At 42.8% G+C, this 72089-nt stretch overlaps 2 protein-coding genes across 2 annotated transcripts; both read left to right on the top strand.

The window, feature by feature from the left end:
- The first annotated feature begins 19142 nt into the window (after nucleotides 1-19142).
- On the top strand, nucleotides 19143-50790 carry pygma (phosphorylase, glycogen, muscle A). Its single transcript, XM_079508490.1, has 20 exons — nucleotides 19143-19454; nucleotides 22828-22929; nucleotides 23888-23966; nucleotides 24188-24291; nucleotides 24578-24709; nucleotides 25215-25326; nucleotides 26784-26866; nucleotides 30721-30864; nucleotides 31130-31222; nucleotides 31551-31697; nucleotides 32573-32736; nucleotides 33539-33653; nucleotides 34330-34431; nucleotides 35227-35374; nucleotides 42798-42856; nucleotides 43121-43262; nucleotides 45333-45543; nucleotides 48300-48434; nucleotides 48650-48716; nucleotides 50012-50790. The coding sequence occupies exons 1-20, from the start codon at nucleotides 19212-19214 to the stop codon at nucleotides 50162-50164; spliced, it is 2535 nt and encodes an 844-aa protein (XP_079364616.1). The 5' UTR covers nucleotides 19143-19211; the 3' UTR covers nucleotides 50165-50790.
- Nucleotides 50791-62191: 11401 nt separating this feature from the next.
- slc22a6l (solute carrier family 22 member 6, like) lies at nucleotides 62192-68874 on the top strand (the record flags this gene model as incomplete). Its single annotated transcript, XM_079508326.1, has 9 exons — nucleotides 62192-62596; nucleotides 63010-63113; nucleotides 63403-63557; nucleotides 65184-65352; nucleotides 65626-65749; nucleotides 66223-66338; nucleotides 67176-67390; nucleotides 67483-67591; nucleotides 68667-68874. 9 exons carry the CDS (start codon nucleotides 62192-62194, stop codon nucleotides 68872-68874), a joined length of 1605 nt encoding a protein of 534 aa, XP_079364452.1.
- Between the last annotated feature and the right edge of the window lie 3215 nt (nucleotides 68875-72089).

The following is a 72089-nucleotide window of genomic DNA, read 5'->3' on the forward strand; positions in this document are numbered from 1 at the left end:
GTCCACAAATTTGTTTTAAACAAACATTCCCATTGACAATGAATGGAGAATTTTACATCATAGTGTCTGAGCAAATAGGCATAGGCCCTCCCTCATTTATCAATGGAGTCTAAATTCTGCCTTAAATTCGAGCGTGGGTTTTAGCATACGCTTACGTCGGCAGGGCATTTATGAAGTGATCATAAATAGCTGATCCTTGCGTAATTTCGGTCATAGCGTTGATAAATGTGACAGCTGAAATCAATGTGGCACGCCCTATAAAATCAATCCTCGCCCTCGTTTTTGCGACATGAACAACTACAATACCACCAAACAACGTATGGAAAGCATAGTTATATGATGGAAAGCCAATAAAAAAAAGTTTACCCCGCTTGCCTCGCTGCCCCCCCCCCCCCCCCCAACACTGTTTAAATGCTTAAAGGGACACTTTTCTTTTTTTTTGCAATAAAATATATGTTAATGACGTTTAGAAGATTTATAACACTTTCCTGGGGGTCTTTATGTGTGTAATATGTGGTTTTAGATATTTTAGATTTTAGCAGTGAGCCCAGTGTCTCTGATGTCATGGACACTGGGCTCACTTACTTCCTGGACTACATGTTGTCTCAGTAAGACAGCCCTCCCCCTATCCACAAGGAGCAGCAGTGCACCAACGTATTATGGGAATTGTAGTCCAGAAAGGAAGTGAGCCCAGTGTCCATGACATCAGAGACACTGGGCTCATTACTAAAATCTAAAATATCTAAAACCACATATTACACGCACACAAAGACCCCCAGGAAAGTGTCCTAAATCTTCTAAACTCCATAGCATATATTTTTTTGCAAAAAGGGTCCAAGTGTCCCTTTAAGCATCTAACTTTGTTGTTGTTTTTAATTGCACGATCTTAATTGCTTGTAGACTTGGAAATACCCTACCAATTTCATATACAAAATATATTTTTTTATAATAATATTTATTAGTTTTGTATTTTAGGAGTGAATACATATGTTTAGATGCCTGTGACGGCCTGCCAGCTGGTCAGACAGAAAAACGGGTGCCGACAAAGTCAACGACAGCTCCCGACCTGCCGTGAATTTTGGCGTGGCGTACATCAAAGTTCAAAGTCACGCTGGAATGATAAATGCCGGAAATTGCGGTGATTCAGGTGTACGCCCATTTTTGGGCATACGCCGTGTTGATAAATGAGGTCCATAGTGTCTATTTTACGGCATGATGATGTGCGGTGCCCCTCACTTCACACGGGTGTGATTATTTTGGTTGTTCATAACTGCTAACACGAGTTCCAGCAAAAAAGAACAGAGAAAAGGGGTATTAGTAGTGCATATATGGAGCAGCATTACAGTATGGGCTTAACGACGCATAGAGTAGCTAGGTTATTACAGACATGGTGATCATCACATCTCCATGTATCACAGCTCCCACAGAGATGATGCATCTCGGGGAAAATTCTATTTGCAGAAAATTACAGCTTCCTTATCATTCCGGAGAATGACGGGCAATTTTACTGACCCTTATTTCACAATACTATAATATCAATCAACCATTTCAAAATCATTCATGTTCCCACTGTAAATGGTGGCGTGGTGGGTTTTTTTCTCAGGTACCCCCGGTGTCTGCCCTGTAATAATTTAATAACACTTCATGTAAACCTATTCGACTCACTATTCTTCTATATAATGTCACAATGACCCTTAACTACCGGTGTCAAAACTCAGACAATAATACTCCCTGCTGGAATGTCTTACTTATAGATTCTTATCCATTGTGCACATTGCACAGGCTGTGCACATTGCACAGGCTGACCTGTAGCACCCAGCAATTTGTTTGAGTTCATAAGTGTAGCTCTGCTCAACAGAGCTGGCACACACGCCGCATGCACAGTGCACACACACACATAAATGAATTAAAAGAATAATAAGCCCCCCCCCACCCACACACACACACACACACACATTCATAATGCAGGGACACATTTTTTTCTCGGCTGTGCAGCTGGAATGCAACTGAGTCATGCGTCAGCTCTGATTAGAAGCAGCAGTGGTCCGCGGGCCCCCGTTCCTCTGCCGGTGCCAGAAGTGGAAAAGGCCAGAGCCACCACCCTCACTGTGTGGAAACGACCTTGATGGTGGCATGATAGAGAGGAAGCGACACGACTCACAATGCCACACAATATCTATAAACGCCTGCATCCTCTGCGCATGTCTAAGTAATTGAGATTTGACATAGGAGGTCTACTGTGTACAGACACACACCCACCACACAGTTTCAAATTTGCCTTGGCTGTTTCTGCAACCACCACCACCACCACCACCAACATTGTTTTCTTTTCTTATCTTTCCTCAATACCCTAGTTACGATCAGCTTCTGCCATGCCAATATAAATATCACATAACTGTTGCTCCAAGTGAAATTGCCAATGAGAAAACGACTGATGTTCTTTGTGCGGTTCCTTTGTTGGATCTGATTCTATAAAACTGTGATTACAGCAAACCCATTTGCTTACACCATGGAAAACATTACACAATGCTGAATTTGAACAAAAGTGTATGTTTCACAGCTGTGATATTTTCATTGTTACCATTAATAGTCTTTAAAATGCCTATACACACAAACTCCTAGCCAAACAGCTGTTAATTAGCAAAGAAAATGTTATGCAAATAGAAAAACAAGCATGTTAATTATGAAAACCAGTAGGAGCACTACCACATATTAGGTGCATTGATTTTGTGCACGACCCGGAAAATGGCCCATATTGTCACAGGAGTCTGCAGGACAAGCATGGTAAAGCTAGAACAAAATGTATTAAACTCACAGGGGATTTAACCATGCAAATTAAACAAGGCAAGAACACCACGCAGGGAAATTAATTGCCAAGAGAATAGAATAGAAAACAAAAGCAAATATTACAACAAGATACAGTGCTCTTTTCCTTGTAGCCCTTGGCCAGTAGAGACCTACACTACAGTAAATTCGGAGCTGCACATAAAGAAAGGCTGCATTGACAAACACTTGCACTAAAACTGAAAGAGTTTGTCATTGTTCATGCTTCTGACTCTTTCATACTGAGGCATTATTGGAGGCCACATGGCTCTCTGTCCTGAAGCCAATCGGTTGAGTAAAGAAAACAAGTGCTTTGTAACTAGGGGTCTGCCAGTAGCCCCTATGGAGACATGGCTTCTATGTGCTGCTGTCCACATGTGGGGTGCTGAATATGTATTGAAGAGCTGAGTAGCTAGAAAATATCCTATAGTTCACCTGTTCTGTTGTCGTTAAAGATAATTTACAGTGACCTTAGGAGCAAACAATGCAAGTGCTGGATTTGTTTTTTGTGAATACGGCCGGCGAAATTTGCAAAATAGAAGCCTACGGGACAAGCTATTAGCAATAGGGCACGGCACATTCAAAATCTCCATGGGAATCAATCTAATTTTGATTACCACAAAATAATCCTGAGGGCGATAATGTATCTTATTCCTTTCCGTCACCAAAATCATGAATTGCTGGTTGGGATTCAGACAGTACATTTTAGTTTTAAATGTTGCATCGGAACGGAGAGAGACCTGCATGCTGTGTAAACCATTGCCAGTTGCCACATATTGAACTGCTAAACGGCATTACATTGTTCCAACATTCGCTTCGTTCTGTATGGTGCTAAGGCAGCTGTAGCCGAACCTCAGGCACGTCTTCCGGCACACAATTAAGCGAGTTTATCCGCTGCTGCGTTAGTGTAGACTCCATCCGTCTCCGTCCCTAGCCCACCTTAACTGGCAGTAAACAATTATAACAAAGAAAGGTATTCACTAGCACACGATTTCTAGTGAATGGAGTTTTTTCTTTTTCTTAAAACAAATAACAAAACACAGCCACCGTCCACCGACAGAGAAGTAGCCTACCTATCAATAATTGGTGAGGAGCAACATCACTGATTTTGGGATACAGTCAAATCCCGCTAACACAGTATCATATTGGGGGGGGAAATCCACGTTTTGATCGTTCTATGTGTCTACTGCAGCAGAGTGTAGAATCCTTTCCTAACGTTCCCGAGGTCATTTTTCCCGTGCGAGGTGTGTGAGGTAGATTACCTGTGCAATCCGGCGATCCGACACATGGATACAGCGAGCTTTTATCATCCCAGGCTTGATGGTGTGTAGAGGGGAAAAGAAGAAGGGGGGGAAATCCTAAACTGAGCAGCAGAGATGGATGCGGCAGATGAATAACACGACCTCTGTCTTCAGAAAGATAGCCTGATCTTTACAGCGCCGATAAGGCGAGGAGAAGCCCCCAAACCAAGACCTTCCTCCACCGACCGCACCGAGAAGAAGCAAACCCCATCAATCCCTCGACACTTGCTGCTAATAGTTGGGTAGGTAGCTGGATGGGTTGAGGGCGCGGTCAGCGCCAGTTGACCAATCATGTTTACTCACTGTCAAACTAACATTAGCGTTGCCATGGAGGATTAAGTACCTTACACACCCGCACGCACGCACGCACGCACGCACGCACGCACACACACACACACACACACACACACACACACACACACACACACACACACACACACACACACACACACACACACACACACACACACACACACAATAATTCAGTGATTCTGAATCTTTTTAATTTCAAGGACCCCAATTTTATCTCCATGACCCCATCTACACAGTCAATTCAATTCAACTCAGACTACAAAAGGAACCAAAGGGTGTGTGTGTGTGTGTGTGTGTGTGTGTGTGTGTGTGTGTGTTTTTAATTTCTAGGACCCCAATTTTATCTCCATGACCCCATCTACACAGTCAATTCAATTCAACTCAGACTATACAAAAGGAACCAAAGGGTGGGTGGGTGCATGGGTGGGTGGGCATGCGTGCTCCCCCCCCCACACACACACAGCTTTGAAACCTTAATGAAAGTTGTGCTATTTTTGCTGTGTCTGTTTTTAATATATCATACTGTACCATTATTTCGTCTAACTTTTATGTAGAAGGCGGCAATGCCATCCCATTTAAAATGTAACCTACATCTATCGACATGAACAAAACGATGCCATTCAGCCTTTCTAACAGCAAATTAAATAGGCATGAGAATTTGAGCCTAATTTAACTTTTTCAATGCTTCAACACTAGAACATAAAATGAGGTCTGTGGGTCTTTAAATTATTTAACAAAAAGAGAAACATTTCTGATTTAATGCTCATTATAATTTTTTACTTTTTATGTGAGAAGATTGTGTCAGGAAAAAGACAGCAAATCTATATTAAAAAACCACAGACAAACTTCTCAGCTCAGTGAAGATTTCTAGTTGTCTAACATCTCTGCCATGCAGTCCTGTCGCAATGACAGTCTCCAGCAGTTCAAACAAATTGCTTACTGCATGTCTGGGCACAGGCATGTCCTCAAAAAACCTAATTCACACTTCTTCAAGAGGTTAAATGTCTACAGAAGCCTGTGCTGAAAGTATTTAGCACAGAGCTGAAGATTGCCTTTCAAGCTATCTGTTTGAATGCCGTGTTTAGCATGCCGTTTAGCTCAGGCAAACCTACAGTACTGTAGGCTATATCTCATTGTCACATTCTTACTGCAGCATTTTCTGCATTTCAGTACACTCTATCGCTGTATCTGCTATGAATGGTACTCTAGCTGCATCAGAATTAGATTAATATGAGCTATATGGTTGAGCATTTTGAACCGCGTCTGATAATTTCACCTTAGAAATGGCATAATATTTGCATTAACTTTTGTTGTTAGCCTATAGCAATTGACAGACTCATTAATGGACACATAATCCAGCAATCATAACACTGTATGGCAGGGTATCCTTGAGGTTTTGACAATGTCATCATAAATAAAGCCAAAAACAAACAAACAGTGTCTTGGTGCAGAGTGAATCCTTAACCATGGTGGGTCCATGGTCAGAGGATTTCCCTCAGAGGTATCAATCCAGCCTTCAACCATCATGCTGCAGAGCCTTGGAAAGAACAGATTTAATGCACACAAGTTTATGCAGCTGGTGCAGTTTATTGTCTATAAATACAATATTCTTCAGTGAACGATCCAAAATGTTCTACACCCCAAAACACTGTTGGATGGTAGAACACCAAATGTTGCCATTCATTCATTCACCTCTCCACAGTTAAAATATACACCCCGGGATGCACTCCTTCCCCCATTCCACAGTTTCACTAAAGTATTGCATTTCAAACCATGTACTCTGAGATGGAAAATACACATTGCATCCTCTGCCACAGTCCTATTCATTATCTGTATTTGCAATAAGAAAGTGAATGGTGCCCATAGGGCACAATGTTAAAACCCTCTGGACTTAAGTTAAGTCTGGAAATAAATACTGAGACAGTGTCTGCTTTCTTGACACTTGCAGGAAGATTGTTCCTGGGGGAGGGAAGGGGTCCTGTAAGCAAAGACTTATTTTCAGCCCCTGGCTATTTTATGATGGAGATAATATAGTTTCTGATGTATTCTTGCCAGAAGGCACACAATTGCAAGTAAGCAACATTTATTACAGGCATTTTTATTTGATGCTTTTTCCAATTTGCAGTAACAATTAAGGAGTGAGCAAGATACTGTAGCTTTAGAGTGTTGCACAGTTGTTATCAGGACATGATAGTCATTGATGGACACACTAGTAGGGCTGCAACTATCGGTTATCTACTTCCAGACTGACTCGCTAAATTCATCTTTTGTAATTTTTCACCCAATCGAATACATGAGAAGCAGTTTTCAAAATTTGTTTCATTAATTGCCTAAATCGATTAGTTTGTTTAACAACTTGAGCCCTAGGTATACATGGTCGTTCAACAGTCAAGCAAAAAGAACAGATCTACAAGCTCACAAAGCGTCGCATTACAATGCATTGTGAGCATTGTAATGTACCTGTACATCTGCTATTTTGGCTATTTCTTTAACTTTTTGAATAGGCCACAAATAAAATAAAACTCTTGAAAATGAAAATAGCGGATCTACTGTAAGCTCACAATACATTGTGACATGTTGTGAGCTTGTACATCTGCTATTTTCAGTACTTTTGTGTAACACACAAAGTATTTCAGTATAAAAGTTGCCATTAATTTAATTAAATTTATTAACAAAACAAAAACAAAACAATTAATTATGGAGATAGAAGACCGCCTTACACTCGTACCCCCGACTGAACCTAGCTGTTACCTGATTATCCTGCCTGTATTGCTTGGATGATGTTTAGACCATGAGCTGATTTGTATATTGATTGTATTGGAGTTTTTGTTGTTGTTGTTGTTTCTTCTTGCGTGTGTGTGTGTGTGTGTGTGTGTGTGTGTGTGTGTGTGTGTGTGTGTGTGTGTTGTTGTTTTTCCTGTTTTTGTTATATACAGTACTCTTCTAAAATTTTAATAAACAGAATGTTAAAAACATTTTTATGGAGATAGAAGGTCTCTGCCAAAGTCCCCAGCCGTATTGTATTTGGTAGGCGGAGATGTCCGTTCGTCTATAAATGCGAGACTAGACACACCTGCGCCACAATGTCACCCTGCCACCTGATGCTGCATACAGTAGCTGCCAATTCTGTCGTCTTTAGCTCAAACATGCTGATCCACGAGCTGACAACATTACTGTGTCTATTGAATTAGGTTGTGCTACTATACAGTTTGTCATGTGGTCCTCACTGTTAACAGTATAATGAAACCAAAAGCCAACGCAAACATTTGCATGAAATGGGTTGAACCTTATACCCTACAGGTCTCAGGCACTTACAGTCAAGTACAGGTCATGTTCTACTTGCCCAAAGGTCATGTCCACTTGCCCGAAAAGTAAATTGTCCATTATAAAATGCTAGGTAAAATTGTAATAACTGTGCATCTGTGTGCGATAAAAAAAGAAACGTCACGCCTCAACGCCAAGGCCAAATACCTGCTATGATGAATATGACTATGGGTCCACACTTGCTATTTTATATTTGTGTAGCAACAGTGAAATCAGCACATTATAGGTAAACAGTGATCATATTTTACATTTTACAGACCAGAAGACAGAGCGCTCTAGCCACGCTCATGTGTTTAGACAGATATCTTATGTTGTGTTTATAGACAGTTGCGTCCCCTCTCAAACGAGCACTTGCCCGGTTGGGAAACCTGACAGAAAACGCCATCTGCCCGAAAGTTTTATTTACCTGCCAGGGGCAGGTGGGCAACGCCTGCCCTACACAGATTCTGAGGGTGCCCAGTGGAGTTCCTCAAAGACACCTTTGTTTACGGCTTATTAAAAGCTGCAACCTATAACCTATTCGTGAATAATTTTAACCAATCTGTAAGGTAGAGTATATTAAATAAGTAACACAACTGCAGTGGTTGTACAGATTGTAGTGTTAAGAAGAATTTGGAGTCCAATTTGATCATGTATGTCAGAATGCCTATGGTCTTGTAGAGATGGAAGAGAACGGTGTCTAGACTCTAAGCTGTATTTAGCTGATGTGTATAATGTAGTACCTTGTTGTACAGCATGGATGTAAGTAGCTTCATTCTAAAAGGAAATATTGACTAGTGATCCAAATTCATTTTTAATCGTTTTATAATTTTGTTTCACAAAAATGAGCCGCAATGAATCATTGTCATAGCATTTTAAACAGTTTGGAATAATGTTAATTTCCTTCTAATATGATGCCAAAACAACACCTGTAAACTACTTCTAGATTCTAAAAGTAGTTTAAAGGTGTTGATTGTTTTGACATCATAAGATTTTGACCACAAGATGCCACTGTTGTTGCTATGCCAACAGTTTCATCCCTGTCATTTCATTGCACAACTTTCTCAATGTGGGTTCTGGGGTCCACCAAGGCTTCTTGAGGGGGTTCCGGGCAGGGGGTCCCCTGCTAAATCATTGACGTTAGGAACCAATATACCCTTATGGGTCTGTAACTCAGAGTGCGCACAAATGGAACCAAATGGACCCGCAATGGTACCATTTGTACGCTCTCACAGTTAGGTTAATCTAGTGAAGATTGGGGTCCAACAGATTAAGAGTGTATCAAAATGGGGGTCCGTGGCCTATAATACAAATCAAACAAGGGGGTCCTTGAAATGTACGCTATTGCAGTGATTCTCAACTGCAGTCTCGGAGACCCAGAGTACTGATGTTTGGAGTGTTTCTTAATGAGAGATTAATTCATTACACTTGTGAGCAAGGTGAACACAATTCATTAGCACAACAGTAAACAGGATACTAACAGTAATCAAAGTTCCGAGGACCAGAGTGAAGAAGTGAAGTGAACAAACACTACAGTAAGTGCACAAACGTCTACTACAGAAATTAATGAGCTTGTGGATTGACTATTTTCACTGCAATTAGCCAAGACAGCTTTAGCTTGTCATTTCATATGATGTACATCATAGTTGTAAAAGTATTAAAGTATTATAAGATGTGTGCTTATGAATTGATTAGGCATTGATGTTGTATCATCCTGGTGGACTTCCCAGCATGCCTCCCTCAGGGGGTGTCTAATGTCCTGTGACTTATTGTTCTATTAGTTGTTGCTAATAGTTGTTGGGGTACTTCTATGCAAAGGCTGCATGGGCACCGCCTGTGGGTGAACCGATGATGTTCTGGGAATCAGAAAGTCACTGGTTCATTCTACTATGTGGTTCTAATAGAATGAATGCGTTATTGTGTTATTATTTGCTATGAGGCTTGTGTTTGGGGATATTTGTGTTAACTGTGAGTAATGTAGTTTATGATATAGAGGTCCATTACCTGTGATATGGTATGGTGTGGTGTCTCGCTTTTTGCAGCCCGCAAATATAAGCGGATTCCTATTGCAAAATGATGCTGTGATCCTTTGAACCTCACACACCTCATGCACATCACAATATTAGCAGAGAGAGAGTTTTGTAGTTATATTTCAGTATTTAATATATTTTGTGACTCATTGCTGCGATTCCCTGCAAAGGTCAAACATTTAGTATGAGACTTCAGAAACAGAATCATCTTTATTGTCACAGTGAAAAAGTGCATGAAATTCGTTTTTGTGCATAGTTCCCATTGTGTTATTTTTCTAAGAAAACAATGCAATACAAGTAAGGGGTTCCAGATATTTACAAGCTTGTTTCACAAACAGCACAACCGTAGGGTCTCTCTTATCTTACTTACAGGCTGTAGGCCTAAAGCCGTACAATCAAGGGGTGTCTTTTCCACAAGAAAAAATACACATAGTATCTGAGATATATATAAGGTGCATGAGCATAGCAGCCGCTGTGTGCTAACTTAACCAGCTTTGCCCCAATGTTGTGGCTAAAAAAAGAGACAGAAAGAAATCCAAGCGCATGATCAACCAACAGAATGGCTTACAATATCTGCGTTGTCTCAGCTTATACGATTTTACAGCATCATATACACAGTATCATAGTTGTTTGTAACTGTTTGAAATGAAACTAGTCCGTACCCAAAGATGCGCGATTGCGCATCCCCAACTATGTGTAAGCTTTGTGTCCGTGACTGCATGTGACTACAGATCCCATAGCCTCTGGGAAATTTTAATAGCTTAAATTTGGGAATTAGTTGTTAATGCCCACGTGAAATTTCAGATAATTTGGCCAACCCACCGAGGAGAAATATGCATGTATACCATAATGTTCCCATACACCGATTGGTCATGTTACCCCAACCAATGGGGGCGGCAGTGGCCGGATGGGAACTGCAAGGTTCCCAGTTTGAACCCGGGCTTCCCCAGAGTTAGTGTCGAAGTGTCCTTGAGCAAGACTCTGAACCCCTAATTTCTCCAGATGTGCAGGTTGGTGGCTTGCATGGTTTCCCCTGACATCGGTGTGTGAATGTGTGTGTGAATGGGTGAATGTAATGCACAATCTATGTAAAGCGCCTTGGATAAAGGCGCTATATAAATGCGCCATTTACCATTTACCAATAAAACGACGCCATAGCTGTCCCTCTAGTCTATGGGATCATGACTACAGAACCCATAGCCAAAATGCTAATAAACAGCATACATTTGGGAAAGTGAAAAATCAGCTGTCAGTCTCGGCATATGCCAATGCACAATGCCCATAGGCAATGACAGATCAATTGGTCAACCCACTGAGGAGAAAAATGCAAGAGAACGAATTGAGGACAAACTGACTGATTACAGACAGACTGAATTTCCTCTATTTCATAGTAGGATGCATTCTGGGCCATGTGCCATGTGATGTATCAGCCACTAGACATGTACATGTAAAAACATCATCTGTGCATCATAATGGTCAGAGCTAAGGGCATGTCAGCTTCAATTTCCGTCATCCGATGCTATACTCTGTTCATTAGGTCATATCCTATATCATTTAAAATGAACACGAGGGAAAAGGACATAGATGATGATTACAAATGATGTTATAAGAAATTACGGTCTATAATAAATTCTGACCAGTCATGGAGTCCTCGGACTGTCATTTGAACAAAGTATTTTGTCCTTAAGTACCCCCTGTAATCTTTTTTTCCCCTTTTTCTTCGCTGCTGCTGCCAGCCAAACTGTTGTTAAGGTTCCCTTTTCTCTGCTTTTCTTCCCGTGAAGCAATGCATAGTGGGAAATGGTCTAGAATTTTAAAACTCTACTATTCGTCTGTCAAAATTAATTTGATAAACCTAGGCATAGAGACACTCAAGAGACCAGTTACCCTTTCAGAAACCCTTAGTCACGTTCAGATCTGAAGGTAACAGACCCAGCCATAACCTTAAAGTATAAGGGTGTGATAATGAGATGCATACAGTATCATAAACTCTCACGTGAACTGGGGAGGAACAGAGAACAGCCATACCCACACTTGTATCATGTATGGCGTGGTTCCGCTCATATTGTAGCGAGATACCGGTGTTGTCTGCCAGCCCTTCCTCCCTTGCTGACATTAACAGGACATGCCTTTCAAATATCATGGCCTTTGGGACTGGGTTAGAGCATAGACTGTAAAGGGTCAGAGTTACTATTTGTGGCATCGGACTTCATGATCGTTGGCCCACCAGAGTGATAACTGAGAAGAGAGTGGTGAAGCGGTGCACATGTATAGCGGGGAGGGAAACTTCTGTGTCAACTTCTGTGTGCCTATACTGTCCCAAGGAAACTCTTCATTGTAAAGTGTAAAGGAGCTCCTGTTGACTCCACGTTTATCAGAGGACGCATGTGGTTGTCTCCACCTTCCCCAGGGCAACAGCAGGGGATGTCTATGACAAGGACCACAATAAACATGGTAAGAATTGTCAATGGGAAAAAATCCCCACAGTTCTTTAAACACGATGTTGGGCCCAAAAATAATCAAGTGAAGAAAAAAGGAATGTCCTCACACTCCTCACACAATAAACTGCTCTTTTTTATTTTAATAACCAAAAGTGAAAAACGTTTTGCCCTTGATTGGACGAAACGTTTTAAAAAAAATTGTTTTGGTTAAAATAAAAAAGACGGGAGAACAGTTTACCGTGTGCGAACATTACTTTTTTCTTCACAGAATTGTCAATGACTAATACGGCTGGGCAATATAACGATATAATATTGATATCTTGATATGCGATTAGATATCGTCTGGGATTTTGAATATCAATGTTGTGATATGACATGACAGCTGTCTTGTCCTGGTTTCAGTCAATTAAGCCTTATTTTATGCTTTCAAAAAGTGTGAAAACATTAGCGAAATAGACGACACAGTATCGATATAAATAAATGTATAGCTTTCGAGATAGTTCAAGCAGATACACTTGAGAGATTTACGTGGGCGTGTGCATGTGATGTGTATGCAATGTGGCAATGTATTTAAGCTCAGCTCATTCACTGTTCTTCCTCTTGCTGTCAGAGTCACTGAAGGTTGCGCTTGTTTGCTCTCACCCCCACAGCACCCCCACTGGGCTCTGCTTTCCTTAAAGGTTCGGTTTTCCCCTGGGGGTTTGTTATGTATACATATGTGTACACACACACACACACACACACACACACACACACACACACACACACACACACACACACACACACACACACACACACACACACACACACACACACACACACACACACACACACACACACACACACACACACACACACACACACACACACACACACACACACACACACACACACAAATGTATAGCATAGCCTGAAAGAGCAAATATCTCTCTAGGTCATCCTCCAGTCATCTCGATCCTCTATACATCTGCCTAGCTCTCCAGTAATTTCCGCCCCCGCATCTTTCTTAGTACGTTCACTTAAGTAGGTGGAGGACGGATGTCGTAGTGATCGATGCCCGTGTGTTGGTTCCCAAAGCACAAGCTTGCAAGCTGGGAGCTCCTGGTGTCTACAGCCATGGCCGGCCAGCCTCATTTTCCTAGCTGCGATCTTCTCACTCACCCTTGGTAGGCCACCATCCAGGTTGATGGTCTACTCCTGCACGTAGCATTCTGGTGTAGTGCCCATGCAGGCTACAGAGTCCAGCATTCACAGCCATATTATAGAACAGACTATACAGTCGCAGAGAAGAAGCTGAGCTTCATATGTCGATAAATGACAAACAAATAGCTGATCAATAATAAAATTGACCCCGCAGGGTCAAATAGACTGAAGGTATAGGTCTTGATACATGTATCTGTTTTTGTATCAATATCAACATCCTCAATGGCACAGTTGGTAGTGCTGTCGCCTCACAGCTAGAAGGTCCTGGGTCCGATTCCCGCTGGGGACACTGTAGGCGCTGGGCTGGGGGCGTGTTCTCTCCTCCGCATCATCAGTGCCCATACCCGAGGCGGGGTTGGCGAAAGGGCCTTTCTGTGTGGAGTTTGCATATTCTCCCTGTGTCCCCTAGGGTAGATACCCTTACAAAAACATGCAGTAATCCTGGTCTCTAAACTGGCCCCCTGGCCAGCCGGGGGACCTGATGGAGGGGAAAGTGGTTGGAATAACGTGTTCCTTCCACACGCTACGTCTGGCCATTGGTCTGGCTGGGGAAACTCTCTCCTGTCAGGTGAAAAGAAGCAGCTTGGACTCCTCATGCATAGAAGGAAGAATGAGGTCAGTCCGCTGCCCTGCAGGTTGGCAGAGGAAGTGTAGCGCCCAGGATTACATTAGATAATTGACACTGGGTGAAAAAAATGGGTTGCAAAATTGTGGGATAAAACTGTAATAAAAAAAAAGAAAAGTAAAATGAGTAATGTATTATTGATAAAAAAAAAAACATTCCATTTGAGTTGGAGCTGTTGTCCTGTGCCTCACGTTGTACACTGATGTTTGTGTTACAAACCATACTGCCATACCATACTGCCCTGAGTGCAGTAACTACCAGGAAACAGTGTTTCAAATGGTACAGCCAAATTAGATATCGGCAAATAAGTGATATTACACTAATTGTAAATATGTTCTTCTTTGGCTTTGTAGGGCAGCATGCAGTAACATGTTACAGTAGCATGTTGCAGTCAAATGGGGCAACAGTTTGATGTTTTGGTGGCAATTTGCCAATCTAAGGGTTACTGTTGAGGACAATCAGACTGCTGCAGGAGAGAGAGAGAGAGAGAGAGAGAGAGAGAGAGAGAGAGAGAGAGAGTTAGAGAGAGAGAGAGAGAGAGAGAGAGAGAGAGAGAGAGAGAGAGAGAGAGAGAGAGAGAGAGAGAGCGAGACAGCTGCAACAGCACTCCATCCTGTAATGTACACAATGTACACTTGTATGAGGACCATGAACCTGAATTTAATTTAATGTTTTGCATTTAAAGGGACACTTCACCCTTTTTGCAAAAAAAATAATATGTTAATGATGTGTAGAAGATTTAGAACACTTTCCTGGGGGTTCTTATGTGTGTAATATGTGGTTTTAGATATTTTAGATTTTAGCAGTGAGCTCAGTGTCTATGATGTCATGGACACTGGGCTCACTTCCTTCCTGGACTATAATTCCCATAATGCTTTGGTGCACTGCTCCTCCTTGTGGATAGGGGGCTGTCTTACTGAGACAACATGTAGTCCAGGAAGTAAGTGAGGCCAGTGTCCAAACTGTCCATGACATCAGAGACACTGGGCTCACTGCTAAAATCAAAAAATATCTAAAACCACATGTTACACACAAAAAGACCCCCAGGAAAGTGTTCTAAATCTTCTAAACGTCATTAACATATATTGTTTTGTGTCCCTTTAAGCTACAGTGTTTGGCATAAATACAGTAGTAAACCAAAAAATCACACCTGTGTGAAGTGAGGGGCGCTCTTATCATCTTACAACATGATGATGTAAAACAAACATTGAGACAAAACAAACATTAAACATATAGATCTTATTTTATTTTTTATCCAGCTATTCATATCTAAACAAAAATAAACATAAGGCTGAACTGTATGGCCAATATTATTATTATTATGATTTTTAACATTACTAGGGCAGTTGCCTGGCTTTGATACATGTTTAGATGCAAGCAAGTGGTTCTATAATTTGTAATATTTCATTGCCATCTACTGGCTGGGCATTCTGTTGAGCCACCGCAGAAACTACTCAGAAGTAGGCTAATTATGCATGTTTCATTATATACAAAATGAACAACATTTCCACTGAACTCTCCTCCAGCATGTCTCTCCGAACCACGTTGGTTTTTTTTTGTTTGTTTTTTTATATCATTGTGAATAGTTAGATAAGAATCATGCTGTCCAAGCAGGCTCAACATGCTGTGTTTGAAAGTTGCCCTATTGGTTAAAAACATTGGCAAATAAAACTTTATCATCAGTACTGTATAATTAGTAATAACTTTGGTGACCCACATGGTTATGCAATACCGGTTCTACCTGTTGTCAGAGTACTCGTTGTACCCATCCGTCTGTCCCTTTTATGCCCATATATGGAGTTCAGGCATGGCCAATTATGGGGTCTAGCCAGGTCTAGGACAGTGAAGTCATGTTGATGACATATTTTCACTTTCTGCAGCTTGAGTTTATTGCATTTCATGAAGAGTTTTTCAGAGATGGAAGGTTTCACATTTCTTAATCTAACTAGACCGGTGCTGTAGAGCACCGAGTCGGTAACGATGGAAGTTGGAGATCCATCCATGCCACACCCAGCTACAGACGTACACACGTATGTACGCACGGAGACTTGGTGCATTTGCAGTTTAGCACAATAAATGTTCTTAAAATAACTGTACAACTACATATCGACTGTGGCTCAGGAGGTAGAGCAGGTCGTCCAATGATCCATAGGTCGGCGGTTCGAATCCCGGCTCCTCCTGTCTACATGTCGAAGTGTCCTTGGGCAAGACACTGAACCCCAAATTGCTCCCGATGTGCTGGTTGGTACCTTGCATGGCTTCCGCCGCAATCGGTGTGTGAATGTGTGTGTGAATGGGTGAATGTAATGCACAATCTATGTAAAGCGCCTTGGATAAAGGCGCTATATAAATGCACCATTTACCATTTATCTCCAGCTTTAGGAAGCATATACTGTATACTGTAGGTGTTTATTCCTTTTTCTTAAAATTTCAATATAAATAACGTTAACGTCAGTGGTTAGAATTACAGCAATATAAATATTATTCCTCACATCACCCAGCCCTACGTCACATTAATTGTCAAGTCAAGGTCCAGACTTGAACTGCAATCACGAATTCATCAGTCACTGGAAATGAGTCATACAACCCATACTAGCTTGTACAACAAACGTGTTTCATGGATTTAAATTGATTCTAAATTTGTACAGTTAAAGACCAACATGAAGGCACAATAGCACAAGTCAGCATTGTACAAGTAACTGCGGCCTTGTGAAAATAATGTCATCTTCTCTGCACTTATTCTTATTTTTCCAGTTTGTCATGTGTCTATGAGGTGATAGTACTTCATTAGACACCCTGGAGTCGTTTTTATGTGCAATGGTGTATTAACTTTGTATTTAGGGTTTCTTCCTGGAGGCTGAACCCTTGACAGTCAAACGGGCCAATGAAATAAACAGTAATATAGTGACATCACATTATCAGCCCCTCCCATAACCCCTCCCCCTTTATCATACAACTACAGCTGTGGGTGCGGCTTCAGTTCAGGTGGATCACCACCTTAGAGTATATGAATAGAGACGGCACCCGGAGGAAACCCTGAGGTGAAATGGACATAGTGGCCGAATTTGGTATTGCAGCGTGGGCCCAAACACATGAACGTGCTGGTCCGTTGACTATCATTGTGCACGTTCACGATGACACGTGAACGCTGTTTCATACGTGAACGCACGTGAACGCGTGCAATGATAGTCAACGGCAGCGCGTTCATGTGTTTGGGCCCAATCCATCCCAGAATGCACTCTGTTCCTACCCGGAAGGAGGAGTGGAATCGCCTCATGCGCTTTAGAGCAACTTAATGCAAGTGGATGGGAGGAGAACTCGGGTGCCGTCTCTATTCATATATACTCTAAGATCACCACCCATCACCACCCACCAGGCAAACCAGGCATACTTAATGAACTGGTGGGGGTTCCCACATAAAAACAACATTTTAACAAATACTGTACACTTTTTTGAAAAAATCATACCTCCTTATATAACAATAAGACCTGATGATCATGTTTTAGGGTGGAAATCACGGCATCTTTAAAGTGCTTTTGAAAGATCCCTCCTGACAGGAGGTTAAAAAGGAGCAATCTGCGAAGGATTACAATTTAAGATGTTCATCCTCTACAAATAGTTTTGTATAATGTTATGTATTGGTGCTATGTGTTAGATGCAGACACTTTTCCTAAATCTTCTACCAGCTTTAAGAGACAGAATACCTACTTGGCCAGGGTATGAGCTACATACAATATATTGCATTATAATATAATGCTGCATGTTAATATTTTTAACATGCTGTGCTCTACAGATTGGTTAAAGTCATGTTTTATTCATTAAAATATGTTCCGTACTCTGTCTCTCTCTATTGTCTCATATTTGTCTCTCACGCAATCACTGGCAGACATGCTCTCATATAGCAGAAATAACCTGAAAAGTATACACCCCACGTACCGTCTAACTGTCGTAAACATTTTCCAGCATGGCTCCTCTGTAAAGCACACGCCCATTCGGCATTCCAATAGTCACCCTATTTTCCTCATGAATATGGAAATATCATGGTCCAACACCTGAACTCTTGTTTTAAGACATTATTGTATTACAAGTTTTTTATATATATGTTTTGGTACATTATTAAATAATAGGGACATTATACAATTATGCCTAGTAGCAGACAGATGAAAATCATATTAGGAATTACTGTACATGACAGCTCGGTCATTTACTGGAGAAGTGTAATACCACTCCCTGACACCACAAACCGCAACCGTCTAATTAATGACGACATGGTGTTCTATCATAGAACAGTTCACATAAGCGAGTGTCCTCTCGAGATTGCCATGCAACATGGCATTACTGTATCTGGTGCTGGAATGCAACCTGAGCTGTGTATGCATCATGTGATAATGATTATGATTATTACTATTAATTATAACTATAGTTCTGATTAGTTCACCATACAGTATAGCAGGGGTTCTCAACGTTTTTGTCTGGGGACCCCCGGAAATAACCTGACTCCGCCAGATGGGGCAGCAGAGAGTACACTGGGTTCCCCCCTCCTGCTCCCATCTGGGAACTCTCAGGCAGACTTGATGCCCGGCCACAAAACGGCCTGGCCAATCAGCAGCAGCTAGAGGCGGGATAGCTGCTGCTGATTGGAAATGCTTTGGCCATGTCTCGCGACCCCCCCCGCCCCGCCCCCCTCCCCACCCCCAATACATACTGACTGCAAAAATAACCTTAATAATAGAGAAAATATATTCTAGTATAGTACTGAAACCAGATATAATCATTAAGGAAAGTGTATGCATGTACTCTGTGTACTATGTAAACTCTTAATTTCCATTTTCCAGCCATTCAGTTGCAAAAAAAATAAAAACGTTTCCTTTCTTTTAAAAAGAAAATAATAATTTGGGGACCCACCAAAATAATTTGGCGACCCCCCTAGGGGTCGCGACCCACGTGTTGAGAACCCCTGCAGTATAGCACCCCCACCCCTCTGCTGAATATGGACAACACATGCTCCACCCATCTGTTCAATATTCAGTTACCCCCCTTTAAATTCCTGAGCATGCCCTTGCACTGTGGGTACTTCTGCTGCTTCATTACTGTACTAGGTGGGTAGGTGTGTGCCTGCTGTATCCCTGTTTACACGTCCCATAGCCAGTGTCAGAGCCTGAACGGAGTAATCATGTCGAAACCACTGTCAGACCATGACAAGAAGAAGCAGATTTCAGTGCGAGGCCTCGCCGGTGTTGAGAATGTTGCAGACTTGAAGCTAAACTTCAACAGGCACCTGCACTTCACGCTGGTCAAGGACAGAAATGTGGCAACGAAGAGGGATTACTACTTTGCTCTTGCCAACACAGTGCGTGACCACCTGGTTGGCAGGTGGATCAGAACGCAGCAGCACTACTATGAGAAAGATCCCAAAGTAAGTATTCTGCATCGCACCTGCATCACCTTTAACCCAACCCCTCAGTCACGTTGCACAGAGGCGAATACTTACAGGTGAATACCTATTTAAAATAGACTAATTGCTACATGTAGTGATGTAGACTACCATGAGAAAGACTTTGAGGCAAGTATAACAGTAATGCATTTATTTTAAAAAGTTATTACTACGAAATGATTCAGGGGATGATTTACTTGCAAGATGATTTGATGTTTACTATAATTCTGTTACACAATTCATTCAAAGATCTTTATAATTAAAGTCTCACCCCGTATCCTATTACCAATAATCTTTATATAGATACGGTAGTCATATTTAATGGATGAGTCATCTCTATGATCTAAGAGCACTAGCATATAGGACACCTAAATAAACAGTTTTAACAAGACTCTGGTTATGGTGACTCTTCCACTATACAGTACACTCCTCCATCTATAATCCTCTTCTTTACCAACAAGAAAAGATTTTTAGATTGTTTCAATGATGTCACAGTCATTCTGATCAGGCACGACAGTGTTGTGTTACTACTGTATATATACACGTTTATTTATTTTGTTGGTTTCTAGTAACAACCTTTTCTCTAGTGTAGCTGCACAGCACAGCCAATCTATAAGTGTCTCAGACAGATGCATGAAAGAACCAAGGCATGACATGACATTTAAACTGCACTAGTGAGCGTCTGCCTATATTGTGTTGAAACTTAAACCCCAACTTGACCTTTTCTTGACCCCATCTTGTTTGAACATAAACATATTTTTATTTCCCAGTCTTTATCAGTCAGTTGAGCTGGTCCGCTGCTCCGCTCTTCTCTTCATATTTTAAAATCCTCTTGAATGTCTGACTTCAATTATAATTTCAAATACAATTTCCTAACATTGGAATCGCACCACACCACACCATATTAGTTTAAGATACTAAAACGATCACTTGCAATACATCTCAAGGCATCTCAATAAGATGATCACTGGCAACGCATCAATCCATTAAATTCAGGAACATAGGACACTTTCACTGACCATATGACCTTCAAATTTGATCATCTTGTTACAGAGTTCTGGACTGAAAGGTCATAAGTGATTCCCTCAAAGGTCAAACAAGAATCTTAGGAGAGGGAGGGTGTCCAAACTAACAGTTGGTACTGTATGTACCAAGTAGGGATTATCCTTGACTAAAGACATTCTTAGTAAACCAATAGTCATAGGCCGGTATGTGTTGGGTTAGATGATCTAATCAGCAAATCTGTAAAATGAGGTTTGCAGCATACAGGTTGGTGCGGTGTTCAACATTCTAATGTTGATTTTGCAATGGCTACTGGCTATTGAAATACATAGATGGGTAGAATTCAGAGGTTTCAAGAGATGTGCTCACCATTTTTCAAGAAATAATTCATTGAACAGCATTGAACAAAGCTTAAAAATGACTATGAGGGGATAGTTCACCTAAAGTTCTAAAATGCATAAATTAAGGTTAATTGTTTCACTGATCAGAATGATAGGATTTTGGAGCATATTTCTCAAGAGTATCAATACACATAGGCTAGTTACACTTGAATGAGGCCAGTAAACAGTTTATATAGGCCTATCTATACTGTACCACTTCCCACATAGATGCCCACCTCTATTCTTTACAATGAATGCAGGGCGGGTATCATGCTCTGTCTGACATTTGAGCAACCTCCAGAGGAGCTATTTTTTGCCTCGGTCAAAATGTTGCCGTTACGTAACACCCCAAAGCTATCTGCATCTCCCCCCCTTCCCTTCGTGTGCCCCTTGTGTGTCTGTGTCACACCCCTGTAGTCATGCAAGTCACAAAGCTAAATGGCAAAGGCTAAGGCCCGTTTCAGGTGTCACAGTGCTGACCATAAAGATAGAGCATAATAACTCCCTGAAGCGTTTCCTAGACAGTTTTGCAGTTAACCTTGTCACAACATCCAGTTTCTATAGTTTTACAAAGTTAAGTTTTAGTTGTCTCCACCAGGCCGAAGGCATGGGGAGAGAGTATGTTTTGCACTCCGTCCGTCCGTCCGTGTGTCCGTCCGTCCGTCCGTCCGTGTGTCCGTCCGTCCGTCCGTCCGTCCGTGTGTCCGTCTGTGAACAGCTAATCTCTGGCACCGTTGGCTTGATCGCAGCCATACTCTGCACACACACTCCCTGAATGCCAGAGCTGAACCTCTGCCCCAAAGTTTTCACATTGGCCTGTTATAGCGCCACCAGGAGGCCGCTTTGTGCAAAACAAATGTTTTGACAGTACACCTACAGATTTTGTCCAAACATTACGCAAATTGGTACACAGTCTTTCTAGAGCCATTCAACGAAACCGGTCTTTCAGATTTTTCACACTCCATCCTGATTGGCTAAGATTGGCTTCCAAAGTTCGCAGGAGTGCTCCGTTTCAAACAAAATGCTGCAAATCATGAACACATGGTGTGATTTCCGTGAAATTTACACGCACATTCCCACTAGGTCGAGGAAGAAATGCCACTTGAATATTTTCCACTCAGCCTCATGGTGGCGCTATAACTGGTCGATTTGTGTTTTACCTATAACTGCACCGATCTGTGTAAAACCATGTATGCACACTCCCTAGAGGCCAAGGAAAAACCTTTGCCTGGAATTTTTCACATCTGCTCTTTATAGCGCCACCAGGAGGCCGACATATGTAAAACACATTTTCTAATATTACTCCAAATTTCACGCAAATCGGTACACATGCTCTCCATAGTCATGTGATCATGTGATTTGTTTCATTTCTCATAATTATCCATCCTGATTGGCTACGATTGGCTTCTAAAGTTTTCAGGAGTAGCCCGTTTTTTACCCGTTTTGGACAAATTGCCACAACTCCGCAACGCAGCGTCCGATTGCGGTGAAACTGTGCATGCCTATATACTACTAGGCTGAGGAAGAAATGCCACTTGACAGTTTTCAAATCAGCCTCATGGTGGCGCTACAACAGGCCAAGTCGCGTCACACACACACACACACACACACACACACACACACACACACACACACACACACACACACACACACACACACACACACACACACACACACACACACACACACACACACACACACACACACACACACAAACAAATAAAACAAATATTACTCCTAAACATTTTGCCAAACATCACACACAATCCTATCCTCCTGGTGGAGACCTGTGCCCAGAAGGGCACTTTTTCTAGTTTTCATTGTCATTGCCAAATGACAAATGCCAAATGACTGGATTGACCCACTGAGAATCTGCCTCTCATGATGACATAAGAGTTTTATCCCTGTTAAAGCCAAAAACAAACAAAGATAGATATGTACTCATATTGTGATTGGCTCATCTCCATCTCTAGCGTGTGTACTACATCTCCCTTGAGTTCTACATGGGCCGCACCCTCCAGAACACCATGGTGAACCTGGGGCTGGAGAATGCCTGTGATGAGGCTACATACCAGGTGAGACATGTCTAGCACAGTGGTTCTCAAACATGTTCATGTCAAGGACCCCCAAACTGATGTGTATTAGGCAGCGGACCGCCATCTGAAAATATGTTGTGCCATGGACCTGCATTTGTAACGCCTGGGATTCGAACTTGGGTTTCCCGTGTGAAAGTCCAACATCTTAACCACTAGACCAAAGGGATATCCCTATGGACTGGGGGAGATAATAGACTTTTGAGGCCATCAGGCAGAGGCTCTGACTCTGAGCCACACTGCTACACTCACCCCCCTTTTGACCTCCTCCCACAGGGAAACCCGATCCGGGTCATGGTACCAATCTAACGCCCGGGATTCGAAATCGGGTTTCCCGCGTGAAAGTCCAACATCTTAACCACTAGACAGAAAATCTTTCTGAATTCTTCAAAAATGTTTGAAAAAAGAAAATAACTCATATAGCTCACAACACGCTGTAGTGTGATGCATTGTAGGCTTGTCGATCAGTTATTTCTGAATAAACAAAGTATAAAGTAGGGTTAAAGTGGTTACTGTAGGACTGACTTTGACCCTATATTAACTCATTTTGCTGGGGACCCCCTCTTGGACCCATGGGGATCCCCAGACCCCACTTTGATAGTTACTGGTCAAGCAGGTCCTTAGCTATTGTCCTTAGCTGCAGGCAATTACTGCAGCTCGGCCACAGCTCTGCCTATCTGTTTATGTTGCTATGGAAGCCGAAAGTTAAAAATAAAATAATATGCAGGATAAAGTTATGTCTGAATAACTGCACAGTCATGTCCTCCTTCACAATGTCAGGTTTGTTTTTCCAGTAATGAACACGACACCACTGTACATTGAAAATAAGCAATAGTTATCTTTTCCAACATAATATTATTGTATTCCTGTAAACCGTCACAAAGGGGTACATAACTTTTGATGCAGTTGTAAATTGTGTGTTCTTCTACTGCATTTGTAGTTGGGTCTGGACATGGAAGAGCTGCAGGACATGGAAGAAGATGCTGGTTTGGGTAATGGCGGTCTGGGCCGTCTCGCCGGTAAGCAGCTCCAGTTGCTGGAATTCATACATCTTAAATGAGCTATAGCAGTGCTTCTCAAACCTTCTCATGTGACCCCACTTTGAAATCCACGGCTGTATTGCATTTTATCCAGTGGATTTCGTGCATCTGTTGTCCTTGGTTTCAGTCATTATAAATGAGACGAGCTCCTCTTAAAGTCCACATTCATTTTTCATGTTCTCCTCTCCTCTGTTCACCAGCCTGCTTCCTTGATTCCATGGCAACACTGGGTCTGGCTGCCTATGGCTATGGTATCCGCTATGAGTTTGGCATCTTCAACCAGAAAATCCAGAATGGCTGGCAGGTTAGAAACTCAAGCTTGTTTTAATTTATTTTATTTATTATTAACCCTGATGTTTTACAGATTATATTCTATCACGCTGAGGAGTCTGATGTATCTGGGAGCACACACACAGACCTGCCTGGATTACACTGCTAAATGTTTTGGAGTTTCACCTCAATTAACTGCCATACCACTATCTTCACCCTGATTCCTCCTCAGGAAATATCTCTATCAAATGTGCTATTTTGTGAGTCATTTCAATGCAGTGACCAAGTGAATTCCTCTGTTATGCTGGTTCATTGATAAGGTTGAGGAGGCTGACGATTGGCTGCGCTACGGCAACCCCTGGGAGAAGGCCCGTCCTGAGTACATGCGCCCAGTGCAGTTCTATGGCAGAACTGAGCACCACCCTGACGGTGTGAAATGGGTGGACACTCAGGTGAAGACATGACTTACAGTATACGTACATATACCTACGCTACATGTACAGTACAGGTGGTGTGATTGATAATCAGTCCCTGTTTTTGGCATGTCATAGGCAAAAAAAAGCTAAATATCATGACAATTGACATTCTAAGCTTTGTTCTGCTACTATTGATTTTTTTGACATAAAAATTATACATGTATATGAGAGTTTAAGCCCTGATATAATATTCATTATGTGGCTGTGTGTATTGTAGCCTACTGTACAATTCACACAGCCACAGAATGAATATTAGGCTATTTATATCCTTGCTCCTCTCCATTTGAACCACATGATCCCTAGTGTCCCTATTTAAAGCATGTCATAAAAATAGACAAACAAGAACATTTGCTACAAGCAACTGCACTTATACAATCGTATGCTGTATGAATAGGTGTAACATAATATTAACAATATTGAAGTATTGCCAAAATGCAAACTGTACTCAAGTTGTGTCTGTGCATGTGCTTGTTCTTGACAGACTGTCCTGGCCCTGCCATATGACACCCCCATCCCTGGCTACAAAAACAACTATGTCAACACCATGAGGCTGTGGTCGGCTAAGGCTCCATGTGACTTCAACCTTAAAGACTGTATGTATCTGTCTGCAATGTCCAGTGGTGTCAGTCAACCCCAGTATACTTGAGTCAGAGTACAGTCTAAAATGACTACAGTTGGGTGCCACCGATATTGTCCCTTATCATTTGACATTTGACACATTTAGGCCTGACCTCAAAATAAAAAAAAAATCCTCCTAAATCCTCCAGTTTTCTGAAATAAATATTTTCACGATTTTTCAAAAATAGCAGACCTACAAGCTCGTAGCGCGCCACTCGGTGGCGCGCTATGAGCTTGTAGATCTTGCTATTTTTCAATAGCTAAATTATAACATAATGTTTAAAACACCAAAAGGGGTTCCCGCCCAAAATGGGTTAACTGTCCTTTTGCGCAGATCACGCAAACCTCAGCAAAAAGAAAAGGACAATATCGATGGCCTCCAACTGTATATAGCAAGTAGTCTACTACAGCACTTTAACTCACAGTAAGGTAACATTTTGGATCAGGATATAGTATATATCCTCTCAAAATGTTACTGTACTGTGAGTTAAAGTGCTGTAGTAGACTACTTGCTTTTATAAGAATTATTCAAAGGTACATTTTATAATGCATTTCTATATTACAATTTTGACAAAATATTTTCAAGAAAAAAAGGGAAAAATCAATATAGTGAAAATAGCGGATTGGCATACTAGATATGCTCATGAAGTGGAGTCAAAAGTTACTTAAAAAAACCATACTCAAGTACAGTGCTCAAGTACTGCACCACAGGAAATGGAGAGGAACTCATGACAGAATTATTCTAGTGTTACACTGATGCAAATTCAAAATGCACATTTTATCCATTAATTACCATGAAGTGTAGATTCTACTTTGCTGAGAATTAGATTAATATTTATCAGAATTTTAATTACATTTCTAATTAGAAGCGAAATAAATAATTTGAACCCAATTAGAATGAATGTCATTGGGCAAATAAGTTGGCACATTAACTTTGGCTTGATTCACTATGAACCCAACCCAGCAAAATAGCAAACATGGTACCATGACAGAAATAAATACATAGTAACGCTGTGCTACCATGGCAGAATATTCCATCTATTCCTTTATATAATCAATTTCTGTGCAGTGTAATGGAAAGGTGTAGCAATAAGTAGTCTGGCCAGGACCTATGTACACTGATGAATTTGGATGTTTGGATGAATGGGCTCTCTATGGGAAGTGTCACCTAGGTATCACCTTGCTGGCAAGATGGCTGCGGTCTGAATAAAGAGAATAAGACTCTCTGTCAGAGCAATGCAGCTCCAATGGAGAATAAGATTAATAGGCCTATACTTTTGAACTGAGAATTGTGCTTGGAGTTTTTAATTCTACTTAGGTTTCATTTTATTACTAAACCGTACTGTAGTCAGAATTAGAAATGACCTAAAGTTTGAGTTATAGTCATTTGTCAACTGTAGGGTGTGTTTCAATTCTGTTTCTTTTTCAACAGTCAACGTTGGTGGCTATATTCAGGCTGTGTTGGACAGAAACTTGGCTGAGAACATCTCCCGTGTGCTGTACCCCAATGACAATGTAAGAGCCCACTCTAATATACCACTACCTGATCAATCTACTCAAACTATGACACGAGCAACTGTCCACATGTGCCATTTCAACGTAGACACACTAGTGTTAAAACATCAAAATGTCTATCTAGTTATCCATTTGACAAGTCATATTTTCCACAGTATATATATCTCTTCATGCATATGAAACCCTTACTCCCCTAAATCATATTTGCACTACAATACACCAACAGTAGTACTATAATAGCCTAAAGCCAGGCTTAATATGCCATGGTCAGCAATAAAGAAACCACTGTGTCAGCAAACAATAGGCTCTGCACTCTTAAAAATAAAAAAAATAAAAGGCACAGTACTGTGGTTATTTTTAGTGAGATTGGGTTACGGTGTGCTACCACAACTCTGGCATTCCTATTTTGTCATTATAGGCAAAAATGTCAATAATTGAGCAGTTGAGACGAAGAACCATTAAGGCCATAATTTATTCTGACCCCTCCTGAAAAGTCCTATCTGTCCTGACCACTTATCCATAATGTATATATGGATAATTATTATGGACTTAGATGGTTCTTTGTCTCAACTACTCAATTGTCTTCCTTTTTTTCTTCTTCTTGGAAATAGCAGTTGTACAAATTCAGAATGGCTATTTTTCGCTGTGCAATACCGTTGTACGATAAAGAATATATCAGGCTTAATCACTTAAGTCCCATTTCAAAAATAGCAAAATTGGAGAAGATCTAATAAGCTTACAACACGTCGTGATGCGAGATCATGCAATGCATTGAAAGCTTGTAGATCTGCTGTTTTTAAAGAATATTTTCCTATAACGACATGCATGAAACTGGGATGCCAGATTGAAAGTAGTCAACTCCAGTGAATCCTAATACAATTCGGTACAAATAAGTGCAGCCTCATGCAGCTTTAATTGTAGATAATTTCTTTTTGGCAAGTTACACTGTCTATGTCGTGCTACGGCGTATAAATCAGGCTTCACACGGGAATATGTAAAAGATGCAGTCTAGTGAGTCTACCATTCATTGTCAATGGAAGCCAGCGACGTGGCGATGCAAAGACGCATGTAGCTGCTCCAAAATTGACAATGAATGGTAGACTGCATCTTTGCGTCTGCCTGTGTGAACGCAACATTACACTAACTAAAGTGCCAACAGAACATACAGTAGTGTAGTTTAGGACCAGGAGCAGTTAGGATCTGCACAGTGCCTCAGGGGCTTCATACATCAAATGTTTCTGTGCCTGAATTTGTGCTCATGATCAAATTCAGGCAAAGTATAGGGATTCATGAAATAAATGAGAGCATTACGTTGAAATTATCTTTTAGTATATCCAAAGTCTGGATGTGACAGGCAAGCATTACCTTTTGATCATGAAATGAAATGAAATGAAATGAAATCTATATTTTACCCAGGGTATCTGGGCTAAGCTCAAGAACTTGTTTCCAGCCAGGCCCTGCTCATAGAACACATTTCATCGTAGTGGTTGATGCCTTGTTCAAGGGCATTTCAGCGGTGGTAATTTTAACGTGTCGGACGGCTGATTCGAACTGGGAAACTTCCGGTATCTAGACCGCTCCGCTATCCGTTCGGCCACCGCTGCCACAAATCATATCTGATCATGCGCTGCATATTAATATAAAATCCTTGTGTGAGGACCTCCCCATGTCTCTCCTCTCTCTCTCTCTGGTACATGATCAAAACAATAAAATAATATACTGTTCATGGCTGCATCAATAATATTGATTGTTCTATAGTTTAGATACTAAATAAGAAAAAGAGCAATGGGTTTTCTCAGTGGAGTGCTACAGACCTACAGTATAACCAACATCCATTATACATATCAAAAGTAGCAATTTGTAGCACATCCAAAAATTAAAATAAACGGAGGACAAAGTACTCGTTTTAGTTCGTTTATTGGTGTGTGCCAATAAAAAAGTGAAAATTTGGGTGCTAGCCTTTTGGGACTTTTTCAATTCCTACTTTATGATAGTTTAGTACTCTAGTTGCCAAAACCACAGACACAGAAAAATGCAGTATTTTACTAGCTTTGCAGCAAAACCATATTTAATCTATTCAGAAAGGAAATATTACCAATACATATAGGAATACATCACTAGACTGCTCAACTTCAATCTGACTCAGGACCTGTGTCACATAATTTTCCTTTTGTATCCAATCCATACTGTCTCCCTCCACAGTCAAAATAATGCAGAAATACCTGAAAAAAAGAAAGAAACTCAATTGCTTTTTGATCAAGACACAGATGTCTCCAAGGTTTCCTCTCACAATATGAGAAGCCTAGCATTATCTTTGACTTCTGGGGAATTAGAATCAACAGTGAATAAAACCGAGTTAATCATTGCCGTTTGATAAAGATAAGTGCAGCTCCTGGGTCTGCCGTGGGGATTCAGTTAAAATGATAGTTTTACACGTTGCAAAATAAGGCTTATACGTGTAGTTCCCATACTTAACACTCTTAATCTTTTTCCTTACTTTATTTAGATTCTTACAATTCATGACCTGTTGTACAAAGATTTGCATAAACTGAACAGTTCAGTAGAATAAAGGTATGTTAAAATAATTAACCTTTTTCTGCTTTCAGTCTATATATCGGGGGTTTCATCGTGCATTACTGCACACTGCCAGCTGTCAAAAATAAACCTCATAATCAGCACTCCCTCACTCACATGGGTGACACATTCTGATGCCATGACAGGCTGGCTGCAGGTCGAGTGCCTGATCCATGAATGTTTGAAGTGCCTCTTCTTTGACACCACACAGCCAATGATGTCTGTTTATATCACATAGGGCAGTGCTTCTCAGACATTCCAAGGACCCCCAGTTTTTTTATTTCTGGGACTACAGTCTACATCTAAAATTAATTTAACTCTGAGAGTGTACAAATTAAACCAAATTAACCCGTATACAGACGCATAACTTGGGGATTCCTGGACCCCACTTTGAGACTGGAGCCACCAACTTAGGGAATGGGGAAAGGGAGTCAAGTCTTTACTGGTCCATGGTAAAATACAGCTACTTCAAGTACTACTGCAATTACCCAAAAGATGGCTGCTCAGATGGCTCAAATCATACATATAAAAATATTGATGCCTCATTGGCCGCTGCAGTTCATTGGAGCGACCTGTATCGCACTGTAAGGCGGAAGTCAAGCGGAAGTGTGGAAGGCACGCTGCATCGCTGCCACTCAAGTGACTATACTGCCAAACACATCGTGTCTTTTCCGGAACTTATCAATTCAATCCAAAGGACCTTTATTGGCATGAGAAAACAAACATTTACATTGCCTCTGATTGGCCTACCAAACGTCCCCTTCTGTGACTCACGTGGAAGCTTGGCAAGCTTCCGCATGCGTCACAGAAGCTTGCCTCCTCTCGAGATACATACGCCCCAGAGCCGAAGGAGGCGTCTACCTTTCTATGTCTATGACTCTGATACTGTACAGTATGTAGGCTACAGTACTGTAGCCCACATATTCTGCATATAGTTTCAACTACTCCAATTAATTCCACCTGTGATTCACTTTTACCATGTGCATTAGCACTTTCAAACTGTATTGTATATATTAAGACTTGATTGATAGATTTTATTAGGATTGAGACATCATCCTATCATAACGAGGCAATAAAAAAGAAATCCAGAGGGTAGCACTTAAAAGCATTACTTAAACCTATTTTGGTAGTGGCCATTGGTGTAAAACGTGTCTTGTGCATGTGCATCTATCTATATGCATTATATAAAAGCAACGTATTGGAATGGGGTAAAAACTAAGTGTAGTCTTGCCTGCATGCAGAACAGTTCAGTGATAGTTCTGACATGTCCTGATCCACAGTTCTTTGAGGGCAAGGAGCTGCGTTTGAAGCAGGAGTACTTTGTGGTGTCTGCCACCCTTCAAGACATCATCCGACGTTTTAAGGTCTCCAAGTTTGGCTCAAGGGAAATCGTTCGCACAGACTTCAGCAGACTGCCAGAGAAGGTGAGGAAAAGTTCAGAAGAAAGGGAAAATATTTTTTCTCCTTTTCATTAATATGACAGGATTCACATGTCACACAGTAAAATCCTGAACGTTAATTTAACAATGAGAGAGTGCCAATGGAAATAAATGGACGCTTACGGGTCCATTTGTACTCTCGAGTTAGGGTGTTCCCTTTTTGTTTGCTGGTGCTCTCAAACAAGAGTTTACAAATTGCTTCACAGTTCACAACAAGATAATGAATGTGATGAATATGTGGCACACACAGGTCGCCATTCAGCTGAATGACACTCATCCTGCCATGGCCATCCCTGAGTTGATGAGGGTGCTTGTAGATGAGGAGAAGCTGGGATGGGATGAGGTAAGCACGGAGAGCAGTAAGAGCTGAAGTCAAGTGTTTTCCCACTTTCTGTTATTCTTGGATCTTTGTGAATTAATGTAATTATTACCGTTACGGAGCTGTTTTGTTACTTCTTTTAGAGGAGGGTGTTTCAGTGGCAAATGAACAGCAGAGGGCAACAAAAATCACAATTATTTTGTGTGGCTTGCTGATATGAATATCACTATCAGTAAAGTGATATTGCACGTTTTAATAATTTTTGTATATTTGTATATCATGAAAGCAGGACCCATTTTATTAATATACACAAATTCCTTTGATGTTTTAACTGCTTTTTGTCTCTGTGCAGGCCTGGGCTATCTGTGTGGCTACTTGTGCCTACACCAACCACACAGTTCTCCCCGAGGCCCTTGAACGCTGGCCCATCTCTCTGTTTGCCCACTTGCTGCCCCGCCACCTGGAAATCGTCTATGAGATTAACCGTCGCCACCTGGAGGTGAGTGGTGTAGACGGCAATGCAGTCTATCCACATTGGATTCCTATTGCACACGTCGAAATGGAAGAATCAATGCTAACAACTCAACAAAGGCCTTAAAACTAACCTGGGGACAGTGGGGAGGGAATTGATTTAAAATGTTTAAGCATTCAGTGAATTCAGAAATGCCAGGACCAGGAATTTGATTGGATGACAGGACCTACAATACCAGAAGGTGTGACAACTGACAAGGTGTATTAAATGGTAGATGATCGAATAGGAGAGTCATGAACTCATCACTATATTGTGTCACATTTTAGTCCAATTGAACAATCCACATTATTCCAGAGTGCAAAGTGCAGTGCAGCAATTGCTCCCGTCAGACGATGATTCTTCAGTGTTTACGATGAAAAAACCCAAACCATGCATGAGTTACATGTTAAGGACAGAGCCACATACACACAACACACATAGCCATATTGGGAAATACTAAATGTTGGGTATGCATTAGGTTGGGCACTGGTTAACTTTGTTGGTGTCAAGGTTAGGGCTGCAACTGGTTAGGGCTGATTATTTCACAGTTATTTAACTGTTATATACAATTATATTGATTACTTTTCCAATTAATGGAATTATGTGGAATTGCGTATATATTTTTTAATCAATTATATAATTTAAATAATATCAATGAATCAATCTACACTACAGCATATAGATAGTGATACATATTAAGGCTAAAACAGACACAAAGACATAAAACTAGCTGAAGTGATGAAACAAAATCAGGAAGGGCAACACATAATAGCACAATATTATATAATGCACACACGCACGCACACAAAGTAGCAGCATACATTCATATACAATGTACATGCTTTATCACTTTCTCCACCCAGAATGTTGCTGCCCACTTCCCTGGTGATGTTGACCGTCTGCGTCGCATGTCTCTGATTGAGGAGGGCGGACAGAAGACGATCAACATGGCTTTCATGTGCATCGTGGGCGCCCACGCTGTCAACGGTGTGGCCAGGATCCACTCTGACATCCTCAAAGCCACAATGTATGTCCCCGCATGTCACTCTAAGGCCGGATTTATAGACGACAGAGCATGCATGAGACATAATGATAGACATCCACAGTGTTAGAGGTTGAGAGATGGAGATGGAGATGGAGAGGATGGAGATTTTTGATTTCTATATATTTTCGGTTAAATGAACCATCTTCATATAACTGGTCCTCCTCACTAATGGTAATCATGTGTAAATAGGTTTTCAATGTACTGAGTCCCGGGATGCAGGGTTGGTCTTTTAGATGAGTCCCAGGGACATTTTATGAGTCCCACTTCAACGACGTTAGGAGCCATATTTTGCCATTTTCACAAATTGCAGTATTTAACTTAAATTTTTATATCGTTATAATGTGGTTATATTCATGTAGAAAACAGAATAAATTATTATTATAACTAAAGCTAGCAAAATAAACTAGAATAAAAAACAGTACAGTAGTACAGTAATGCATCCCGTGGATGCAGAGGTCGTTGTTTTATTGCATCCCTTAACTATAAACTGCGTTTTGGGATGCAAAATGCACCCTATTTTAATCTCTGGGTAATTATAAAATGGCGCCGCACCATTTCTGTCTACTCACTCTGTGTCTCAGAGGAGGGCCGTCAGAAATATGCCTACCACAGAGACCTAATAGACAAAAATACTACCATCTAGGAGTGATTATATGCAGATACGTTGAACATGGATACATTCGTCCTTTAATTGCCCAGCCCTATAACAGAGTGACTGATACTATGTGGTAACATGACAACCGAACTGAACGTTGTGGTGTTTGTTTCTTTACCCTGCTTGCAGTTTCAAAGATTTCTATGAGATGGAGCCAGATAAGTTCCAGAACAAGACCAATGGCATCACACCACGTCGCTTCCTGTTGATGTGCAACCCTGGTCTGTCTGAAGTCATTGCTGAGGTGGGTATCTGGTCTGGCTGCAGTCATTGCTGAGGTGGGTATCTGGTCTGGCTGCAGTCATTGCTGAGGTGGTTATCTGGTCTGGCTGCAGTCATTGCTGAGGTGGGTATCTGGTCTGGCTGCAGTCATTGCTGAGGTGGGTATCTGGTCTGGCTGCAGTCATTGCTGAGGTGGGTATCTGGTCTGGCTGCAGTCATTGCTGAGGTGGGTATCTGGTCTGGCTTTAGTCATTGCTGAGGTGGGTATCTGGTCTGGCTGCAGTCATTGGTGGTGGGTATCTGGTCTGGCTTTAGTCATTGCTGAGGTGGGTATCTGGTCTGGCTTTAGTCATTGCTGAGGTGGGTATCTGGTCTGGCTGCAGTCATTGCTGAGGTGGGTAGTACCAACTGTCATATTGTCACTGTCGGTTGGAAACCTCGTCTGTTCAAAACCTTTCCTTTTTATTTTTGTATAGTGAAAATAGCTGATATACAAACTCACAAGCTTGTAGATCTGCTATGTTCACTCCTTTTGTGGGAATTAATTTACAACATACATTATCGAATTGGAATGGATGATATTACGGTTAAGCACAAATTAATGTTAGAATAGAAATCTAGAGTATGCAGCACTACCAAGATACCAACCTGAATGCAACACATTGTAAATTCCTGTTTTGTGACTTTGTGTTTGATAGAGAATCGGAGACGGTTTCGTTCGTGATCTTGACCAGCTGAAGGGTCTGTTGGCGTATGTTGATGATGAATCATTCATTCGCGACATTGCCAAAGTCAAGCAGGTGAAGTAACCAATGGATGGTATCATCTTGTCAGTAACAAAACAAAACACACACACACACCTCCATACACGGCACTGAGGTCCCTAACACACACACACCTCCATACACGGCACTGAGGTCCCTAACACACACACACACCTCCATACACGGCACTGAGTTTCCTAACACACACACACCTCCATACACGGCACTGAGGTCCCTAACACACACACACCTCCATACACGGCACTGAGGTCCCTAACACACACACACCTCCATACACGGCACTGAGGTCCCTAACACACACACAACTCCATACACGGCACTGAGTTTCCTAACACACACACACCTCCATACACGGCACTGAGGTTCCTAACACACACACACCTCCATACACGGCACTGAGGTTCCTAACACACACACACCTCCATACACGGCACTGAGGTTCGTAACACAGTAACACACACACACCTCCATACACGGCACTGAGGTTCGTAACACAGTAACACACACACACCTCCATACACTGCACTGAGGTTCGTAACACACACACACACACACACCTCCATACACGGCACTGAGGTTCGTAACACACACACACCTCCATACACAGCACTGAGGTTGGTAACACACACACACCTCCATACACGGCACTGAGGTTCGTAACACACACACACCTCCATACACGGCACTGAGGTTGGTAACACACACACACCTCCATACACGGCACTGAGGTTCCTAACACACACACACACACACACACCTCCATACACGGCACTGAGGTTCCTAACCTGCTCTAATCTTCTACTAATGTAGGAAAACAAACTGAAGTTTGCTGTCCACCTGGAGGACCACTACAAGGTGAAGATCAACCCCAACTCCATGTTCGACATCCAGGTGAAGAGAATCCATGAATACAAGAGACAGCTGCTCAACTGCCTGCATATCATCACCTATTTCAATCGTAAGTTGGGTTAAAATCATTTAAGTGTAACGAAGATTAAAATATTGCAGAGGTTAAGGTCAGTAACTCTGAAGAGTTATGGCGATCCATGGCGTAATGCAGAGGTTCTCAATCTGGGGGTCTCCAAATTATTTTGGGGGGTCCCCAGATTATAAAAAAAAACTTTCTTTTTTTGCAACTGAATTGCTGGAAAATGGAAATTAAGAGTTATTATAAACTCCTTCACTCAGTGAATCGCCCTATGGGGAGTGCCATCTCTGGCACGAACACACAGAATTAAACCATATACTTCACGAACAATTCATTGGTCGGGACTTCTGCCCGCCCTGGCATGATGATCACCCCTCCCCCCGAGGTGATAAGAGATCCCATCATGCCCTGCGGGTCATTCCGATTGTCTTCTGCTTGCTGAACGCACGTTAAGCCACGCTACCTGTGTTTGTTATTGTACCTGTTGAACTTGTATCTCACCAAGACGGGCCCTCGGCTTGTACTCAGAGATTTCACAGCGTCTGCAAACTCTCTGGTAGCCCTCTTCACGTCTCTTGCAAAAGATCACGTAAGTGTTTACCGGTTGCTGAAAAGCGTCAAGGTTTTTGTGCAAGTGTAAAGTTTGTTAGCCCGCTAAGCTAGCTTCTTCCCTCCGGTTATTAGCTCTAGCTAGCGGTCCTCTTCGTCTAGCTTTAGCTCGCTGGTGCCGCGCCGAGAGACGCCACTTAGCCTCGCTAACATACAACGTTAGCCTCCTCCCGCGCCGTAAGACCGGGTTGCTGCTAACTAGCACTCGCTTACACAACAAGCCTTAGACGCGGCCTTGCCTCGTTAGCTTGACGCCGAAAGACGCTAGCTAACTCGCCGCCGACGCTCCGCGCCGCTAAAACACACACCGCTGACGCGGCCTGCCTTGTTAACTCGACGCCGAAAGACGCTAGCTAACTCGCCGCTGACGCTACTCTCCACCTCCGGTCTTTTTACACGTTCCCGCGGTAAAAAAAACCGGAGCGCATTTTGACAGGCCGTCGCCGAAAGACGAGGCCTCATCACGGGGCTTATTAGTGTAAACAATAACCCCACAACACGACGACCCGCGGCTAGTAACTACTAGAACCTTGGTTACAGTACTTTCTCTAACTACTAGAACCTTGGTTACAGTACTTTCTCTGTTAATTCGAGTGCTCTGTGAAAACTCCACTCTAGATAACAAGAGCCTGTTGCTGGTTTGTTTTTGTTTTTCTGCTATCTTGAGTGTTCTGTGAGAACTCCACTCTAGTTAGCATGGCTACTAACAAGAACCCAGCACCCACTAGCGCCAAGGCTAGTAGCCTTGTAGCTACTCCACAGAGGGTCTGTCTCCACAGGTCATGCTCCAACCTTCTGGCTGTAGATGACCTCCACACAAGCTGTGCTTTCTGCCTGGGCCCCGAACATCTTCGCCAGGCCATCCTTGCTCCAGGCTTCTGTCCATGCTGTCTTCCCCTTTCCTTCCGGCGGAAGCAACGGCGTCTTCAGCGGGTTGAGGCCCGCATCGCCGACGGCGATGCCAACTTGGACGACCCGGGTTTTGATCTGAGAACACAATTCTCCGCTTTGACCCAGCGCCCCCCAGCCAGGGGCTCGTCCTAAGCCTTCATCCACCGCCACCAGACCGACCGCAGCCTGCACCTGGAGCCAGGGGGATGGGCACAACTACGCTCCACCTAAGAAGGTTCCTAAGCCCGCTGAAAAACGGGCTCCAGCCTCCTTCTTCAACCCCTTCGGTGCGGCGCCGCAGCCTGCCGCAAGACAGGCCCGGCCTGCCTATTCAGCTGCCCGCTACAACGAAGCCCCACCGGCAGCAGGCCAGCGACCCCCTCCGAGGCTCCGCCAGCCTGCTGCACCTTACACCGCAGCCAGGGCCAGCAGGACCGACTGCTACCCTGACTATGAGGCTTCCTTGGAACGGCAGCACGACGCTTGGGCCGATGACATGGACGACGCGGACCCGCTGGACTTCAATCTCCAGGGCTCCCCTTCGGACTACATGGTCCTCGATGAAGTCGTCTATGAGGAGGCCGTCTACGAGTGCGACGACGACTCCCCGGAGCTGGACTGCGAGGGCGACTGCCGTGTGGACAACCTGTCCGCCCGCCTTGCGTCCTCCCCCCTCCGTGTGACCTTCACGGATGGAGATCAGGCTGCCCCAGGAGGCAACCCGGATCAGGCCAGAGCAGCCAATGCTCCTCCCCTGCAGATGGATGAAACCTCCCTCCTCACCATCTACAAGCTGGCATGCATCAGGTGCGACCGCGCCTGGCCGGCAGAGCAACAGCTCACCGTGGACGAGGACGAGAAGTGGCAGGGTCTGGTGGACACCACCCCAGAACCTACTCCTCGTACCATCCTCCCCCTAGCTAAAGGCTTTAAATCCTTCCTTACAGCCCAGTGGGAAGATCCGCTGAAGCCCGTTCCGATGCCTCGGAGCCGTGAGGGCCTGTCCCTCGAGACGGAGGACATGGCCTCGGTGGCTTTGTCCGGGATGCCGGTCATAGACAAAACCCTGGCCGCTTTCCTGCTCAACCCGAACGCGCCCCGCATCACTCCGCTGACCAAGACCCCTGCTCTACCCCTCAAGATCGACAGGGAGGCCTCCCTGCTCGACGAGAAGGCGTTTGCCAACCTTGCTTGCGCTGGCAAGCACCTTAACGCAGGGTCGCTGCTGCAGGGGTCCATGACGGCACTGCTCCTACAGGTGGGAAATGCTCCCGACGCAGAGCAGATGGCGGAGATTCGCCGCCTACATAATGAATCTGTGCTCCTCAACCGTGCTGTCACACAGCAGGTGGGGAGGGCCATGACGTCCGCCATCTTACAGGAGCGCGAAAGATGGCTCAACGCTTCACCTGACCTACAAGACGAGGTGAGAGGCAAGCTCCGGAAGCTGGCCATCCTGCCGGGGGGCCTCTTCGAAGGCTACATGGAGGTGCTGGCTCTCCTGGCGGACAGCCAGAAGAAGGTTGACGCCTTCAGGGACATCCAGCAGCCGCCTACACGTCAGCCTCCGCCACGCCAACCTCCACGCCAGCCTCCACGCCAGCCTCAGCGTCCGCCCGGGAAACCGAGCGAGCGCCCCAGCTTCAAACCACGTCAGGTCAGGGACGCCCCACAGGACTCTTCCAAGCCCTCCTCAGGCCGCAACAAGACACGTCCCCACAAGTGCGAGGATCGCCGTCGTGACGACCCTCCAGCTGCTACCAACCGCGGGCGCGGGCGTGGCCGCGGCTCTGGGCAGCGCAAGTGACCGACGCCTGGCCTCGGGGAGACGCGGCCAGACGTCTCCTCAGCCCCCCTTATGCTCCGGGCTCCCGCCAGGATGTAGTGGTCTCGGACATCACACCCGGGCCGCCCCCGAAGCGGATGAGGCTCTACATGCCTCAAAATGTTGTTCGCACAAATGCACCTTGTTTTTACAATGCACAATGTTCTGTTTTTGCAATAAAGGCTTTGCCCAAAAAAGACAAACAAAAACAACATCAATATCGGGGGGGCATGAGCTCGTTGTGGAAGAAGACCCCCGGGTCTTCCAACGCAACGAGACAGGACCTGTTTCCGGTGCCGAGTGCGCCCGTCTCGACAGGCACACTCGTCACGAGCCGGACGGGGCATGCCCGTTTTGTCTCTCGTCCAGGGAGCTCCACCGCCACAGTGGAGGCCCCCATGGCCGCGGAGAACCCTCTAGCTCGATGCCGACCGCAGTGGGAACTGTGCGGAGCGTCCCCTTGGGTTCTACGCACCATAGCGAAGGGCTACAGGCTCCAGTTTGCTATGAGACCGCCCGCTTTCGCAGAAGTCCTCTTCTCCGAAGCTCGTGGGCCAGCAGCAGAAGTTCTCCGGACCGAGGTTCAGTCCCTGCTGGAGAAGAAGGCCATCAGAGAGGTACCATTGACTCAGAGTCGCAGCGGTTTTTACTCCCGCTACTTCCTGGTCAAGAAAAAGGGGGGGGGGCTACGTCCGATCCTGGACCTACGGGCTCTCAATCGGTACCTCAAGACCTTCAACTTCAAAATGCTGACGGCCAAGTCCCTCGTACGTTCCATACGTCCGAACGACTGGTTCACGTCGATAGACCTGAAAGACGCCTATTTTCACATCCCCATTTACCCACCTCACAGGAAATTCCTGAGGTTCGGTTTCAAGGGGAGAGTGTACGAGTACACTGTCCTTCCCTTTGGGATGTCCCTGAGCCCCAGGGTTTTTGTGAAATGCACCGAGGCGGCGATTGCCCCGCTGCGGCGTCTGGGTCTCCGCGTAGCGAGCTACATCGACGACTGGCTGCTGAGCGCAGACTCTGCACAGGAGGCAGCGCGGAACACCACTCAAGTGGTGCTCCTCATGACCTCCCTGGGGTTCACCATCAATCACGAGAAGAGTGTTCTGGTCCCCGCAAGGTCGATAGACTTCATAGGCATAGCACTGGATTCAGTCTCCTACACGGCTCGACTGAGCCAAGCGAGGATGGACGCTTTCCTACAGTGCGTGGCGCTGTTCAGGACGGGACAGAGAGTCCCCTTCCGAACCTGCCTAAGGATGGCCGGGCTCATGGCATCGGCCATCTCCCTAGTACGGCTGGGCAGGCTACACATGAGACCTTTCCAGAGATGGATAAGGTCCCTAGGTGTGCCCACCAGGTGCCTATCACGGCGAGTGAAAGTGTCTGCAGGCTGTGTACTCGCCCTGAAGTGGTGGTCGAACAGATACGTCCTGATGGAGGGCGTTCCCCTGGGACTGACCCTTACCAGGAAGATCGTCACCACGGATGCCAGCATGTCTGGGTGGGGGGCCACCCACGACGGCAGGACGGCCAGAGGTGTGTGGCACGGAGCCATGAGACGTGCACACATCAACTATCTGGAGCTCCTGGCGGTCTTCCTTGCCCTGCGGCACTTCAAACCGTTTATCCAGGGGTGCCACGTTCTGGTTCGAACCGACAACACCACGACAATGTGCTATATCAACAAGCAGGGAGGGCTCAAATCCCTACGCCTGCATACGTTGGCACACAGGCTCCTGACATGGTGCCACGAGCATCTGCTGTCAGTCACAGCCTGTCATGTCCCGGGACTCCTGAACGCAGGAGCCGACCTGCTGTCCAGAGGCCCACTCCGCTACCACGAATGGTCACTGCACACGGAAGTAGCAGCTCAGATATGGGCCAGGTACGGCGTGCCGGTGGCGGACCTGTTCGCGTCAGAAGAGAACACGAAGTGTCGGTACTTCTTCTCCCTGACAGGGTCCCCGACCCTGGGCATGGATGCGTTAGCTCACCCTTGGCCGAGGGGCCTACTTTACGCGTTCCCTCCCCTGCCCCTGATCCCCCCCGCCCTAGCCAGGGTAAGGACTCAGGGCCTATGCATGCTACTGGTGGCCCCCGCTTGGGGGTCTTGGAGGTCGGACATAGTCCCACTCTTGTACGACCAGCCCTGGCAGCTCCCGCTACGGAGGGACCTGCTCACTCAAGCGGGGCAGGAGATCTTCCATCCACGTCCACAGGACCTAGACCTCTGGGTCTGGCCCGTGAGGGGCTGAACCTGGACGCCGAAGGCCTGCCCCCGAACGTCATCACGACGATTCTAGGGGCGAGAGCCCTGTCGACTAGACAACGATACAACACGGCCTGGACCGTGTTCGAACGTTGGTGTGCGGCCAGACCTGTACGGGCTATCCCGTTTCAGGCTTCGGTGCGGCACATTCTGACCTTCTTGCAGGAATTCCTGGACAGAGGCCTAGGCCAATCCTCAGTGAAGGTCAACCTGGCGGCCATTTCGGCGTACCATGTGGGTGTAGACGGTAAGACTGTAGGTGAACACCTACTAGTCCGTCGTTTCATGGCGGGCGTTAGGCGGGCCTGTCCAGTTTCCAGGTCTCTGGTCCCGTCCTGGGACCTGACTCTGGTACTAGACGCCCTTTCAAAGGGCCCCTTCGAGCCACTAGGGACAGTGGACTTGAAGTTCCTCACGCTGAAGACTGCTCTGCTGGTCGCCTTGACGACTGCAAAGCGGGCCAGCGACATACATGCACTTTCGGTCAACCCGAGCTGCATGAGATTCAGCGGGAACGACTCTAGAGTCTCTATTAGGCAGAGCCTCGCGTTCTTGCCTAAGAATTTTCCCTCTGGCTGCGCCCCGGTCGATCTGGCGGCATTTCACCCGCCACCTTTCTCCTCGGTGGAGGATAGGAGGCTGAATTGCCTTTGCCCGGTCAGGGCGTTGAGACACTATGTGGACAGAACTGCTCCTTTCAGGAATGGGGATCAGCTGTTCGTGTCATGGGCTTCCCAAAGTAAAGGGAAACCGATAACGAAGGTGAGACTTTCACAGTGGATTGTGGAAGCCATTCGTTTGGCATACGCCGAGAGAGGAGTGGAGCCCCCAGAGGGCTTGAGGGCCCACTCTACTAGGGGTATGTCTGCATCCTGGGCGCTCGCTAAGGGTGTCCCCATTCAGGATGTCTGTACAGCGGCGAGCTGGTCGTCCCCTTCGACCTTCGCCACGTACTATAACTTGGATGTGGTGCCGTCTGCAATGGCTCATGCCGTTTTAGACGTCGCTTCCAGGTAAGAGGTGGGTTGGGTTGGCCGTCACAGGTGAAAACCTGTGACGTTGGTTGGGACTTGTTCAACTGGTAGGTAGCTATACGGGAGTTTATATTTCCCCATAGGGCGATTCACTGAGTGAAGGAGTTTATAATAACTATAGGTTACTTTAGTAACCCCAGTTATTAAAACGACTGAGCGAGGTGAATCGCCCGAAAGACTACCCTTCTGACTTAACTAAGCAGAAGCCAATCTGGTTGACATGGAATGACCCGCAGGGCATGATGGGATCTCTTATCACCTCGGGGGGAGGGGTGATCATCATGCCAGGGCGGGCAGAAGTCCCGACCAATGAATTGTTCGTGAAGTATATGGTTTAATTCTGTGTGTTCGTGCCAGAGATGGCACTCCCCATAGGGCGATTCACCTCGCTCAGTCGTTTTAATAACTGGGGTTACTAAAGTAACCTATAGTTTACACAAGTACACACATGGTACATGCATAAACTTTCCTTAATGATGATATCTGGTTTCAGTATTCATTTATGATGTATTTTCTCTATTATTAAGGTTATTGTAATAATAAATAATACATCTTTATTTATATAAATCTTTGTAGCAAGCATTTCTGGGGGTCCCCAGCCAAAAACGCTGAGAACCCCTGGCGTAATGCATACTAAACCGGGGGGTCCTTGAAATTGATATTTCACCTCGGTTTGACTTGACCGTCATCATCATAGAGACATCTACAGTATAACACATCATTATAAATAGGTATTTCCATGCCATGAAGACGAACAGAAACAGTCACAGGGGGAACCATTTGGAAACACTATCTCCTGTCTCACTCTCTCAGGTATCAAGAAGGAGCCAAATAAGCAATGGACTCCCAGAACCGTTATGATCGGAGGCAAGGTACGTTGATTCTCAACTATCTACATAACACTAGTTGCACTAGTACAGTAGGTGCACCGTAGCTGTAGTTCTATGATCTCTGGCTTTGCCCACTATGGTTAACCACTCAGCTTCATAATGGTGAGTGTGGTTAACCCATAGAGCCCATTAGAGAGTGAAGCTCATGCGAAATATGAAGCTGCCATAACATCCCATCCTCCCACAACCCCACCCCCTCAATTCATCCTTAATGCATCCGACTGTCCTGTGCCTGTCTGCCTCCAGGCTGCCCCTGGGTACCACACTGCCAAGATGATCATCCGTCTCATCACAGCCATCGGCGAGGTGGTCAACAACGACGCGGTGATTGGAGACCGTCTCAAAGTCATCTTCCTGGAGAACTACAGAGTCACATTGGCTGAGAAAGGTATGCAGCATCTCCCTTTCTAATGATTACTCCCGCTCCACCCACCTCCTTCACCGTATCTACAATTACATTTGGCCCACTCAGTCGACACCGCAAGACGCTTCTTATAGAGATTGTAATTTAAAACGGAGTGTCTATTCACGTGCTCATCATCACATGCATATCGCCCCAACACATAAAGAACATTTAATGATACAGTCTCACACGCTACAATCATAATTACTGCAGTCGTGAGTCATTCTACTGGCCCTCCCTTGTTTATCTGCTACCCCGGAGGCTCATACTGTAGCTTTCAAAACTAATGACCTCAATGTGACAATTTGTTGTGCAGGCCAGACATGCACAAACGCACACATGCACACGCACATGCACAGACACACACACAGCTATACCCAGTGGTGCACAAGTACATGTGTTGGATAATTGTCTCCACCAGGCCGAAGGCATGGGAGGAGAGAGTATGTTTTGCAGCTTGTCCGTCTGTGTGTGTGTGTGTCTGTCTGTCTGTCTGTCTGTCTGTCTGTCTGTCTGTCTGTCTGTCTGTCTGTCTGTCTGTCTGTCTGTCTGTCTGTCTGTCTGTCTGTGTGTGTGTGTGTGTGTGTGTGTGTGTGTGTGTGTGTGTGTGTGTGTCTCCGTGTACAGCTAATCTCCAGCACCGTTGCCCGTTTAGAACACAATGTTGCAAATCATGAAAGCAGTATCTGATTACGGTGAAACTGTGCACGTACATAATAATATATAATATATATATATATAATAATAATAATACACGATACAAGGAAGAAATGCCAGTTGACATTTTTCAAAAATCAGCCTCATGGTGGCGCTATAAGAGTCACCGATCTGCGTAAAAGTTTGTATGCACAGTCCCGAAATTGGTACACATGATCTTTATAGTCATGTGATCAAGACGGATCTGTGTGATTTCTTTTAGATTATATCATGGTTGGCTAAGATTGACAATGACATCTAAAGTTTGCATGTGTGTCCCGTTTTGAACAAAATGCCTCAAATCATGAGCAGTGTCCAATTCCTGTGAAACTTTGCATGCACATTTCCACGTTGAGGAAATGCCACCCAGGAGGCATATTTTTGCAAAAAAAAACACATATACATTATATTACTCCTACTGTCCTACACATTTTGTCCAAACATCACAAATGTTCGTGACCTAGTGGAGACCTGTGCTCTGAGGAGCACTTTTTCTGGTTCATAATGTACTTTTACACCTTCCTAAAAATGCAGTGGAGTCAGAAGTAGCGAACAATATTCGATTTTGAAATGTAGTGGAGAAGTAAACAAAAAATACAAATGTTTTTGGATATCTGTACCCTTTCAGCGCTATCATTTATTGAAAAATTAGGATCTAATTCACGGCAGCATTTTTTAAATTTGAGCTCTTATTTTGAAAAGCCGCCATTTCCGCTCCACTAGCAGTAGTCCTAAGTTAGGAATTTACACAGAGCTGGGCCGGCCTTGTTTACATTGTGAATCCAGACCGGAGCTCTGCAGAGCTCCAGATCGTCAGCTCTGTGAAAACGCTGTTTTGACCAAAATGCCATCTGGGACAAGGAATAGGAGATACAGGCGATTGAAAGAAATGGATAGAATGGATTATTATGGCGACGACGATCTAAGATGGGTGATCCAGTGCTGTGCTAACAACACAGCTAGCTAACCGGCTAACGTAAGTAGCATTTTGGCTCGAGCAATCGAACGCACTATAAAGGCGCAATTGCCGAATGGCGTTAAGTTTTAGTATCAAAATTAGGCTTCAATTGACAAAGGTCTTCGGCAATGGCGCTGAAAGTATTAAGTACAGTACTCAAGTAAATGTACTTTGTTACTGTCCGCGTGTCCACCACTGGCTGTACCAGTTGAGCATATGCCTTTCATGCGGACTGTGTGATCAAACCCTGCCTGGGGTCGACGTCAGCAACGGGTTCCTAACGCCAAATCAAATGGGTTCAGATCTGAACCAAATCTCCTGAGGAGGCATGTCTGAAGCCTGTCCTGGACGGGGTATCCGGACGTAAAAACAAATCCATGCTAACGTCTTCCTCTCTGCAGCCGTCCCCGCGGCTGATCTGTCTGAACAGATCTCCACGGCGGGCACGGAGGCGTCCGGCACCGGCAACATGAAGTTCATGCTGAACGGCGCCTTGACCATCGGCACCATGGACGGCGCCAACGTGGAGATGGCCGAGGAAGCCGGCATGGACAACATCTTCATCTTTGGCATGAGGGTGGAGGACGTTGACGCGATGGACAGGAGTGGCGGGTAAGGAATGAAAATAAAGGCGAAAGCCGCAAAATAAAAATTAACATTTAAGCCAAAACAATATATGAGTCTGGCTCAACAAAACGTTCTGCAGTTCTTATCTGTATATCAACATGCTATAGCATACCGATCTGCACATTGTATGTCCCAACTGTACAACCCCCTGGCAAAATGAAAACCGTTTATGCGATCTACAAGATCATAATGGGGACAGAGTGGCATTCCGATGCACTGCCATTCTGACTACATGGTGGCATTCCGACACACTGCCATTGTGACTACATGGAGGCATTCCGACACACTGCCATTCTGACTACATGGAGGCATTCCGACACACTGCCATTCTGACTACATGGAGGCATTCTGACTCACTGCCATTCTGACTACATGGTGGCATTCCGACACACTACCATTCTGACTACATGGTGGCATTCTGACTCACTGCCATTCTGACTACACGGTGGCATTCCGACACACTACCATTCTGACTACATGGTGGCATTCCGACACACTAACATTCTGACTACATGGAGGCATTCTGACTCACTACCATTCTGACTACATGGTGGCATTCCGACGCACTAACATTCTGACTACATCTGACTACACGGAGGCATTCCGACTACATGGCTACTCTGCGTGCGGTTAGGGACAGTGCATCACAATGCATCACATTGTGTCATGTTGTGAGCCTGTAGATCTTTTTTTTCAATCCCATGTAAGTTCTTACATGCCCATAATGACATGCCTAAATAGGGACACCGGATTGAAAGTGGTCAGTATACATTTAAAATGGAGCTTACATTTAGATTTGCAAACACACTTTGCATGTGTTTGTAAATAAAGGGCGCAGAGCCATTGAGCCGAAATTCTGCAGCCTGCTTTTGTTTGGATTCCTGAACTCTTAAATGTTTCATGCCCTTCATATTGTAAATTGCATGATCGGGAGCTAAGCCTCTTGTGATGATCTGTAGCAGCCACTCTAAGTGCACTTTGAAGAAGGAAAATGAGAGACCTTTTATCCACAAGCCTCTTTGAATAAATTAGATTACCTATAATGGATGTCTGAAGGATATAATATCCCACGCCACACACCACGGGTCAAATTCACATCATTTGAATAACTACAGAACATTCCTAGATAAAGACCACGTACCATGAATAATATTCTATGGAAATTATTGTATTCAGGAACCCAATAAGAGTGGGTGGCTTCCACTCTTCATCTCAGGACCCAACGTATAGAACCTTTCTTCATCTGATCAAGTACAGGATTTATTAAGACGCTTACCTACAAGACCATATACATACTGTACCACTACTGGTTTAGGATTCAAATACTGCCGGTACCTTCTTATTATCTCTCTCCTACTATATGCTTTGCGTGTCTAGGAATTCCAACAATCTGTCTGAAGAAAGAAAATAAATTTGAATCGTTTTGTTTATTTGTCATAATGTTAAAAATATTAAAAAAAGAAGTGATGCAAGTGGGGTTTTCCCCTTTTTTATTATTCTTCCCTTTCTTTTTTTATAAAGAAAGCTTTGATTTTACAGACCTGGATCTTTCCAGTACATGATTTTTTTTTGGGGGGGGGGGGTCTTCAGATCACAGTAAAGTGACACTGGCTGCGGGTACATGAGGGCTTTTTCAGTCAGAATGAAAACTTCAGAATTAATTAATTCAGAAGTAATGTTTTTTGCTGCGTGTTTACATGGGAAATGGTCATTCCGAATGAGTGTTTACATGGACGATACTTTTAAATCCTATTATTTCATTCCACATCAGGTTTGGGGCTGGGAAGGCTTCCGATTGGATAGGGGGTGGGGCGGATATGTTTAGGTCCAGTGGTGGAAAGTAAATAAGTACATTTACTTTAGTACTCTACTAAAGTACAATTTTGAGGTATTTCTAGTTTACTTGAGTATTTCCAATACTTTTACTTCTACTCCACAACATTAGGTAAAAAAAAACTTACTCCACATTTCAGTACACTTTTATGCCATATTAATTTATATTTGATGTATCCTGTAGCCTATGAGAGGTTGCTCTCAGAGATGTGAAATTAAACATGTCTAATTACTTATAATTATTCGCAAAACAAGAGCATAATATAGCCATACCAATTACATGGAAACAAGCATGCACAGAAAGACCAGAATGAACTTAAATCCGAATGAGTGTTTACATGAGTCCAAAATTGTTTCAATAGGATTTAAAAATGGAATAAACCGGTCAGTTACATCAGATTTAAGTTTAAATCAGATTGGCCATTTTCATTCCGATTTAGGTTTTTGTAGGTGTTTACAAGTTTTAATTTTGACTTTTATTCTGAATGAAAAGGGGATTTAACTGTCCATGTAAACGTAGCCAATGTAAGGACTTTTAAGACCTTTATAATTCCATAATAAAAAAATAAAGAAAAAAGATCATTAAAAGTAACAAACAAACTTATACAAAAACTGGTCAAACATTGGCCAAATTGTCAAATAATAGAAAGAGGCAAACATTTTGAAAATAGACAATCAAACTAGTGGTACTGAGTCAAACTACATATACTTTTGGGGGTCCCCAGTTAAAATATAATTCAAATATGATTATTTTGGGGAGTCGCGGCCTGAAAAGGGTTAGAACCACTGAGTTAGAAACCATGCTAGCGCTTGTAGAGGGTGTGTATATATATATATACTGTATATCTTTTCTTTATCTTTATTATTATAAAAAAGAATTCCATTGTTGTCTATTTTGTCTTGCATAGATACTGTGCTCAGTCCTACTACGACCGCATCCCTGAGCTGAAACAGGCTATGGATCAGATATCTGGTGGGTTCTTCAGCCCAAAGGAGCCTGAATTGTTTAAAGAAATTGTGGACTTGCTGATGCACCATGACAGGTATGCGCAAACCAAACATTAAAGTCTAGCTTTATTCAACAAAATTGTCAGTAATGTACTTCAGTATTGTTCTAGTATGTCTGACTGAATAAATAAAAGTGCGCCAAGAAAATAATGGTCTTATTGTCTTGGTCAGTGTAGTGTGATAACTTCAACTGTTCAACAGTTAAGCATTGAACATCACAATGTAACAATATTAAATATGTTACTTTCAGATTCAAGGTGTTTGCTGATTATGAAGACTACATGAAATGCCAGGAGAAAGTCAATGAGCTGTACAAGGTAAGTACCAAGTACTTACTCAAGAGATTAAAGCCTAAATTATCCAATACTTCTTTGCACAATGCACAATACTTCTTTGCTCAGATCATAATATTAATTATCATCATGATCAGAATAATGTAGACTGGATGATAGGCTGCTGATATATCTTTTATAATTCAATTCAGTTTGATTTAATACTGCATCCGCTTGTTAATGAAGGTTGCTAGGAAATTGTCTCTATGTGCTCAGGACAAGTATCCTGGCTTCAGCCACTGAATCGCTAGCCACGCCCATTAAAAAAATGTTCTGGCGATTCAGGAATAATGAAGTGAAACTAAATGAAAATTCGGGCCGAGTGTCGGGCTAAAGGACAAGCCCAGGAAAGGAGATTTGTTACACATTATGTAAATTAATGAATGAATAAATTACTGGGCTAATGAATTAAATGTTTTATCTCTCATCACTTTGTGATCTATGCCATATGAGATTAGTTTCATTTCATAAATCACATAATTCGATACTGTACATTGCTCTAATTAATATATACAAGTAAGACGCGCGAACGCGGGAAGCGAACGCAGCTCGTAAATTGCAATAACAATTAGAATAAATTATGTAGTTTTTTAAGGTTTTTTTTAAGTTATCTTTTTTTTATTATTATTTTTTTAAGTTAAGTTTTTTTTTAAGTTATTTTTTTAGTGTGTATGTGTGCGTGCGTATGTGTGTTTTTTTTTAAAAGTTTTATTTAAGGTTTTTTTTAAGTTCTTTTTTTAGTGTGTATGTGTGCGTGCGTATGTGTTTTTTTTTAAAGTTTTTTTTTAAGTTAAGTTTTTTTTAAGTTAAGTTTGTGTGTGTGTGTGTGTGTGTGTGTGTGTGTGTGTGTGTGTGTGTGTGTGTGTGTGTGTGTGTGTGTGTGTTTTGTGTGTGATACAGCTGCGCCATCTGGTGGCGGGTGGGTGGTGTTACAGCGTGACACACACACAGACACACAGGCACACAGACATGTTCTGCTAGGTCTCATAGGTCTCATAGTTAGTACGCAATCACTGCGTTCGCAATAATGCATGTCTGCCACTGTAGATATCCGCTGCAGAATGACATTAAAATGGAGCATTTAATCCTTGTGCCATATTAAGTTGCATACATACAGTATACGAGCGATTCCCAACTTGTGGGCCGGGGCTGGGTTGAAGTTGAAGGCACAACTTTGAGCCTTCAACTATCATCTTCAACAAACAAAACAAATACCTTGGAAAATCAACTGATGAGGAATGAATAGATGATTCAATCAAGCAATATTCTTCTCCCATCAGGACCCCAAGGAATGGACCAAGAAGGCGATTTACAACATCGCCGGCAGCGGCAAGTTCTCCAGTGACCGCACGATTTCCCAGTATGCTCATGAGATCTGGGGAATGGAGCCAACCATGGAGTCGCTTCCTGCCCCTGATGAGAAACCTCTTTAAGCCACATACCAAACACCGAACCCAAACCAGTCACTCCCACACCACGGACACTGTTAGAATATGCAGATAAAGCTATTATAGACATCTGACTTGTTCTTTGGCTCCATTCCACAAGAATGTATTGTATTCAGCTTCGCCTGATTCCATTCACTTGCATTCTCAAATTTAGGATAATGCCATTGTTCACAAGTCAACAAGTGGTGTATGTTTGCTAGCCAGTTTTACATCTCTCAACTTCAGATACAGTAAAATAGGCCTACATCTTCTTTTTTACTTGACCTGTATCAATGTTTTTTGGGGGGGGACGGGACGACAGCAAAGCGGTTATTTTGTATCTACAGTCATGGTCTACTGTGTGGTGATGAGTAGATGCACATGTTAATAATGTTGTGGGGTTAACCTAGGACATGAAACTGCAGCATAACAGGATATGATTACTCCATGGTTAATGCTGTGTAATGTTGGTCTGCCAATGCCATATTTGTTGCCGCCAGACTAACATATACTTTTTAGGCCTAGAAGGGGAGGACACTCTTCTATGACATTCTACTTTTGTCACATTAACATTCTGCTTTAGAATATTTCTGTGCAGTCATAATAAACCAATAAATTCTATACAAAACAAATGTACTTGTCACATTATTTCCATCATCATATTTGTGTAGTGTGTACCATGAACTTGCATGCATTTTAGCACCTTTATGTGCAGCTGGGTTTGGCCTGACTGACAGCATATATAGCTAGCTACAACTCCAAGTACAACCAACGACGATGTATTTTTCGTGCCTGACAGATATGAGCCATAGGCACCGAAGTCTGACGTCATTTACACATCATACTGTACCTATACACAGCATTGATCAACTGACGGTGAAAAATCGCTAATGTTACTGCCGCCAAATTACGTTACATTTTCATCAGAAACAGACTGTATCAAATATGAGGGACTGACTATTATAAACTATACAGAGCCACCTTCTCGACAATATCGCCGGGGCAGTTTGTTTATTTTTGGACCACAATTCTTATATGAGACGATTCTAAGATGAACCAATGTTATTCTCCATAGAGAAATTACTTCCACGAACCAGGGGATGAACGAGTGACGTCAGGACTTCGGTACGGACATTGGTATCAACTATCATGCGATGCATCTACATTTTAACCACTTTCAATCGGCATCTTTGTTTGGGGAATGTTTTCTCTTTTGAGCAGTTCCACTGATGGCAACTGCCCCGAGTGTGTGTGTGTGTGTGTGTGTGTGTGTGTGTGTGTTCCCCTACTTTTGATTAAAAACAGCCATTCAACCTATCTAACCAAAACAATCACCCTCAGGCTTGGTGGTCTGAATGTCAAACCCAATGAATCCAATAGTGGAGTCAGAGTGATGCAACGGAAATTAACACGGATGGCCCTGTTGCATATCAATGTAACCTGGTAGTGTTAAGTACTGCTACTGGCACTGAGAGAGACGAGGCAATAGTATTGAGAAAGACTTTGGGAAGAGACTGCAATAATAGGAAGACTGGCAGATATTGAATGAATGAACTGAATTTACAGCTGGAAGGTAAATTGATCATTATTTTGTATTTTACTGCAATGTTTTGTTGTATTTTGTTGTATACAACATCATTGAATGATTGAAATAATGATTGAAATAAGTATGTACGGGATAATATCTCACTAGGTGGTCATTGTCGGTAGATAATTCACTGACAGGGAGTTTTCAGAGTTAATCACCCTGAAGGTGAATTATACCTAAGAAAAAATAATAAATTGATCCAAAACATAACAAAAAAAGTATTTGCGCTGGCTGCGTCTGCCCAGCTGCAGGGCTGGAGCACTTTTTCAAAAAAGAAATTGAGAGCAATGTTTAGCTGTAAATTACATTGTGTGTCACAGTGTGTGTGTGTTTACATGGCTGTCATGTTGGAAACAGCAGTAAATCAAGCGGGCGCAGCCGTGCAGCTGGTTTGATTAGGCAGCGGTCTGTTATAGAGCGGAGCGGTCTGTTATCAAGAAATAATACACAGCTGAATTCAGCGATTGACCAATCAGAATCAAGCAATCAACCAAGCCATGTAATAAGTGTATATAATTGGTTGTGTATTGTGTCTCATCCATGACTAACTATAGCAATTCAATTTGACATTTGGAAACACGCATTTACATTGTCAAAGCAAGTAAAATTTAATGTAAAAATTATAATGTGTCATGATTTGTATGAGCTTTGAACAAAATCTGGAGTAGAAGAAAAAGGTGTGTTGTAAAGGAAGTGTAAATGGTGCTAAGTCTAGTTAGGCAATGGGCTATAATGGGGAGTTGCAACATGACTCATGAGACAAGGAATGCAATATTTTGATTATACGACCTACGGTTAAAGAGTTAGATGGTACAGGAACACCACGAAGGCGATTAAAAACACTTGGGGTGGAGTGCATGTCTTCCTTGGCCTACTGGGACTGTGCATGTCCAAGATGGTTCTGTCCAGCAGATTGTGATTTTAGCTGACACAGACACGCACAAGACACACCACATAGTGGCAAAAAACAACAACACAAAAAGCCCCTGGCAGCTCTTGCCTGACTCTGTTTGATCTTTGTGCCAACCACACTGCTCCTTCCACCAGCCCTTTTCTGTTGCCTTTTGTTACAGGCCTTTTGTTTTTGGTGAAAGGGGCAAATGCAGAAATCATTGCGGGAACCTCTCTACGAAGCAATGCTTTAGAGTTTAGACGAGTGAGTGTTTCTGGAGAGTTGTCATGATTATTCGAGGACAAACAGGCCGGTCATTACAATATCCCATCTTATTTTGAAGTCACCCAACCAAAATCAAAAACGAATTTGACTTAAATTTGTTAAACTACATAAAGTTATTTTCAGACTGCATCCTTTTTTAGTTTAATGCGTCAGAGACACAGGACCATCCTGTGCATAACATCACTGAAGATGGCAAGTATTGTGTATCAAACATAATATAACATAACATTGCTCGCTTTCAGTTTCTGACAGCACATTGATTGGTTGAAGTTTACATGGATACATGGATGGTTGAACCAAACACGTGTTTTTTCTTTCTTCGCCAGTCCGAAAGCGTGGCTGAGACTATGTTTTGCACCTTGTCCGTCTGTATGTTTGTCCGTCCGTCCGTGGACAGCTAATCTCCGGCAGCGTTTGACGGATCAACGTGAAACTGTGTACACACACTCCCTGGATGGATGCTCCAAATTCTGGATGCTCCAAATTCTATACATGGGCCAGTTATAGCATCACCAGGAGGCAGAGTTTTGTAAAACATTTGTTTCTATATTATTCCTAGAGATTTTGTACAAACATCACGCAAATAGGTACACAATTGACTCTATAGTCATATCAACAAGGATCTGTCCGTTTTTTCATATTCCATCCTTCTTGGTACGATTGGCATCTAAAATGTGCAGGAGTGGCACATTCCCACTAGGCAGAGAAAGAAATGCCACCCTTTTCACATTGGCATATTATAGTGCCACCAGCAGGCTGATTTTTGCAAAACAAGTGTTCATATTACTCGTCCTAACAGGAGTAATATTGTCACGCAAAGTTGACAATTTGGCTTGAGGGTGCCGTTAGACAAAAGGTCCCATGGGGTCACTTTTAAATGGTTAGGGTTCTCCCCCAGGGTAATATGAATGCAGTGATGCACCAGTAGAGATATCTTATGTACGTACTGTAAGTGGAGATTTTGGCCTAAAGTTGGCATGGCCATGGGTGTAACCAAAATCAGCACGGCACTGTACATCCCACAGGAAGCATGAAAATGCATAGCAATTCCATGTCAATCCTGGCAGCAGTTTTCAAGATAAATATAGTTTGGGACCAAACTGTTGACTGTCCAACAGACATTGCCATCATTAGAGTCCAACGGCTAGCAGGGCTAAAACCTGTATCTATTCTCTTGTACATCCATTTTATTTTTATAAATTAAAAACTAGCCTATCTTTGTTCATTTTGTCACAAAGACGTGAAGCAACCCGTTTATGGCTCTGGTAGATGCTGCTGGGGGAAGAACCTTGCATATCACTGGATGATTACTATGAAATTAAATATTAACTTAATTAAATGTTTAGATTTTCATCCACAGTGTATTTCAGCCTGAGTTTAATTGTAGCCTATTGCAGGAAAAGTGTAAAGGAATTAGATTCATATCATTTTACAATATGGATATTTATTTCTTATTTCAAGTCAAATAAATTGCATACATTAATTCACATACATATGCATATATTATAGGCCTATGCAGCCCAAAATGTAGGCTAACCTAGGCATTTATTAAACCATGAGATTTGTAAACCTCTTATCTCAATGGGAACATGACCAACCATTGTAACTTGACATGTTAAAGCCGGTTGTATCAGACAAGGTTCAAGGTACATTATTATCTGTCCACTTGTGTTTGGCTCTAACTATTAACAGAGTGTAATGTGTCACTATTCTCACGTTAGCTCAATGTTTTACTTGAGTCCAATCCCTAATGGACTACATGCACAGAAAGAAATACATGAATAAATACATCTACAAAAATCTACAAGAATCTTAATACACTTAGCAAAGAGAAATGGAACTGGAAAAAATACAAAGGACACAGGATACAAAAAAACATTCCAGAGCCATAGTGAACCATTTTTGGCAATTAAGTGACAATAAAACAATAAAAGATAAAAACTATATTGACTTAAGGGAAAGGTCAAATAAAGACAATAGTAAAATGGTAAGCAGACGCAAGGAGCGTTGGCATATATTTGACACATTAAAAGGCAGCTTTCATCAACTTTCTTTTATTTTTTCATACTGCTGGAAACCAGTAACCCAGGCATCACTCAATAATTCTCCATAAGGGTTCTTCTTAATGTTGTGAGTAAGCAGATATTTGGTCAGTTTCAATCGCGACGTTATGACACTGCCTGAAAGTCGGCTCTGCTGTTGCACGTGAGTAGTATTGTTGTGACATAACTGTATGCTGTTGTGTTGTTTACCTGCGGAAGTTATCTGTAAACTATTTAGACTAAACTCATTGTGTGGGCATTGAGAATCGATAACATCTGACTCTCAATAACTGTACTCTGCATAGTCAGTATTGAATAATTAGTCACGCCTCACACTATTTCATGATAGAAAAATAAAATAAATGAAACACTAAAGGTTAAGACTTGACAGAAAATTTGATTGTGTTTAATATAATTCAGACAGAAAAAACAAAGAATGATCTTGTGACTTCTGTGCATCATTGTACACTATCTGTGATCAGCTGCTTTTATGACAATGGTATGCCTCCTACTCCCTCTCTCTCTAGTACTTCAAGTGTGCCTTCTACTACAGCAAACACAAGGGAGATAGGAGGAGTGCTCATAAAAATAAGAATTCAATAAAGATGAGAAAATGTGAAGCCTTCAAATTACCACCACAGATTAAAGTAAATCTTACTCTCCCTGGCTTTTATTCCAGGCATGACGTATTTAGTTAGTTAGTTTAATTTATTGTCCACGTGTGGAAATTTGTCTTCGGTCTCAACAGTAAAAAACAAACAGTTACAACAACAGCAACACTTAACACAATTATTTTCTCATTGCAAAAAAAGTGCAGTCAATTTCAGTTTGAACTTTTAGGTTAATAAGAGATAAGCACTTTTTGACCACAATCAGATCAGACGTGTTTTTGAGCCCTGCTATAAAGTGACAATGCCAGAGGTGTTCACTGTGTGCGGTCTGTGACACTAGTATGACAAGACAGAATATGTCTACTTTATTGTAGTAAAATATTTTACCACAATGGTCCTTTGATGACTTGACAGACTAGAATTTCCAACAAAGAATTTCTTTCTGCTATTTCACAGACAGCTGCAATCATTAATGACAGATTAGGCACCTGCTGTGCATTTCTCTTGGTGCAGCTGGAAGTTCATGACCTGACATCTCATGCTGATAGTTAAATAAGGAGCCCACATTCCTTAAAGTGCAAAACAATTAGACTAGGACATTTGAAGGTGAATACTGTGACTAACTGCCTCTTGTCTGCTTTGCAGTCTGGAAAAGAATGCACAAAAACGCACAACAATAAATTTCACCCACTTTTTCACGTGTGAAACTGTGATGAGACAATAGAAAAACAGCCATAGCCGTCATCACAAATGTGATGAGGTCAGTGTTTTTTTGCGCAAAACTAATGCTTGGAATGGATTCAGAAATTCTGAATCATGAAAACACTCTAGTTTGACATGTCACATGCTTCATAAAGGATAATGAAAATTTGAAAATCTTGCTTTATATAGGATGTTAATGGTATGGTAGTCTCTCAAGACAGACTACGTCAACAGGGGTGGTCGCTGTTTTCCCGTTATTTGCGATGAGATTCTCAGATTGATGGTATGGTAACATATAAACCCCTATTAAAACATTGCTCAATAGCGACAGCCGGTCAGCAAGTGGATTCATGAATGTATGTATAGACAATATTTTAGGCAATAAAAATTACTATATACCAAATTTTCCACTCCACAACCCCGACTGCCGGACTATGGGTATAAAAAGTGAAGACAGAAAGTTGAAGACGCAAATTGTGATTGGCTGGAGATGTGCCATTGACTGAGCATAACGAGTGTGCCACAGATGATCACTATATTGAACACTGGTAATGTTGAAAGTTAATCCTGGGGGCACACGGATTTGACAATGCAATCCTGGGAGTGTGGTTGCCTATATGCAATATATAGTGTGAAGTTACCGTATATTGTCCAATCATATGAGGGCAAAAAAGTGTATAAATAATAAAAGTAAGTCATATCCCCGTACGCAAAATTGAGGACAACAGTGATTGAATAGGAGGTTTTAGTAGTGACCGCAATATTGAGGACAACAGCATAAAGGGAAAGGCCGTTGTGATTGAATGGGAGGTTTTAGTAGTGACTGCAAAATTGAGGACAGCATAAGGGAAGAGGTGAAGAAATTGAGGACGGCAGAATAAAGGGAGAGGACATTGTGATTGAATGGAAGGTCTGCCATTCTGTGCCAAAATTGAGAATGGCAGCAGAAAGGGAGGGGTAATTGTGATTGGCTGGAAGGTATGCCAGTCTATGCTTTGGCTCTAACCAACCGCAATTTAGTTTCGTTAATATTGCTGATTTGGAAAATATGAAAGACCAGACAATTGTTGACATATTGGTATATGTACAAACTGCGACGAGATGATTTAATTCACAAGAGAATCAGGAGAAATTGCTTACTGGTATAAAAGAAATATTGATTTAACAAATTCCAGAGACAAACAGATTACCATGACACTTTGGGATAAGCATGCTGAAAGATTCAATGATATAAACCATCATCGTTATTAATTGAGCTAAGGTATCAGATTATGAGGGTAAATCCCTGAATACAACGGCAAGTTAATTAATTATACAGAGGTAAAACTACTAAGAAAGTGGTTCGACGAGGAAGGCCAAGAAAATATAATCAGATTGTCTTTAACAAAATTTTAATTTAAATTTTCTTTAACAACAAATTAAAAAAATAACCTTATTTTTTCATTTAAATTTCATTTTTTACTTGCATTAGAAAGAACACTAGAAAGATCAAAAATGAAAAGGTACTTTAATTCTATACATTTTACAAAAGAGAGGTAAGAATTGGGTATTTCTTAAGCAGAACGGATATGGACAAAAATTTAGGATGAATAAATTACCATGCATGATGCCGAAATTGACGCTATGATTAGCCGTTGTGATTGGCTGGAAGGTGTGCCATTCTGCGCTGTAATTGGCTAAACATTGCATAACGGGTTAATGGGGGAAAAAAAGTACCTAAACGGGTATAATGGACTATTTTTTTATAATTATGCATGCAAACTCAACTTCTTTGAAAATCTCCAATTCAAGTTCCTCCACAAATCATTGCAGTTTATATGAGAGAGATATGGTTTGTCTTTCTTATACAACCATAGAATGAACACTGGTACATTTTCATGCCGTGACAGCTTGGGGCTGAGTCAGCTAGAAGAAGGTCTGTTAGCCAGGGTGTGGCTAACAGGGCTGTAGCACCAAAACAGCTAGAAGAAGGTCTGTTAGCCAGGGTGTGGCTAACAGAGTGTCTGGTCTGGTCTGGTCTGTTAGCCAGGGTGTGGCTAACAGAGTGTCTGGTCTGGTCTGGTCTGTTAGCCAGGGTGTGGCTAACAGAGTGTCTGGTCTGGTCTGGTCTGTTAGCCAGGGTGTGGCTAACAGAGTGTCTGGTCTGGTCTGGTCTGGTCTGTTAGCCAGGGTGTGGCTAACAGAGTGTCTGGTCTGGTCTGGTCTGTTAGCCAGGGTGTGGCTAACAGAGTGTCTGGTCTGGTCTGGTCTGTTAGCCAGGGTGTGGCTAACAGAGTGTCTGGTCTGGTCTGGTCTGGTCTGTTAGCCAGGGTGTGGCTAACAGAGTGTCTGGTCTGGTCTGGTCTGTTAGCCAGGGTGTGGCTAACAGAGTGTCTGGTCTGGTCTGGTCTGTTAGCCAGGGTGTGGCTAACAGAGTGTCTGGTCTGGTCTGTTAGCCAGGGTGTGGCTAACAGAGTGTCTGGTCTGGTCTGGTCTGTTAGCCAGGGTGTGGCTAACAGAGTGTCTGGTCTGGTCTGGTCTGTTAGCCAGGGTGTGGCTAACAGAGTGTCTGGTCTGGTCTGGTCTGGTCTGTTAGCCAGGGTGTGGCTAACAGAGTGTCTGGTCTGGTCTGGTCTGTTAGCCAGGGTGTGGCTAACAGAGTGTCTGGTCTGGTCTGGTCTGGTCTGTTAGCCAGGGTGTGGCTAACAGAGTGTCTGGTCTGGTCTGTTAGCCAGGGTGTGGCTAACAGAGTGTCTGGTCTGGTCTGGTCTGTTAGCCAGGGTGTGGCTAACAGAGTGTCTGGTCTGGTCTGGTCTGTTAGCCAGGGTGTGGCTAACAGAGTGTCTGGTCTGGTCTGGTCTGTTAGCCAGGGTGTGGCTAACAGAGTGTCTGGTCTGGTCTGGTCTGTTAGCCAGGGTGTGGCTAACAGAGTGTCTGGTCTGGTCTGGTCTGTTAGCCAGGGTGTGGCTAACAGAGTGTCTGGTCTGGTCTGGTCTGGTCTGTTAGCCAGGGTGTGGCTAACAGAGTGTCTGGTCTGGTCTGGTCTGGTCTGTTAGCCAGGGTGTGGCTAACAGAGTGTCTGGTCTGGTCTGGTCTGTTAGCCAGGGTGTGGCTAACAGAGTGTCTGGTCTGGTCTGGTCTGTTAGCCAGGGTGTGGCTAACAGAGTGTCTGGTCTGGTCTGGTCTGTTAGCCAGGGTGTGGCTAACAGGGCTGTAGCACCACATTCTGGGCCCTGGGACAAACAATCTCTGTGGGCCTCACATGCAAAACATTTGTGTTTTTTGAGTTGCGCTAGCCCCTCCTATGCCCAGCTTTGAGGGTCTGTGTAAACACAAATATTGAAGACAAAAGTGTGTAAACACAAACATTGAAGACAAAAGTGTGTAAACACAAACATTGAAGACAAAAGTGAACACAAATTGTGACTGGCTATAATGAGATGATATAATGAGATATTTTCCAGGCTTTCAAGCCCACGCTGGGGGCCGGGGCCCTAGTAAACCTGCCCCCCCCCCCCCAGTCACACACCACTGCTCAGTGAGTCTTTATGTCTGTCTGCTGTACGCTAATCTTGCAATCCGTTGGGCCAATCACCGACTAATGTCTTGTGCACACAGTGGTAGGCTTTACATGAAAGTCAATAGTGGTCGGATCGGGCTGACAAATATGGAGTCATTCATTATGTCATACAGTGGAAGTGTTGACTGAGGCCTCTTTTAGATGGGGACGGTCTCCAGATAAAACGGCAAAGTCCCGTTGTGTTCTCATTTTTTATTGACCCTTTACACGAGAACGCACACTTTATGAAAACGCTATAATGTCGCTATAAGTGGCGGTAACAGGCTGCCAAATAAACCAGTCACCCACGTATAAGAAGAAGAACCAGGTAGCTCCCCCTTCACGCAACCCTATCGGGGTTTTGAATGATGCTTCCAGAACACAACGTGGTTGTGACCGTCGCTCGCTGCCTGCTTTCTACAGACAGGCTGACAGGCAGCCCAGAGCATGCACGGCAGAGCGCGCCACGGGATGGTTATATATTTTATAATACATTAGGCTACATAAACGCTGCTGCCACCTATCAAGGCGTTTTATTTACATCATGGTTTTACATTCACCATCGCTGATGAGCGGCGCTTTGTAGGGAGGCCTGTTCATTGTAGGATATCATATATGGCTTTGCATCAATGTAATAAACATATGCGTTGTGAGCCAATGTGAGCCATGATGTCATACGTTTTGTGGATTCACCGTTTTGCCTGTTTACACGGACACCGGAGGAAACGGCGTTTTCAAAGATTTCCACTCTGGGAGGTGGTTTCAGTTTGTTGCGTTTTCACCTCCTGAAAACGCCGTTCTCGTCTAAAGGAACACCAGCAAACGATACTTTATTTTGCCGTTTCCTATGAACACCGTTCTCGTCTAAAGACCTCCTGAGGCCACAGACTGGAGATCTGCATGCCACGCCATTATTAGACCATCTTGATTTGATTAATTGCTCAGCTGTAGTTAATGGTACGCCATTGACAGCCACTCTCAGTCATTTTAATTACCTCTTTTCCCATTCCCTGTGTCCTTTCAACACATAGAAGGGTGTAGGTGAGAGGTTATCTAGTGACTAGAATTCTAGTCTAGATTCTAGTCAGTCATTGACCACACATTTTACAACAGAGGGTTATTGGATGCATGGCATGCCCAACAGAATGGAATGGAAGTACACTTCACACTTATGACACCATATCCTCTTGAGCCCCATTGCCCCCGCCGGCGGGGGCAGCGGCTGTCCACCTCTGAACAGCGCTCAGCGGGTCAATGGAGACCCAATTGGTCTCCGGTTCCAACTCCGATGTTGCGGATTTACCCCCTTTAACCCCCTGGGGTTTAAGAGGATAATTGAACGTTTAGCCACATATTTTGCAATACATTCCATTTTAAACTCATTGGATTCTCTCAGTCTGTACATTAAAATTGACAAAATGTACTTAAAGTACATGCTGATAAACAGGCACGGGGACCCTGCTGACATTGAGAGGGATAAATTCCTTTGATGACAGCATTGTTTTTACAATATAATTTAAAAACTGTGCATATGTCCTAAAAAACACATAAGAATGCTTGTAAAGGATTTCCACTCAGCACAGAAAATATGTGAAATTGCTTTGGAAAGAAAAACGTCCCGCTGCGCAAGCGAGATTAACTAGCATCTCTCTCTCTCTCTCTCTCTCTCTCTCTCTCTCTCTCTCACACATGCAGGAACACTTCCATGCATAAAGTTAGCCATTATTCTCACTCTGTCTCTCAAATCTGGAGATAAAGTTCAGGGAGCATCTGTCCGAAGGCAGAACTATCCAAGCAGGACTCCTCAGCAGTCTTAGTTCACTTGCTCTGACGGAAGGAAGCTGTTAATTTCTCAAGAGATTTAATTTGAGCTACTAATAACATAATCCAAAGTTTTTAAAACTTTTCCTTCTCAGAAAAGCGTAAGGAATTTAAGAGCTGATTATTGCCCGCACAAAGCTCCAGCAATGAGGTTTCTTATGTTTTTTCTCTCAGACTGTTGTGAAAATAACTTGAATAGATGCTATGCTTTATTTATTTATGTTTTTATAAAGTTGTGACATTTTGCTAGTTGTATGGAAGCACAATATTTCATCAGGTAAGTTGACCAAATTCTAAACATTTAAAAGTAATTGCTAAATGATGAAATTATACATAGCCTATTTGGGTTATTCCTTGCTTTCAATATCGCTGCCTCTGCCTCTCACAGGTGTTTATCAAACATCCACGGTCATTAGAGCCACAGAGACCTTGATGTTTCCTAACTGCTGGAACACAATACGTGTTGCAGAGGGACTGTTGCAGAGGGACCTCTGAAACTACAAGAGACCACTAGAACCATAACCCTTCCTTTTGAGTCCCGTCGGTTGACAGCCATGGCATTTGGTGATCTCCTAGAACTGGCAGGGAGCACGGGACGCTTCCAGATCCTGCACGTGACCTTGTGCTGCCTCCCCATCCTCATGATGGCCAGTCACAACCTCTTGCAGAACTTTGTGGCCTGGGTGCCGCCGCACCACTGCAACGCACCCAATAATGTCTCCCGGTCACAGCTGAGCTCCGAGGAGACGCTGCTGATTACAGTACCGCTGGACCAGAGCGGAAGGCCCGACAGATGCAAGCGTTACACTGAGCCACAGTGGCAACTCCTGGCACAGAACGGCACGTCCAGCCCAGACGAGGAATGGGATAGCGAGGATGGTTCGGACGTCGCCTTACAGGGATGCGTGGACGGATGGTCTTACAATAATACTGAGAGGACCACCTCAATTATATCTGAGGTAGGACTTTATATACTTCTATTGATTTCTTTGAACTTTGAAAGAAAAGGTAGGCTCAAAATGTATACTGGTGATTCTAAGATGTAACAATGATTCACACACTTATGTGTTGTTTACCATTTCGTAGAGGAAATCACTGAACCCCTGCTTGCAGTTACTCTAGGGCTCTTTGGATAAAAGCATGATCCATGCAAAATAATAGAACAGAGGAGAAATAACTGCACACCAACACAGACTTCTGACGGAAAAGCCAGAGTTGCTCAAAACCACTGCATTAAATAAAATCCTATTTAATGGGACCTATTTGTATTTGATGTGCAGAACTTTCTGCTCTGATCTACCATTTTTCTCTAAAAACATGCATTAAACATTTGTAAATGTCTCTTGTTTTTTATTTTGCACATTTTCTTCAGTGGAATCTGGTGTGTGATCATCGGACCTTAAAACAGATGGGACAAACTATATATATGGGAGGAGTGCTTGTGGGAGCGTTTGGTTTTGGAGCACTGTCAGATAGGTGACGTTTATTCTACTGAATACTGAAATCATTATATATATATAGTCTGTGATATGTGCATTCATCTTTTGAATATATATTTTGTCTTTGATCATTAGTATTTGTAAATACTAGACGGACAATCCATAATGAAAACAGAACACCTGCTCATGCAATCTCCCAACATATATTTGTGTGACCTGCATAACAAGTCTTATCAGGAGACCACAGTAAAATCGCCATTTATCCATTTGTAACTCAGAGAGACATGAGGTCTGACCTCTCTAATCTCTTTTGTCTTCTACTGTAGATATGGTCGGCGTGTGCTCCTGATAATCTCTAACCTCATGTTTGCCGTGGCTGGGACATGTGTTGCATTCGCTCCGTCCTTCTCCATCTTCTGCCTGTTCAGGTTCATATGTGGCCTGGCCCTATCTGGCCTGGTGCTCAACAGCTTCTCTCTCAGTAAGTTATTACTGGCAAGGACAGCAGAGGGAAATGGTGATCTACAATGTTTGTCTTCCATATTAATCAAATAGATATGTTTGGACTGCTGGGTAAACATAATTATTTCCAAATGTCTATTTGATTTCACAAAATGTATTACTTAAAAACGGTAGGGTAAGTGATTGTCTTTGGTTAAAATACATGTTAAATAGCTCTTTATTCTGATACGTACGCATTGCTATATAGTGTTTGTTCAGTAACAGAAGTCTCCATGTCTCTCCATACAGAAAGTACATTTTCAGGTTAGGATAGAGAACTCAGACAGGATACAAATTGAAACTGGAACACTATAAAAATGGTTACCCTCTCCTGATTGGCTGACATTTTGCCACCTGAAAATGTTTGTTTTGTCTATTAAAGAGCTGGAGAGATGGGGTGGGGGGGAGGGGGGGGGGGGGGGGGTTGGGAGACCTGTTACTAAACATACACTCTATAGCAATGATTACTATCAGATTTAACCTTTTAACAAAAATCTTCACTTATATCACTTACCCCATCTTTAATATAATCTGTATTCACGTATTTTACTATAACTTCATGGTCTAAATGCATAGATTAAGCAAATAAATGAAAAGTTAATTGAATATTTAATAAATCTTAGAGCTTGATAATAATTATGAATCAAGCACTAGGCATGTGAGCAGCTATTGGTGATCTATATCGTTCTGTTCAGGAAGTACCAGTATAGGGATATAAACAGATACAGATATATTTATTTAGAATTTCCTGCATTCATTCTAAACAGAAGAAAAAAATAACAAAAACAATGTAAGCTAATTACATCTTCCAGCTCATGCCCCATGCACCCACTTCCTGTTTGCATCTAAATATAAATATGATGATAAATGTAGTTCTTACTTAACAGTTAAAGACGTAGGTATAGTGGCTTGGCTCGAACTGAGCCATTTCTCCAGTTGAACACAAGTTGAATGCATTTATCTTTCCGATGCCAACAATGAAGTAACAAAGTATTGTCCTGTTCAATTTGAGTCGGTACAGTTAGCTAGACAGCTCAATTGAATTTACTTTAATTCTAAAACGAGAGAGAGAGGAGAGAGTGCAAGTGAAGCTCTAAACATTAAACTAAACTGTTGGAGCCAACAGCGTGGGAAAGGGGGAATAATTTAACATTTTTCTGACACCATTGAGAAAATAATTACAAATGCAGACCAAACTGGCTAGTCTCTGTGTTGTCGGTTATAAAAGCCTGGCAACTTTGCAGTTATTTGATCGGCCAATGATTTGAAGAAACGTACCGAGTAAATGTGAATGCCTGCACGTCACTTCCAAATAAGTTTGTGGAAATACGTAGATGCGTAGAGTATGTTTCCATGTTGAAAGAGGGAAAGCAGAAAGAGGGATACCGGCACATTGCTGGCTGTTTGCACCAGGAATGATTGTTGCATGTGCATGTTTCAACTAAATTATGTGGAGTCAGTCAGCCAGTCAGTTACCAACATTGACCATTGTAGACAGCCACCCCCTGTTGAACGTACATCTGCAGCTATGCTTTGAAAGGACAACATTATATATGATTCACCCAATATTAGAAATCAATATCTCTTGTGATCCTTTCATTTCAAGTTGTGGAGTGGATCCCTACCCGTGTGCGAACTGTGGTGGGCACAGGGACAGGTTACTGTTACACCATGGGGCAGCTTATACTGGCACTGCTGGCCTACTTTATAAGGGACTGGCGATGGTTAACGCTGGCTGTCTCTGTTCCCTTCTACGTCTGCTTTCTCTACTCATGGTGAGATGTGCTTCAGTGAGCTATTGGGAGAAAAGTTGGGTTACCGATTCACAGCAAAGATGTTTGTCTTTGGTAGCGGCTAATTTCAAAGCTTCACTTCATGGAATGTTGTTGGTTTCTTATTGTTTGTTTGAACACGAGATGTGTTTTTTATTATTATTAGCTGCTTTCTTCATTTTATGTTTTACCTTAGCTGCACAAATGAAAACTCAAAATCAGAAAAGAGATTTTTTTACACTGTTTCACAAAGATGTGTAACTTGTTTTTGGACAGGTGGTTTCTAGAATCAGCGAGGTGGTTGGTCCTGAATCAGAAGTGTGACCAAGCTGTCACAAACCTAAAGAAAGTGGCCCACATCAATGGCCGCGACAAGGATGGAGACAAGATAAACCTCAATGTAAGGGAGAGCCGTTTAAAGCTTCAATCCATAGTTTTTTTGTGTGTGAATAAACCAACTGTATGTTAATGCAGGTAGATTATGTATGTGAGTATGTTAATCCAATATACTGTAACTAGTACTACAACAACTTTTGTGATGGGAGGTGGTCTCCTTGCTCTTCTACTGATACATTTACATCCTGTGGTTAGGTAGGACCACTACTGGTTGACTAGAAGTATTGCATGAAGCCTAAAGAGCAATATCTCCCCCACCAAAGCAAGCTTTCCATCATAGCCCGGTTTCAACTACTGCGTTATAGGACATAAATCTTAAGGAGTGCAGCTTTATATTATTATGCAAGTGTATACTGTTTTTATGTGCAGCCTCAGTGTACATACAATGGAAATGTGTGTAATAGTACCAACTATAAGCTACATTGCCAAAAGGCATGCATCAAACGTTAACTGAACGTCTTCTATTCATGTCGTTAGATGCTGCAGGAGTCCATGAAGAAAGAGCTGTCTTGTTCACAGGGAAGCTATTCTGTCTTTGACCTGTTCCGCACCCCCACCATGAGGACTACGACCATCAGTCTCAGTGCTGTCTGGTACTGTACATTCACAGATTCAAATTAATGCTTCAGTTTATGCTAGTGCAGATGCTCTCTACTGCGTTCAATAAGTAAATCCAGAACCACTAAATCACATAAAACATGATTGTTGTTTTTGTGTGTAACATTCTCGCAAATCTAGTGCTGCTGGGTCAATCCCCAATAGAGAGAATGCGTGTGACATCATCATCAAACCCGGAAGTTATGCGGTAATGCCTACTGAGTGGCAAAAAAGCTTTCTGGCCTGGTTCATCCGAACAGAAAAGTTGATTTGATTGCATTAAATGACGATAAACGACATTAAACTCACTTTGTCACTAATTTTGCCACTCGATTTGCCACGCGATTTTCCATTTACTTTATGCATGTGCATACCCTATTAGTTCCCGAGCCATGGGTTAGTTGGTAGTACCCGAGTTCTTGAATAAGGTCCTAATTCAAATTATGTGAAAAGTTCCTGCGGTTGAAAAGAGGCAAAAATAATTCATCCTACAGTAGAACCAGTCCACTCTGCACTTGCCCTCTGAACACTGATTAACTGTACCTACACTTCTGTTGGCATTAAGCCTAAATTATAATTCACTGTATGACTACGTCGCTCACTGAAAATAACTGAAAAAGAAAATAAACGTTACTTTTTTTACATGGTTTAAACATGGTCGTTCAACGAAGCAGAAATTGGGCTTCAACCGCATCTCATCTAATAACCCTTATATATAGCGTCATCAAATCTAATCACTATGACAACTATGACAACATTTTATCTGAGTCTCAGGGATTCATTGTCATTTTGTAACATTATCATTCTTATCTCCTACTGTATTCCTAAATTAGGTTATCGACCAGTTTTGCCTACTATGGTCTTTCAATGGACTTGCAAAAATTTGGAGTGGACATCTACTTGATCCAAGTCATCTTCGGAACGGTTGACATCCCTGCCAAAGTCGTTGTCACTGTGGCTATGTGTTTCTGGGGACGGCGGCCATCACAGTGTACTGCACTCATCCTGGCTGGAGTCATAATTTTGCTCAATATATTTGTGCCTTATGGTATGTTAGCAAATACACCTACTGTTTGCATACTCTGCAACACTTTTGTATTGTACATTACACTAACATATCGACTTCACTATACCGTCCAGAAAAGCAGACTGTGCGCACCTGTCTGGCAGTACTGGGTAAAGGTTGCCTGGCTGCATCTTTCAACTGCTGCTATCTGTATTCTGGAGAACTGTTCCCAACAGTTATTCGGTAAGTTAGTCGTTTTCTTTCTTCCGTTTATCAATTAGCGATAGCCATCCCTTATGTAATTTAGAAAGACCATCTATGTAAATATTACATAATACTGACATAATAGTCAGTGTGATTATCAAGTGGGCACTTTCCTATTATGTCTTATTGTGAAAGTTACAAATACATTACGACTGACTGTCAAACAATAACAGCAGTGTTTGCGTTCCCATGCATTGGGGGTAATTTGCTAGGCATGGGCCCATTTTCAGCTGTAGTCGGACGTTGCAGAATTGGTCGGACGTTGAATTGGTGCAGCCAAGTTTAAGTCAAATCACTGTACAGTCAAGTAGGAGGAGTGGTGGAGTGGCAGTACGCCAGTACCGGAGAAATAAACGAGCAGCAGTATTTTCACTTTAGAATGAAAATGCATGGCCTTATATGTGCAACTATGGCTGTTGACAGCGAGTGTGGTGTTGTGTACTGATAGGCTAGGTTATTATGGTATTTGCAGGTTCATCAGACCATGACTGGATGGCTTATGAGAGACTGCATCATGAAATATTTCAAGATTGCCCGGACAATTTTGTTTGACCAGCCCATTTCTTTAATTACGGTTGGCAAGAAAACTTGGTAACACTTGCTATGTACTGACAGCCCATTGCCCAAAGTATAAATTAGCCCTTGTGTTAAATATGTGTTTGAAAATGTTAACCACATGAACCTGAGCACCCCTATTCTAGGGCAAACATTTGTCAAAATAGCCGATCTACGAGCTCACAACATGCCCCACTCTCAACGTGATATGTTGTGAGCATGTAGGCTATATTTAGCAAAGAGATTTGGTGTAGAGGGAGACACCTGTAGAGGGCACCTACTCGATATTATCCCTGGCATCTTTCCTGCTTTGATGGCAGTAAGTAGGACTTACTGTACAGTATATGGTGATAAATTATCGTATCGTGATACAATGTCTCCACGATAAAATATTGTGATATTATGTTATGTTTCCACCCCTAATACTAGGACTGCGCTATAGTACTAACAACAATCGCTATACTAACAACAATCGTGCGTATGTTTTTCTTTACATCAGACAGAATGGCATGGGCTGGGTCTCCACGATGGCTCGTGTAGGGGCCATGGTGGCCCCTATGGTGCTGCTTATTGGAGACTATATCCCTTGGCTACCAGGTGTAATCTATGGAGGAGCTCCAATCATAAGTGGGGTAGCAGCGTTATTTCTTCCAGAAACACTTGGTATGCCCCTACCGGACACGATACAGGATATGGAGGACAGGTAAGAACACGTTTTAACCCATTACGCCTATACATTGTTATATATAAAACCGGGAAAGCATGTAATTTTAGATGTTGCTACAGGTATGTATATACTATAGCAACAGGAATTACTTTATATATTTATTTTTGAAGAATAATTCTCAAAATGTAGGTTAGGACTTAGAGGCACAGGTCTAAATGAGTTAAATGGGTCACACTCTAATGAGGAAGCAAATACAGTAGAAAATAGTAATGCAACCAAATACATTTTCTCTTTTAAACACAGGGGATGCAAGAAAGGCTCCAACCCTTTGCCAAATAAGGAAGCGTGTTCTTTGAAAGACAACCAGGATATTTTGCTCAAGCCAACTGCTTGAGGACACAGGCACTATGATCCTACTGTATAAATTATATTTTTTAAACAATTTGTTTTGTTTAGAAGTGCATTTTGTAACCATATTACTTGTTAAATTAAATAGTTAAACTGATTGATTTCAGCCTCATAAATGTGTATTGCAATGAGCTCAAAACTGCTATCAATATCAATACAATATATCAATACAATATATTTCAGCATTTCTCAATGCTTCATCTAAAATGCTGTGGGTTTTGTCTAACCCCAAATTACATGTATTTTTTTTATCTCACCTGCTGTGACCTTCTTTCCTTTCAGTCTCAAACTGCTTAATTTGAGATTCCCTTTTAGTGTACTATCACAGTCAGAGTCATCTTTGAGGAGCAAATGGTGGTGTGCATTTATATTGTGCCATCATCAAAGAATGTTACAATGTGGAATTCAATTCACCAATTCACACACCGCCATTTCATGCATGAAGGACAATTCGACACGAAGAACCGGGAATCAAACCCAAGCAGCCACTCTTACCCTCCTGAGCCACAGCCACCCACAGGGATGATGAACACCTCTAGTTGTACAAATAATATGATGAAATATTCAGGGTGTTTTCTTTTGCCAGGGTGCTCAGAATTCCAAGACATACCCTCAAGGACTGACTGTGGCTTGACCATGTAAAAAACACAAGAGCTGCTAAACAGCACCACCCAATGGGAGACAACAACCTTGCACCTGTGGTTAATAGAAGTGTTTATCTCTTGTGGTCCTGATGACTTTTGTTGACTTTTTAGCATTTTTATTAGACAGGACAGTGTCATGAGAGACGAGAAAGGAATGGAGTCTCTACAGCCACACTGACGAATGGTCAGCGTGCTACCAGGCACCCTGCTACGCCTTTTTCAGTCAGAAATCAGTTCCTTTGTTAAAATGTGGACCTGTAAAGCCCTTTGAGACTGCAACAGTGATTAAGGGCTATACTCATAATCAGCTCTGGGTGATTTTCATCATACCATTGCGTAAGGCCTCATTCACACATATCAAACGCAATCAAACAAATGCTTGGTCTTTTTTTCTTTTTTATTTGGCCACCACAATGCTTTTTTTCAATGGGAGTCACATGGTTTGACCAAACATTTGTGTTTGATTGCTGATTGCTGGTGGTGTTCTGCCCCTCACCCCTCATCAAACAAAAATGTTTGGTCAAACCATGTGACTCCCATTGGAAAAGCATTGTGGTGGCCCAAAAAAACTACCAAACATTTGCTTGATTTGTGTTTGGTACGTGTGAATGAGGCCTTAGCCCTAAGTCGGGACCAATTTTCTTCTGCAGGATACCTGGTGAATACTGAATAGACAAACTAGATATTGTTCCTCTATTTGTTTCCCCAGGGCGGCTGGCATTGACAAGAACTACTGCTTTAGAGCAACTGATTGCAACTGTTATTTTGAGTTGACAAATGTTGAATTCAGAATTCATTGATTCATAGGGTTGACTCCAAGCAGGCATTCGTTTGGTAATCAAAAGTGTTTCCTTTGCGCTACATTGATGATCCCCACAAATGGTCAGGGCGCCTGTTCAGTCCCCCCAGTGAGACCCTTCACTGTCAGGTGAAAAGAACATGGTGGCTTGGCGGCCCGGGTATCGGAGGAGACCCGAGGCTATCTTCACCCTCCCAATGACTTGTTGTGGGGGTTAGCAGAGATGGAGTACTTGTAGAGGCTGGGTAATTGGCTTTACTAAATTGGGAATTTATTTTCGTTTTTCTGATAGGGGCATGTGTTGCTCAACAACATAGTCTTTTCCTGAGATCTCTGAGATTTGTTGTTGAAAATTGCAATAAAAAGATTTTGAAAAAAAAGAAAAGTGTTTGCTTTGCTGGTGAGGCTGACCGCAATACCTAATTCATACTCGGTACAATGGTAGCCAAGAATACCCAATCTGCAAGATCACAATGTGGTGTGATGCGACATACATACCGTACAACTAAGTATAAATAGGGCTTATACCATGGCTGATGTTACAGTAGGTTACAGTATGTAAAACAAATATAATAAAAGGAAAAGGATTCACTTTATTGATTAGCAAAGAAAGCATAATGTATAGGGAAATCATTTGCAGAAATGTAACAATGCCTCTGCCATTTTCTCTGCCTTTTGAACAACATTTAGTCTTGTTCTGCCACCTACAGTCATGAAGATGAAGTGTTCTTAAGAATAGGTAGGCCTGCCACTTAGACGCTTTCCCCAATCGATCTCTCCCCAAGTGCCACTCTGCATTGCAGCTCTTGAGGGCACCCCAGGAGGGGGGGGGGGGGGATTGGGCTATTAATAAGGGGGATGGTATAAATAAATGGGTAAACTGTGTGGGAATTGCCACTCCTCACTGGACAATAGGAAGCAGCCATCACCACGGCTTGTACCACGCCTTGCTGGCTGGGCTGTTGTGACAAGTGCTGGTGCTTCAGCATTTGCTAGATAGAGGCAGCATCTACAAAACATCACGTATGAAATAAATTGTGCATTTCTGTAATGCAAACATAATGGGTACAAGTAAATTGGTACTGCAAATGTCTGTTTTAAACCCATGAGCCTTTCAATATTATTAGATAGCACAGCAAAGCAGAATGCCTGCAACACTCCAGATTAAATAAAAGTCTCAGGTGCATGGCCCAATAATGTCATGAAAATACAGCCAGAACACAAAAAACATTGTCTTCACATTTTTCGTTTTATTTGGCTCTCCATGTTTTTTGTTTTTGTTTTTTTTAATGATTATCTTCAAGTTCAGAGCTTAATTTTATGCACAACACAAACCCGGTTAGACATGAACAGCATTGTGATACTCATTGAGGCGGTCGGACAGAATACAGATTCAGTCAGTGA

The sequence above is a fragment of the Electrona antarctica genome (assembly GCF_951216825.1).
Source record: "Electrona antarctica genome assembly, chromosome: 8".
Classification (NCBI taxonomy): domain Eukaryota; kingdom Metazoa; phylum Chordata; class Actinopteri; order Myctophiformes; family Myctophidae; genus Electrona; species Electrona antarctica.

Coding starts and splice junctions, on each gene's coding strand:
- pygma (XM_079508490.1), top strand. CDS start 19,212: ATGTCGAAACCACTGTCAGACCATGACAAGAAGAAGCAGATTTCAGTG. Junction 25,327..26,783: donor TGACTTCAACCTTAAAGACT/GTATGTATCTGT, acceptor CTTTTTCAACAG/TCAACGTTGGTGGCTATATT. Junction 43,263..45,332: donor AGTCACATTGGCTGAGAAAG/GTATGCAGCATC, acceptor TCCTCTCTGCAG/CCGTCCCCGCGGCTGATCTG.